At 48.2% G+C, this 72089-nt stretch overlaps 1 long non-coding RNA gene across 1 annotated transcript; it reads right to left on the bottom strand.

Annotated features, from left to right (window-relative positions):
* Window positions 1-9385: 9385 nt before the first annotated feature.
* LOC135057966 (uncharacterized) lies at window positions 9386-58049 on the bottom strand. The gene is made up of 3 exons (XR_010244494.1): window positions 57962-58049; window positions 54123-54219; window positions 9386-13737 (listed from the first exon to the last, which is right to left on the bottom strand). It is a non-coding gene; the product is annotated as an uncharacterized LOC135057966 (long non-coding RNA).
* Between the last annotated feature and the right edge of the window lie 14040 nt (window positions 58050-72089).

Genomic DNA, 72089 nt, shown 5'->3' on the forward strand with positions numbered 1-72089 from the left:
CTCGTTACACATAGCGGCAGACAGCGTGCACTTTTTACACATTACGGCAGACAGCGTCCCCATTTTACACATTACGGCAGACAGCGTCCCCATTTTACACATTACGGCAGACACCATACACTTTTACACATAACGGCAGATAGCGTGCCCTTTTTACACATTACGGCAGGCAGATTCTACCTTTTTACACATAGCGGCAGGCAGATTCCCCATTTTTATACATAGCGGCAGGCAGATTCCCCATTTTTATACATAGCGGCAGGCAGATTCCCCATTTTTACACATTGCGGCAGGCAGATTCCCCATTTTTACATTGCGGCAGGCAGATTCCCCATTTTTACATTGCGGCAGGCAGATTCCCCATTTTTACATTGCGGCAGGCAGATTCCCCATTTTTATACATAGCGGCAGGCAGTCCCCCCTTTTTACACATTGCGGCAGGCAGTCCCAACAGAGAAAGAAAGAAAGAAAGAAAGAAAGAAAGAAAGAAAGAAAGAAAGAAAGAAAGAAAGAAAGAAAAAGAGAAAGAAAGAAAGAAAGAAGAATTATACTTACCCTCTCTGTTGGCTCAGGCTCCTCGGTGCAGCTTCCCGGGCAGTAGAGAATGAGGAGGAGGGAGGTGAAGGAGGGAACCGCAGCAGCGCTTTGTTACTGGTGGAGGCGCTGCTGCTGCTGCCCCTCTGCTTCCCTATAGGCTGTTCTCAGAGACAGCCTATAGTGAAGCAGAGGAGCAGCAGCAGCAGCGCCTCCACCAGTAACAAAGCGCTGCTGCGGCTCTCTCCTTCACTGAGACTGTGACCTGTTTGTATATGAGGGAGGGAGGGACGGACCCTCCTCCCTCCTTCGTGTGCGGGTGGCCAGCCGCCAGAATCGTTCCTTATGACGGGCGGGTCACGGGAGCGCTGGTGTGCGGCTGCGGCATGACATACAATGAGTCATTGTGACTCATTCATGTAATGCCGGCCGGCGGCTGTGGGCCCTTGAGTGCGGCGGGGCACCAGTGCAATGCACTGCCTGCCCCGCCAGTAGTTCCGCCCCTGGTCAATATAATAGGCAAACCAGTGCTGGTGGCTGCCAGTCATAAAATATGTGGCCAAACAGAAGCAAATCTTGTCCCTCACCACACAACTGACCCTAAGGATGACATATAAATGCGATCTACTTAATGTAATATTTCTTTCTAAATTTCTCACCTTCATCCTCCTAAAACCCACAGCGCCATCTGTACTGCAGGGAGAGGAGACCGGCGGCCGGAGCCCAACGCTGCCGGAAGCATCTCATCAGGAGGATGTAGGACACATCCTGGGAGAGCCACAGGTGTAGCACAGCAGCGTGGGTCCCAGCCATTAAGGGGTAGTCTGTGCGAGCAGGGAGGTGAGTAAAGGACAGGCACAGCACTGAGCATACCTGTACTGCTGGGCATCTCTCCTCTGTGCTGCGCATAGTGGGGGTCATTCCGATCCAATCGCTCACTGCAGTTTGTCGCAGCACAGCGATCGGGTCAGAACTGCACATGCGCCGACGCTGCAGTGCGCCGGCGCATGGCAGCTTTCGTTACCTAGAGATCGCCTCTGAGACAGGCGGTCACTAGGTGGGAGGGGGCTGAATGGCGGCATTAAGCCACTGTTTAGGGGGAGCGGTCCGGCCAACGCAGGCGTGGCTGGACCATTGGGGGGGTGGGCCGCGGCAGCTGCGTGACGTCTCACGCAGCCGCTGCATGATGTCTCACGCAGCCGCTGCGGCCAGCGGGAGCGTCGAGCAACTCCTGGCCAGCCGCAGGAGCTGCGTTGGCTGGGAGTTACCCCTCAAATACAGAGGCATCGCCTCTATGCGATGTTTTTGTATTTGTGCGAGGGGGCCGGCACTGACACGCGGGGCGGACTAGCCCTGTGCTGGGCGTCCCCCTGCATGTCTGAGTTTACGATCGTAGCTGTGCTGAATTTAGCACGGCTATGATCAACTTGGAATGACCCCCAGTGTGTGTAGAAGTTCTCTGTATAGAGCAGTGTGTGTATGTATATACAGTCACTCCCTGATACTGGGTATACAACTGTCCCCACCCCCTCTACCACTGGGTACTCATGCCCGCACCTTCCCCTGTACTCACCTTCCCCTTCCTGCCTCAGATTCCCCCACTGCCTCTGAGCTACTCCACTATCCTTTTCTCCCCCTGTTTACCCCTTTCTCCCTCCCTGTCAGCTACTGGATGCTCACCTCACTTCCTGCTACTTGGTACTCACCTGTCCCCACCTTCCCCTGTACTCACCTCCTAACATCCACCCTGCTACTGGGTACTTCCCCCCTGTCCCTGCTACTGGGTACTCATCTGTCTCCACCTTCCCCTGTACTCACCTTCTAATATCCCCTTTAGGTTGATCAATAAACCTCTAGCAACAAGCATGAAACCCCTAGCAACGAGCGATTCTCCGTGATGCATGGGATAGCTACACAAATTCAAATGACATACCTCCCCAAAATACCAAGGTTTTAGTGGGTCTTAAGTTTTAGGGTAAGGCATTGCTATTAAGCAATTAAGTTTTCATATAACAACAATTTCTTAACAGATCAGTTAGAAAACATTTTTAAAAATGTGTGATGCACAGGACTTTATGTTCACTTTCTGGAGAATCGCCCATTACACCCCTGGCAACGAGCATGGAACCCAGAGCATGAAATCCCTGGCAACGAGCAGGTATTTTAACAGTAATTAGTAAGCCTTACTGTGTGGCATAATGCATCACAGGCATTACGGTGTGTGGCAAACAGGGGCGTATCTATCCTTTGGCCAGGATGGCACTTGCCAGAGGCGCCGGCAGAGGAGGGGCGCCGCCTGGCGGTGTCACCCGCGGGCAGAGGGTATAATGAAATAAAACATGCAGTCTGGGGCACATTGGGCCACCGGGAGAGATTGCCGCTATCCTGGCCCACCCTTCAATGTGATCGGCACGCATATGTCACCTGCCGGCCGGGCCGGCCGCCGTGCTTCCGGTATTTGCGTTCCGCTGCAGAACACAAAATGGAAGTTAAGCCTGTCACCCTGCCTTCCTGCGGCTTCACATGCAGATACATTGGCCGTCCAACAGCCTCCTTGCACTCACTGATGAGTCACCGGCAGTTCTTGGAGCAGCGGACTGTAGCTCAGCCAGGGAGAGGGAGCAGCAATCAGCAGCCACCACCTGCAGCAGCGTTCCGCCCACATTACTTCTTTCAGACTTCGGAGGCCAGACCGCTCCTCTCTTCAGCAGCCTGTGGTTTGTGTAAGCACAGTATACTTGCTATATGTGCATGTACAGTATGCTCTGTGTGTGTCTGTGTTTGTGTGTGCGGATATGTACTGTATGTTGTGTGTGTGTGTTTGCAAGTATGCCCTGTGAGTATGTATGATATGTGTGTATATGTATGCTGTGTGCGTGTCTAAGTTTGCCATGTGTTGGTCTGCCATGTGTATGTATGCTGTGTATATATGTGTGTGTATGTATATATATATATATATATATATATATATATATACAATTTATATATATGCGCGCGCGTTTGCACCTGTCCCAAATAGAGAAACCATGATGGACGTAGAAGTAAAACATAATCCACATGCTATGTTCAGTGTGACTGTTGGAAGTGTACACTTTGAAATAAGAACATGTCAAACACATGGCAGATTGCTGTACTTAGGTTTGTTAGCAACTATTAATTTGTTTTGTACATATTTATTAAGCTTTAATAATATATTTTCCACACAGCTTTTTTTTAATATGTATTATGTGTAAATGACACTTACAGTATGTTCTCCACCTTTGCAATGTACATGACACGCTATATACACGTTTTAAATGCTGTATCATGGGATAGTATCGGTGTCCTGTCACTAGAGATGTTGGCAGTCGAAATACCAACAGCGGCACCAATCTCCAACCCCCTAGCCCCCCTTACCCATAGTCTAACCCTAACCCTCCGAAGTGGTCCCTAACCCTCCCTCCCCCCAACCTAACCCTCCCCAGGGTTGCCTAGCCCTATGTTACCCTTCACACTGCCTAACCAAGGCAGGCTAACCTCAACTCTCCTCCCGCAGCCTAAACCTATCCACCCGCCCCCGTCAACTCTTGGGCAGCTCGTCAAAACCTTGTTCGGGATCCCGGCGCCGGGATAGTGATCAGTGTCGGGATCCCAGCGCCGGCATTCTGAGTAGTGACGAAAATCCGGCATCGATATTTCGACTGCCAGGATCCTGATCGGATCCCATATAACTACATTATTGTCTATAAACCACTTATTGTCTATGACTTTTACATGCTGTATGTTTAGTAAAATATTTATGGTCTGTATTATAGTCATAGTATCATCCATATACAACCTTCTCATGCTTTTGTGTTGCCTTGGTTTCCAATTTTTTTTGTAAATTGTGTTAAATCTGTGCGCATGCTATTGCTGAGTGCTTGTCTTCACATATGCGGAGGCTTGTGCCAGGTATTATGTGGGGTTAGGTACGGGAAACAAGCAGTTAGGATGCCGGCAGTAAGAATACCGACACCGGCATATCCCAACTGCCTGAAATCCCGATAGGGGTGCTAATGTAAACTAAGCCTAAACCCTAATTTTCCCTGTTGCAACCTAATCCCCTCCCTGCAGCCTAATCCTAATTCTCCCGTCCTGCCAGGATCCCAACTTCAGAGTGGCTCCTCAGATATCCCAGCATCACTTACTATTCCGCAGTGCCGTGTGTGTAAGGGGCTCTACTATTTGGCGTAACGTGTATAATGCGTACTACTGTGCGGGGTAATGTGACTTATGGACGCTACTGTGTGGTGTAATGTAAACTGGTACTATTCTGTGGCCATGCTCTAACATTCCCCAACATGCCACTGAGAGCACTAAACAGGCAACTCGGAGCATTGGACATGTTTTTACATGAAAAAATAAAGTATAAAAAAAAAAAAAATTTAACATTCCTCGCAAAGTGGCCCTCAGCTCTAATGGTAGCAAGGGGCCAGATTTATGGTAGAGCTGGTTAACTGTAGTGCGGTGCCAGACATCGGCCGGTCAGGCACCAGCTCTGTGCTACTTTTTCCCGATTTGACCCACCCAGAGCCAGATTAATAGGGGGCACAAGGGTTAAGTACCTCAAGACCCTCCTCTCTTAATTCAGCCCCCGACCCCACTCTGGCTGGCTGTTGCTGCTGTACCCTCTCCCGTGACCTCCCCGTGCCTGCTCTGTAGAGGCCGGGATCACTCTGCAGTCAGCATAATAAAGTCATGACGTCCGCTCGCTGAAGTATGAGTGTAGACTGAGGAGCCTGGTGCCGCCGCCACTGATACAAGAGGATAATCCAGAGCTGCTGCAGAGGAACAGGGAAAGGGGAGGGGATGGCAGTGGGTGGATGGCTGCTGCAGAAGCAATGGGGGAGGGGACTGAGGCCAAGCTGCTGCAGAGTCACAGGGGAAATGGACGACTGAGGCTGCTGCAGGGGCACACAGGGAAGGGAGGGCTGAGGGGTACTACTATGTGGTGTAACGTGAATAACGGACACAACTGTGTGGTGTTATTTGAATTGGGGGTAGTATTGTGTGGCCACGTGCTTTTTTCGGTCTTCCCCATTTCAAATATATGGGGGGGGGAGGGCGCCGGTCCCTTACTTTGCCAGGGGCGCCTGGACCCCTAGATACACCTCTGGTGGCAAATGTATCACAGCCATTGTAGTGTGTGGATTATTGTGTCAGGGGCATTGTGGTGTGTGACATAATGTATCACAGCTATTACGGTGTATAGCATAATGTATCACAGACATTGCAGTGTGTGGCATAATGTACACAGGCATTGCGGTGTGTGGCATAATGTGTCAGGGGCATTACGGTGTGTGGCATAATGTGTAATGTACATTACGGTGTGTGTGGCATAATGTGTAATGGGCATTACGGTTTGTGGTATAATGTGTAAGGGGCATTACAGTGTGTGGCAAAACATATTACAGGCATTATGATGTGTGGCATAATGTGTAATGGGCATTACAGTGTGTGGTATAATGTGTAATGGCCATTATGGTGTGGTATAATGTGTAAGGGGCATTACAGTGGGTGGCATAACATATTACAGGCATTACGATGTGTGGCATAATGTGTAATAGGCATTACTGTGTGTGTCATAATGTGTATGGGGCATTAACATAAGGAGGAAAAATTACAAATAATGTAAGGGGCATGAACCAGTATTTTTTTCCTGTGGAGGCCAATGTCTGGCCGTGAAGGTTGCAAAACTGGGGTATAAGGTAGTCTTTTCCTGCAATGTCATGCCCCTTGCAGTGAGGCCATGCCTCTTGCAGTGATGCCACACGCCTTTTTTGGAGTGCACACAGATTCTTTCCTATGCAAATGGCAAATTGGGGGGGCAGAAACCTTTTTGGCATGGGGGAGCAAAATTTCTAGTTAAGCCACTGATGTTGGTATCCATGCAGTCATTAGGTCGACCACTATTGGTCGACATTGACATGGTAGACATGGACACATGGTCAACACATGAAAATGGTCGACACATGAAAAGGTCCACATGAGTCTTTTAAAAAAAAAAAATTTTAAGGAACTTTTCCATACTTTATGATCCACGTGGACTACGATTGGAATGGTAATCTGTGCCGAGCGCAGCAGTAGCGGAGCGAAGCACCTTGCCCAAAGCATGGCGGGCAAAGCGGTGCACTAATTGGGGTTCCCCGTCACTTTACACAGAAAACTACACCAAAAAAAGTAAAAAAACTCATGTCAACCTATTCAGGCGTCAACCTTTCATGTGTCGACCATTTCAATGTGTCGACCATGCCCATGTCAACCAATAGTGGTCAACATACTGACTGTCGACCATAACATGGTCGACCATTCATACCGGAACCCTGATTAATACATATATATGCACAGTGAGCAATAAAAAATAGACAATATAAAAACTGGATAAGTGATACCAGGTCACAAAACAATTGGTCACAGGACATCAGGGGTAATCAATCAATTTTTCAGAATAAGTCTCTCCAGGGCCGGCTCCAGGCATGTTCAAATAGAGCGGCCGCGCAGGGCGCCACCCTTAATGGGCGCCGCGTGCTGGCGTCGCCATATTCGAACCTGGAGCCAGGCGAGTAATGCTGCACTGCCTTGAACTCTTGTGTGCACTATGCGCGCTGAGTGGCGCCGGTGTCTAACGTCAGATGCCGGCGCCGCGCAGCACGCATAGCGCACACAAGCGCTTTGGAGGCCGCCCGCCCGGCCCAGCACCCGGATCCCCTCCTGGCCCAGCACCCGGATCCCCGCCCAGCTGCCCGGCCCAGCACCCGGATCCCCGCCCGCACCCGGACCAGGACCCGGACCCGGCCCCGCACCCGCACCCAGCCCTGCAGACAGCAGCACTCCTCCCCCTCCCAGCGCCGCAGGTATTTTTTGGGGGGGGCAATTATGTATTGCACTGTGGGGGCATGACACTGTGTGGGGTCATATCTGCACTGTGGGGGCATGGCACTGTGGGGGCATGGCACTGTGTGGGGGCATTTATCTGGCACTGTGGGGGCATATATGGCACTGTGGGGGCATTTCTGTATCTGGCACTGTAGGGGCATTTATGTATCTGGAACTGTGGGGACATATCTGGCACTGTGGGGGCATTTATGTATCTGGCACTGTGGGGGCATTTATCTGGCACTGTGAGGGCATTTCTGTATCTGGCACTGTAGGGGCATTTATGTATCTGGAACTGTGGGGACATATCTGGCACTGTGGGGGCATTTATGTATCTGGCACTGTGGGGGCATTTATGTATCTGGCACTGTGGGGGCATTTATCTGGCACTGTGGGGGCATTTATGTATCTGGCACTGTGGGGGCATTTATCTAGCACTGTGGGGGAATTTATCTGGCACTGTGGGGGCATTTCTGGCACTGTAGGGGCATTTATGTATCTGGAACTGTGGGGACATATCTGGCACTGTGGGGGCATTTATCTGGCACTGTGGGGGCATTTATCTGGCACTGGGGGCATTTCTGTATCTGGCACTGTGGGGGCATTTCTGTATCTGGCACTGTGGGGGCATTTCTGTATCTGAAACTGTGGGGACATATCTGGCACTGTGTGGCCATTTATGTATCTGGCACTGCTGGGGGGCATGTCGTGTAGCTGGCATGGCTGAGGAGCATATCATGTAGTGTTCCCGCTAGGCGTCTGTGGCTAGGCAATTTGTCTAATGTGCTCTGCCTGGCGCAAAGTGTCTAACGTGCTCTACCTGGCGCAAAGTGTCTAACGTGCTCTGCCTGGCGCAAAGTGTCTAACGTGCTCTGCCTGGCGCAATGTGTATTAACTGCACTACTGTGTGGTGTAATGCGAATTGCCACTATTATGTGGCCACTGGCCACGCACCTTCCCCACGAAGCAACGCCCCTAAATTTTTGCTGCGTGCCACTGTCCATGCTTCACCATGTAGGTAGATGAGCACCAAGCATTACAGTATGTACATCATTTTACCCTCCTAACTTAAAAATGTGCCCTCCCTGTGATCAGCACCCTGCCCTAAAAAGTGAACACTTATCATGTGTAGCTGGCACTGCTGGGGGGCATGTCATGTGTAGCTGGCACTGCTGGGGGGCATGTCATGTGTAGCTGGCACTGCTGGGGGGCATGTCATGTGTAGCTGGCACTGCTGGGGGGAGTGTCATGTGTAGCTGGCACTGCTGGGGGGCATGTCATGTGTAGCTGGCACTGCTTGGGGGTATATCATTTCTATCTGGCACCTCACATTATGTGTATCTGGCACTATACTGGAGACATTGTATGTAAGGAACACTACTGTGGCTGTTATGTGTAAGGCTGCTAATTGTGTGCGTAGAGGGGGTGTGAAAATATATTTATTTATAGTCTAATAATATGAAGTTATGTGGCCACGCCCAGTTTTCCTGAGGCCACGCCCAGTTTTCCTGGAGCGCACGCGCCTTCGGCGCGCGCATAGGGGTTGGGGGGGGGGGGCGCTTTTACATGTTCCCGCTCAGGGTACTAGTAGGCCTGGAGCCGGCCCTGAGTCTCTCACCATGACTTGGTGCTGCGGTGGGCTAGCTGGTTGGCAAACAGGGTCCTGGGCTGAAAAGCTCGACACCACTACAGATGGCTTAATCAGACCATCCAAATAGATCATCCCTCCTGTGTCCGCGGGTACAGCATGTAGTCCAAACAATGCATTTTAGTATTATACCTTTCTCAAGAATTTTTCGGGAAATTACCAGGTAGAAGTGCTTCACCCGGTATTTTCATTTTTATTTTTTTTGTATTCATATCATTTTTATTTTGGAGGAGAAAATACAATTCAGCTGGAAAAAGCGTGACAAATATATAAACAATAAACAGATGGCTGAAAGGCCGGTGAGAGTATAGACATATAACATTTCTCCAAGAATGTAATAAAAAAGAAAGAACATGTAAAGTATTAACATCATACATAGAGACTAGAGACTTATATAGTAAGACATTTTCAGGGGGTAGGAAGATACGAGAACAGAAAAAGGGAGTGGGGTCGTGGGGTTCCGAGCTATAATAGAGACAGGAAATATTTGGCGGGGCAGATAGGAAAAGTATGTAGGAAGGGAGGAACAGAAAAGAGAGATCAAGTAATATAGAAGAGAGAAGAAAATAAAGAAAAAGAAGAGGTTCTCCGAAGAGTCGGGGGTCTGAGAGGCAGAGAGGGAATGAGGGGAGGGGGAGGAAGAGAGAGAAAAAAAAGGAGGGGGGGTGTAGGGGGAGGTATAATAGTTATAGAGCTGAGTCTATAATTAGTTTAATCCAGGAAGGGGGTGGTCATGGTATATGTACCAGGGGAGCCAGATAGAGTGGAATTTTTGTACTGTTTTGGCGGAGACTGGTCATATACTCCATGTTTGCGACAAACCAGATTCTATTCGTAAATGCCTGGCGGTTGGGAGCTTCGGGATTCTTCCAATTACGTGCTATTTTGAAATTTAGCTGCGCAAGAGATAAAAAGGATCAGGTTTTTCGAGTCTTTAGAAATTTAATTGGGTGGTGTGCAAAGGAGGAGGTTCGTGGGTGAAAGAGGCGCTGGCAAATCAATTAATTGAGAGAGGAGCTTGCGGACCATCGCCCAATATTGAGCAATCACCGGGCAGGTCCACCAAATATGATAAAACGTGCCTACTTGACCGCAGTTCCTCTAGCAAAGGTTGGAGGTATCAGGATAGATCCTATGCAACCGATCCGGTACCAAATACCATCTTGTGTATATTTTGTATGAGTTTTCATGAATGGCTACGCTGATGGAGTATTGTGAGATCGCAGTGTGGATTGTGTCCCAACTTCCTCCCCAAGGTGATACCCTAGATCCGCTTCCCATGCTAGCTCATGCGGTTCAAGAGGGGGAGGTTCAGGGTTGAGGGTATTTTTGTAGAGAAGAGAGATAGTGCCCTTGTCAGTAGAATTGTAAATGCAGAGTCTCTCGAGAGGTGAGGGGACCGGTAGAGGGAATGGCAAGTGTAGAGAAGAGTGAAAGTGGCGGATATGTAGGTATTGATAAAACAGGGAGTTGGGTAGATCATATGTAGTTTGCAAAATGGATAATAATTTAATGGAGTGTGTCCCTGTGAAATGGTGGATTCTAGTAACACCTGCCGAGATCCAAGGGTGGGCCATTCCTTGAGAGAGTCCCGGGGGAAATGCTGGGTTGCTCCAGATGGGAGTCAAAGAGGAGGGATGGGTAGACAATTTTAATTTTTTGTTCAGGTTCTGCCAATGTTTAAGTGTGAATTCTGTTGTGGGAGAAGGGCAGTGGGGTGGGGAGTGTTGTTTTCGAGGGAGCCAAGGCAAGTAAGAGATCAATGGGACTACCATTAGATCACTCTCCAGGTCAACCCATCTTTTGGTATGCTTTGGGACATGCCAGGCAATCATTTGGCTCAACCTGGTCGCATTATAATAACGCTGAAGGATGGGAAGGCCTAGACTGCTGTTCCGAGAGTGTTTAGCTAAAATATCCCACCGGATTCTAGGTTTTTTATGGGTCCATATGAATTTGCACAAAGAAGATTAGAGAGTATTAAGAGTCCGAGGGGGTATCGAGATTGGAAGCGTCTGGAACAAGTATAGAAGTTTGGGGAGGGTGTTCAGTTTTATTGAGTTAATTCGTCCTACCCATGAGAGAAAGTAAGATTCCCATTGATGGATATCATTAAGGATTGATGTGATGAGCGGGGGATAATTAGCCCTGTAAAGGAAACTGTAAGATTTAGTGATGAAGACCCCTAGATATTTGAGCGAGTGTCTGCTCCAGGAAAAGTTAAAATTCTCTTGTAACTGAGACTTAGTTAGTTTGGGGATGTGTAAGGAGAGGGCTTCAGATTTTGTCTGGTTAATTTTATATCCCGAGAGATTGCCATATGTGGATAGTTATCGGAAGAGATTCGGAAGGGAAATAGTCGGGTTCGTTAGAGTCAAAAGGATAACATCGGCGAAGAGGGAGATGGTGTATTGAGTATGGTTGATATAAACCCCCGAGATGTCAGGATTAACCCAAATGCGATTTGCGAGGGGTTCAATGACAATTGCGAATATGAGGGGGAGGATAGTCGGTATTTTCGTTTTTTGTGTGAAAGGGGTTTTACTGTTGTGCATCCTGGAATTGAGGGGCATGCATTCCCAAAACACAAGATTGTGACACAACCTAAGTTTTTGCTGCAAGCGAAAGAAAACTTATTGTAGTTATTCAATTTTTAACTATTTATGATGCACAGCCTTTAATATTTACTGCATTCATAAAATGTATTCCCAGGTACAGCTATATATGAGGAAAAGATGCTGATAGAGAGCGATAGGTTAAAGAGGTGAGTAAGGTGGGAGCAGGCAGTGGGGGAGAGGGAGCGAGGAAGATGGGAGGGGAGGTGGTTCAGGGGGCAGGTTGAGGGGGGAAGATAAGATGAGGAAGTGGACTTCCTTGTCTGAAGTGGGACGGAAGGAGGACAGGGTGGTATAGATGGAGGGGAAAGATGATAGGGGCTGGGGGGCAGCAGAGGGGTGATGGGAGGAGATGTCGTGTTGGATATCCTCAATTTTGGTGACGAAGAAAGAGGCAAAGTCAGTGGCAGTGAGGAAGGATGGGAGGGGAGGGGAAGGGGGGTGAAGGAGAGTGTTGAAAGTTTCAAAAAGACAGCGTGGACTGGAGGACTGAGAAGAAATGAGTACTTGGAAAAAGGATTGCTTGGCAAGAGAAAGAGCAGAGCTGTAAGGAGAGAATAAACTTGAAATGGAGGAAGTCCGCCAGAGAGTGAGATTGGAGCGTTCTCCGGAGCGTGAACATTTTTATAAGAATTGTGTTAGTTTGGTGTGCTGGGGTTGGGGTTTGGAGCGGGGGAGGGGGACAGAGGAGAGGGGGGCCACAGAGTCAACAGCAGTGGTAAGGGAAGAGTTATAGAAGGAGGCTGCCTGGTTGGGACACGTCATAGTGGAAAGAGGAGAAAGGAAAGTCTCAAGGGAGGACAGTATAGCGGGGTCGAGAGACCCAAGATTGCGTCTGGTGATGGTGGGTCTGGGCGTGGAGAGGAGAAGGGAAGATGAGAGGGTAAAAGAAAGCAGATGGTGGTCAGAGAGGGGTAAGAAAGAGTTTGAGAAATCAGAGAGATCATATCGGTGGGTGAAGACAAGGTCGAGGGAGTGGCCGAGATTGTGAGAAGAGGTGGAGGTCCATTGAGAAAGTCCAAAGGAGGTGGAAAGGGCAAGAAGATTAGTGGAAGCCACATTGGTGATGTCAATAGGGATGTTAAAGTCACCGAGGATGATAGAGGGGAGGTCAGAGGAGAGAAAGTAGGGAAGCCGGGCAGCAAAGTTGTCAAGGAAAGGTGAACAGCAGCGAGGGGAGGCGGTAGATCACTGCCACACGAAGGTGAATGGGGTAGAAGAGGCGGATAGTGTGTACCTCAAAGGTGGAGGTCAGGGAGGGCTCAGGTAGGATGACAAGAAAGGTGCAGTTTGGGGATAGAAGTATGCCCATACCTCCACTCTGACCATGTGGGTGAAAAAGAGGCCTCCATAGGAGAGGACAGCAGGGAAGGTGGTGTAAGAGGAGGAGAGCCAGGTTTCAGTCAGTGATGGCGAGAAGGTTAAAAGAGTGGGAGATAAAGGGGTCGTGGATAGTTGGCAGCTTGTTGCAGATTGATCTAGCGTTCTAGAGTGCACAGGAGAAAGGATGCGAGGGGATGAGGGAGATGGGGATCAGGTTGGCTGGGTTCTGAATGCGTGTGGGTGGTCTGGAAATTGGGGGGGGGGGGGTGACTTAGCAGTGAGGATTGGTATGGAACAGGATTGAGGAGCCATAATCCCATTACAGTAGTGTTGTTCAGAGGAATAATATAGAATGGAGTGGGTGTAATATAGAATGAACAATGAGAATGGGGGTGTTGTAAAAGCAGAGACAGTGCAAACCGGCTTTTTTGGTAAATAATGGAAGGAACAGAAAGGCTGAGAATGTTACACAGTGGTCGTAGATAGAATAAATGAGGTGCAAAAAGCAATGTGTGAGAGCAGTATGCCTGTTACTTAATCAGACAGGGAGGTCAGTGTCCAGGCTGTGCAGGCTGCAGGCGTTGGTGGTAGTGGATTAGGTAACTCACTGTAGTTTGTTGATTGCAGTTCTTTTGTGGAGGTGGGGAAGATAGTCTGCTGTCCTTCTGTTTCTCTCCTGTTTATCTCTGTATATGTCCAAAGGTCATATCCTCATACTTAACACTAAATAAGCATGTAAAGTTGCAGTAGTGAGATAAAGTTGCAGTTACCTAGCACAGGAGGTCATTCCGAGTTGTTCGCTCGGTAAAAATCTTCGCATCGCAGCGATTTTCCGCTTAGTGCGCATGTGCAATGTTCGCACTGCGACTGCACCAAGTAAATTTGCTATGCAGTTAGGAATTTTACTCACGGCTTTTTCATCGTTCTGGCGATCGTAATGTGATTGACAGGAAATGGGTGTTAAATGACGTTTAACAAGGTTACACAACTGCGCCTGCGTGCAAAAAAATGTTATGAATATTGTGTTGAAAGAAAGAAATCAAGAGAGGGTATGTAGTACAATTAATAGATTAACGTTTATTAGCATAAGTAGTGTAAAGTCAAAATTTGCCTATTGCAATTATGTAGAGAAAAATAGGGGGGAGGGAAAAATAAATAAAAATAAAAAATGGAATACCAGTAAAAAATAAAAATAAAAAATATATAAAATAAGATCAAGCTTCGTATGCTGCGCATGAAAAAATGGAAAATATTAGAAAAATGTAAGTCCCAAGTGTGTGGTGTGGATAGAGTGTGGCGTCCCACCTCTTTTCCACCTTAAAGTAGTTCTGTACTTTATATAGTGACACAGTGGAAATTGAAATTTCTGGAATGACAGGGGAATTCTGGATTCCAGAGTCCGTGACAGTTGTTAATAAAGTTCTCCTCTTTCAGAGGCAGGTTCTGGTCCGGATCAGATGTTTTTTATTGTGGGGTACTCCAAAGTGGATAACGGTGGGACAAGGTATCAGGGAATATGTAACTGTAAACTCCGGGCTCCCCGCTTGTCTCCTCTGTCTTGGACGGCGAAAGACGCCCGTAGCCACGGACGTCCACTGTCCCCCCTATTTTTCTCTACATAATTGCAATAGGCAAATTTTGACTTTACACTACTTATGCTAATAAACGTTAATCTATTAATTGTACTACATACCCTCTCTTGATTTCTTTCTTTCAACACAATATTCATAACATTTTTTTGCACGCAGGCGCAGTTGTGTAACCTTGTTAAATGTCATTTAGTAATCTTCTGGAGGCTTTAGGGTTTAGCCTCACACACGTACTGCTGCCACCTTCATAATATTTGTATAAGTAGAGCGTTGGTTACTTTTGCATTTAGGAAATGGGTGTTACTGGGCGGAAACAGGCCGTTTTATGGGCGTGTGGGAAAAAACGCTACCGTTTCCGGAAAAAACGCAGGAGTGGCCGGAGAAACGGGGGAGTGTCTGGGCGAACGCTGGGTGTGTTTGTGACGTCAAACCAGGAACGACAAGCACTGAACTGATCGCAGATGTCGAGTAAGTCTGGAGCTACTCAGAAACTGCTACGAGGTGTGTAATCGCAATATTGCGAATACATCGTTCGCAATTTTAAGATGCTAAGATTCACTCCCAGTAGGCGGCGGCTTAGCGTGAGCAAATCTGCAAAAATCAGCTTGCGAGCGAACAACTCGGAATGACCCCCACAATTCAAAGAAGCATGTAAAGTTGCAGGAGTGAGAGATTGTTGCAGGAGTGAGATAAAGTTGCAGTTACCTGAGGAAGACAAAGAGAAGATAGGGGTCACATCAGCTGAAGCATCTCCATATATCTCCAAAGTTCATATCCTCATACTTAACACTAACATACTTCACAGCTAAGATGCTTTGCAGTCAGAGGCTTACTTCCTTCCCTACACCTCTTCTCCATCTGTAATCCCTGCACCTCTCACTCCCTCGTTACATTACTCCTGCACCTCTACTGCTATCTCTCATCCTTGCACCTTACTTCTACCTTTTCTTACTTACCCCGCTCCTCTTACTTCTACCTTTTCTTACTTACCCCGCTCCTCTTACTTCTACCTTTTCTTACTTACCCCGCTCCTCTTACTTCTACATTTTCTTACTAACCTTGCTCCTCTTACTTCTACCTTTTCTTACTAACCTTGCTCCTATTACTTCTACCTTTTTTTACTAACCTCGCTCCACTTCTACTTTATCTTACTAACCCCCTGCACCTCTCATAGTCCCTGTCTACATGTGCGGGTGTGATGTGGGTGGAGCGGAGGCTACAAGTGATCACTGAGAGCTGGGTTGGACTCCGGCAGGGACTGATTGCCTTGCCCACATCTCATTTCCCCCAACACAGCTGCCTATCAGATTGGCAGGAGGGGGAGGGGGTGGGGTTGGTCAGCGGATGAACGGAAGCACCTCCAGACTCCAGTCCTTCATTCAGGGATCCGCAATCGACCACTTTCTGTACTACTAGGACCCTGGTCTATGTTTACATAGGGGGTGCAGTTCCTTCTTTGCACATGCTGTGCTCCCTGTGATGAGCTCCTTCTTTATAGAGCTGCTCCGCCCCAGCTTTCTAATAGTAATCAATGTAATGTGTTCTCCCTTCCCTCCCCCTGGTCAAATTGTGCATGCCACCATGTCCCCCACAGGCCCTAGGTATCACCATGCTCCCCCAGCTGCAGGGTGTATGTCTCACCATGTCATTCCCCCCAGACCTAGTGTGTGTGTCACTATGTCCTCCCAGACCCCAGTATATGTATCACTGTTACCCTCCCCCAGGCCCATGTCACCATGTCATTGCCTCCCCCTCCAGGACCCAGTGTGTGTGTGTCACCATGTCCCAAGGCCCAGTGTGTGTTTGTGTCACCTTGCCCCCCCTCCCCCTCAGGCAACATTATGTGTATCACCTGGGGTCCCAGGCCTCAGTGTGTGCATCCCATTGCCCCACCCCCTCAGGGACCCACTTTGGGCATCACATGTCCTCCTCCCCCAAGCCCTTTTTCCTTCCACCCCTTTTCCTTCCACGTCTGCCCTCTTTACCACTTAATGTGATCCTCCTCTTCTGCTGAGGTGATGGAGTCCTGCTGGCAGCTGGTCAGAAGCAATGTTGAGAAACCTGAGGGTGGCAGATGAGTACAGTCTTCTTGTGTTCTAGCTTCCATACCTGGGCGACAACTCTGAAGGTTTTTATTTTTAGATTACGGGTCTATGGGGGTCATTCCGAGTTGATCGCTAGCTGCCTTTGTTCGCAGCGCAGCGATCAGACTGAAAATCGGCATTTCTGCGCATGCTTAAGCACCGCAATGCGCACGCGTGATTTACGGGTACAAAGGCATTTTTTGTTTTGCACAGGTTCTAGCGAAGTTTTCAGTCGCACTGACGGCCGCAAGAAGATTGACAGGAAGGGGGCGTTTTCAGGGAGTGTTTGCAAAAACGCAGGCGTGTCTGAAAAAACGCAGGTGTGGCTGGGCTTTCGATGGGCTGGTGTATGACATCAAATCCGGACACGAATAGGCTGAAGTGATTGCAAGAGATGTAACACTGGATGAAGGGCAATGGGAGCCCAATTTAAATGATTTATTTCATACAAATAATATAGGGAATGGCAAAAGAAATTGCCAAGGAACAAGATACATATACATATAGTTATAGGAGATTACACAAATTAAGTATGACAATATAAAAAATAATCATTAACAAAATATAAAAAATAAAAAATCATAGAGAATACAATGGGAAAGTAGTAGGTCATAAGGTTATGATCAGTGCACTTTTTTTTCTTTCACTTGATTTGTAGTAAAAAAAAATGTCACCATGTTTATACACCCCCCCTTTCTTTTTTTTTTTGTTCATTTCACGTCAATGTCACTAATAAATCACTTACACTGGCTAGCTCAATTGATTGAATCCATTTTAGCTAGCGCAATAAACTTAGAATAAAGGAATCACTATAATAAAATTGGCTCCATATGTTTAGCCATCGTAGTAATATGCTTGAACAAGCATATAAGTCACTATATTTAGACCGGTGTTGTTATATATTTATAACAGCTTATTAACAATTAATGTAGTTCACAGTATATTTTTTTCACATTGAGAATAATTCATATGCCAAAAATGAAAACAATTTCATGGATAAAATGAAAGAATAGATCAACACAGTTTGCTTATTTAATTTATTTACAGTCACACATAATTATCACAATTTTAATAATAAAATAAGGATGGATATTTCAAAAAAAAAATGTTTTGATTTACATAAACTAAACATTACCACCTAAAACGGTATAAATATTAATAATAGATTTATGTGGATAAAGTGTGGGAAAGACAAATAATATGAACCTCAAATCCTAAATAAAATATAAATATAGAATAGGTATGTCCATGAGAGGGGCAGATTATATATAATGAATTAATTTATGTGGCAGAGCCCTAATGTAGGGAAAACGGAATTATAATAGTCTAATGAGGAGAAATGGATCCAATACACTCATATATGATATTCTGAATGTGTGATCACCCAATGTATAGATCAATAGTAGGGCGATTGTTCATATCATATGCATGGAGCTTATACAGGTTCCAGACAAATTTTATCACCCACTAATAGCAGGAACTGATGCGCTCTGTCTCTAATTAACAGCGGGAGCAGGTGCGCGGACACAGAGCCCCGTACAATAGACAACATCAAACGCGGCTGACGAGCAGGAGATTTGAACTCCCTGAAATCATAATGATTGGATGTTGCTCCTCCAGACCATCTCGGATTGGTCTACTCTGACTGCCCCATATATTAGTCATTGACGGCGGGCGGCGGCCGGCGGCACTATGAGCCCTGAGTAAGCTTGTAATAAGTGAAATGCGCATCGGCATACGATACATCCTGCAAACAATACATTAATATATTAATGTAATATGCATGTAACATTGATTAGCAACTGTCCAATATAAAGGGAAAGGAGCCTTTGAAACCAAGGGGGTCATTCCGAGTTGTTCGCTCGGTAAATTTCTTCGCATCGCAGCGATTTTCTGCTTAGTGCGCATTCGCAATGTTCGCACTGCGACTGCGCCAAGTAAATTTGCTATGCAGTTAGGAATTTTACTCACGGCTTTTTCTTCGTTCTGGTGATCGTAATGTGATTGACAGGAAGTGGGTGTTTCTGGGCGGAAACTGGCCGTTTTATGGGCGTGTGGGAAAAAACGCTACCGTTTCTGTGAAAAACACGGGAGAGGATGGAGAAACCGAGGAGTGTCTGGGCGAACGCTGGGTGTGTTTGTGACGTCAAACCAGGAACGACAAGCACCAAACTGATCGCACTGGCAGAGTAAGTCTCGAGCTACTCAGAAACTGCACAGAGATGTCTTTTCGCAATATTGCGAATCTTTCGTTCGCAATTTTAAGAAGCTAAGATTCACTCCCAGTAGGCGGCGGCTTAGCGTGTGCAAAGCTGCTAAAAGCAGCTTGCGAGCGAACAACTCGGAATGAGGGCCCAAGCGCACTTATAGGCTCTCACAGTGTTATTTAGAGCACACACAGGTATAGTAGCAAATAGACCAGCGGGAAGTACAGATTAAATCCTGTCTGAATAACTAATCATTGCCTGCTACAGGGAGGGGATGCTCACCCTGCTTGCAGGAATACTATATGTGGAAAAGCATTAATTATTTATTGCATGGATTGATTTAACCATAATTAAAGAAGTATTGCCATACAGTGCATATTCTGTCAGTCAGAAAGATGGGTGTGGTTCGTTTTATCGGCATGCGTTTGTGCGACAATGTTTGGATCGACCACGGTAGTTCGAACAATACAACTCATCGACTGTCTGTATATCGGCAGTAGCTTTAGTTCGACATGTATTTGTTCGACCATAACAAATGATCGTCAGCTACTTTATCGAATAGTTTAGTTAGACATAACATACTGTTCGACATAATATAAATAGACATGGATTAAGATCGACAGTAGTTTGTTCGACAACAGCGTTAGACCGACAGTAACTAGTTCGACATTAAATAGGCCGACTGCCATTAGTTCGAACATCTTTTAGTTCGAAATTTGTTTTGTCGACCGTTACTAAATCCACCGCAAACTTGGTAGACAAAACTTAGATCGACACTTAAAATGCTCGACAGGTAATATGTCGACATATACAAAATCGACAAAACTTAGATCGACACTTAAAAGCCTCGACATGTAATAGGTCGACATATACAAGATCGACAAAACTTCGATCGACCAAACTTAGATCGACACTTAAAATGGTCCACAGATAATAGGTCGACATACACAAGGTCTGCCAGCACACCTGGGCACCCTGCTGCACATCTGCAACGCTGACACCCTCCCCCCCCCGCTATTCCTCACGATACCCGTGCAAAGTTAGACGCCGCCGCCATCCCCCCTAGTCACCCCGCTGCCCGTCTACATTTACACGCCTAGCTATACACCCCACTGCCTTACGCGCTCCATGTTTCCCCATGGCACTACAAGTAACACCGCCCTGGCACGGCTCCCCGCTCTGGTAGCACAGTCACACCCTTCAAGAAACACCCCACCCATGTCTGCCAGCACACCTGGGCACCCTGCTGCACATCTGCAACGCTGACACCCTCCCGCTATTCCCCACGATACCCGTGCAAAGTTAGACGCCGCCTCCATCCCCCCTAGTCACCCCGCTGCCCGTCTACATTTACACGCCTAGCTATACACCCCACTGCCTTACGCGCTCCATGATTCCCCGTGGCACTACAAGTAACACAACGCCCTGGCACGGCTCCCCGCTCTGGTAGCACAGTCACACCCTTCAAGAAACACCCCACCCATGTCTGCCAGCACACCTGGGCACCCTGCTGCACATCTGCAACGCTGACACCCTACACCCCCCCCCCCGCTATTCCCCCACGATACCCGTGCAAAGTTAGACGACGACGCCACTTCCCCTAGTCACCCCGCTGCTCGTCTACATTTACACGCCTAGCTAGCTATACACCCCACTGCCTTACGCGCTCCATGTTTCCCCGTGGCACTACAAGTAACACAACGCCTTGGCACTGCTCCCCGCTCTGGTAGCACAGTCACACCCTTCAAGAAACACCACACCCATGTCTGCCAGCACACCTGGGCACCCTGCTGCACATCTGCAACGCTGACACCCTCCACCCCCCCCCCGCTATTCCCCACGATACCCGTGCAAAGTTAGACGACGACGCCATTCCCCCTAGTCACCCCGCTGCCCGTCTACATTTACACGCCTAGCTATACACCCCACTGCCTTACGCGCTCCATGTTTCCCCGTGGCACTACAAGTAACACAACGCCCTGGCACGGCTCCCCGCTCTGGTAGCACAGTCACACCCATCAAGAAACACCCCACCCATGTCTGCCAGCACACCTGGGCACCCTGCTGCACATCTGCAACGCTGACACCCTCCACCCCCCCGCTATTCCCTACGATACCCGTGCAAAGTTAGACGCCGCCGCCATTCCCCCTGGTCACCCCGCTGCCCGTCTACATTTACACGCCTAGCTATACACCCCACTGCCTTACGCGCTCCATGTTTCCCCGTGGCACTACAAGTAACACAACGCCCTGGCACTGCTCACCGCTCTGGTAGCACAGTCACACCCTTCAAGAAACACCCCACCCATGTCTGCCAGCACACCTGGGCACCCTGCTGCACATCTGCAACGCTGACACCCTCCACCCCCCCGCTATTCCCTACGATACCCGTGCAAAGTTAGACGCCGCCGCCATTCCCCCTGGTCACCCCGCTGCCCGTCTACATTTACACGCCTAGCTATACACCCCACTGCCTTACGCGCTCCATGTTTCCCCGTGGCACTACAAGTAACACAACGCCCTGGCACTGCTCACCGCTCTGGTAGCACAGTCACACCCTTCAAGAAACACCCCACCCATGTCTGCCAGCACACCTGGGCACCCTGCTGCACATCTGCAACGCTTGCACCCTCCACCCCACCCCCCCCGCTATTCCCCACGATACCCGTGCAAAGTAAGACGCCGCCGCCATCCCCCCTAGTCACCCCGCTGCCCGTCTACATTTACACGCCTAGCTATACACCCCACTGCCTTACGCGCTCCATGTTTCCCCGTGGCACTACAAGTAACACAATGCCCTGGCACTGCTCCCCGCTCTGGTAGCACAGTCACACCCTTCAAGAAACACCCCACCCATGTCTGCCAGCACACCTGGGCACCCTGCTGCACATCTGCAACGCTGACACCCTCCACCCCCCCCCCGCTATTCCCCACGATACCCGTGCAAAGTTAGACGCCGCCGCCATTCCCCCTAGTCACCCCGCTGCCCGTCTACATTTACACGCCTAGCTATACACCCCACTGCCTTACGCGCTCCATGTTTCCCCGTGGCACTACAAGTAACACAACGCCCTGGCACTGCTCACCGCTCTGGTATCACAGTCACACCCTTCAAGCAACACCCCACCCATATCTGCCAGCACACCTGGGCACCCTGCTGCACATCAGCAACGCTGCCACCCCCCCCCCCCCCGCTATTCCCCACGATACCCGTGCAAAGTTAGACGACGACGCCATTCCCCCTAGTCACCCCGCTGCCCGTCTACATTTACACGCCTAGCTAGCTATACACCCCACTGCCTTACGCGCTCCATGTTTCCCCGTGGCACTACAAGTAACACAACGCCCTGGCACTGCTCACCGCTCTGGTAGCACAGTCACACCCTTCAAGAAACACCCCACCCATGTCTGCCAGCACACCTGGGCACCCTGCTGCACATCTGCAACGCTGACACCCTCCACCCCCCCCCCCCGCTATTCCCCACGATACCCGTGCAAAGTAAGACGCCGCCGCCATCCCCCCTAGTCACCCCGCTGCCCGTCTACATTTACACGCCTAGCTATACACCCCACTGCCTTACGCGCTCCATGTTTCCCCGTGGCACTACAAGTAACACAATGCCCTGGCACTGCTCCCCGCTCTGGTAGCACAGTCACACCCTTCAAGAAACACCCCACCCATGTCTGCCAGCACACCTGGGCACCCTGCTGCACATCTGCAACGCTGACACCCTCCACCCCCTGCGCTATTCCCCACGATACCCGTGCAAAGTTAGACGCCGCCTCCATCCCCCCTAGTCACCCCGCTGCCCGTCTACATTTACACGCCTAGCTATACACCCCACTGCCTTACGCGCTCCATGTTTCCCCGTGGCACTACAAGTAACACAACGCCCTGGCACGGCTCCCCGCTCTGGTAGCACAGTCACACCCTTCAAGAAACACCCCACCCATGTCTGCCAGCACACCTGGGCACTCTGCTGCACATCTGCCACGCTGACACCCTCCACCCCCCCCCCCGCTATTCCCCACGATACCCGTGCAAAGTTAGACGACGACGCCATTCCCCCTAGTCACCCCGCTGCCCGTCTACATTTACACGCCTAGCTATACACCCCACTGCCTTACGCGCTCCATGTTTCCCCGTGGCACTACAAGTAACACAATGCCCTGGCACTGCTCACCGCTCTGGTAGCACAGTCACACCCTTCAAGAAACACCCCACCCATGTCTGCCAGCACACCTGGGCACCCTGCTGCACATCTGCAACGCTGACACCCTCCACCCCCCCCCCCCCCGCTATTCCCCACGATACCCGTGCAAAGTAAGACGCCGCCGCCATCCCCCCTAGTCACCCCGCTGCCCGTCTACATTTACACGCCTAGCTATACACCCCACTGCCTTACGCGCTCCATGTTTCCCCGTGGCACTACAAGTAACACAACGCCCTGGCACTGCTCACCGCTCTGGTATCACAGTCACACCATTCAAGAAACACCCCACCCATGTCTGCCAGCACACCTGGGCACCCTGCTGCACATCTGGGGGGGGGGGGCAGCGTGGCAGATGTGCAGCAGGGTGCCCAGGTGTGCTGGCAGACATGGGTGGGGTGTTTCTTGAAGGGTGTGACTGTTCTACCAGAGCGGGGAGCAGTGCCAGGGCGTTGTGTTACTTGTAGTGCCACGCAGTGGCGTAACTAGAAATTTTTCTCCCCCAAGCCAAAAAATTCTTTGGCGCCCCCCCCCACCCCCACCCCCCCCACCCCCACCCGCCGCATAATTGGGAGCAAGAAAGGGATAAATATGCGCGCGCCTTTGGCGCGCGCTGCAAAAAAAGGGGCGTGGTTTTGTTGGGATGGGCGTGGTTTCTCATAAAGGGGCGTGGTATTGCAGGAAAAGACTACCTTATACCCCAGTTTTGCAACCTGCACGCCCAGACGTTAGCCACCACAGGAAAGAAAAATAATCCTGATTCATGCCCCTTACATTATTTGTCATTTTTCCTCCTTATAGTAATGCCCAGTATACATTATGCCACATACTGCAATGGCCCTTAGACATTATTCCACACACAATAATGCACATGACACATTATGCCACACACCATAATGCCCCCGACACATTATGCCACACACCGTAATGCCTGTGACACATTATGCCACACACCGTAATGCCTGTGACACATTATGCCACACACCGTAATGCCCCCGACACATTATGACAGGAATCGCAATGCCCGTTATACATTATGCTATACACTGCAATGCCCCTGATACATTATAGCACATACAATGCCTGTGACACATTATGACACACACCGCAATGACCTTGAGACATTATACCACAATGCCCGTGATATAGTATACCATACACCGTAATGCCTGTGACACATACCACAATGCCCTGCCCGTTACACCCTATGCCACACACCGCAATGCCCGTTATGTATTATGCCACACTGCAATGACCCTGAGACATTATACCACATACCACAATGCCCGTGATATAGTATACCACACACCGTAATGCCTGACACATTATGACACACACCGCAATGTCCGTGATACATTATGCCACACACTGCAATGACCCTGAGACATTATACCACATATCACAATGCCCGCGATATAGTATACCATACACCGTAATGCCTGTGACACATTATGACACACACCGCAATGTCCGTGATACATTATGCCACACACCGTAATGCCCATTACACATTAAGTCCTACAGTAAGGCTTCTAATTACTTTTCAATTACCTTCTCGTTGTCAGGGGTTTCATGCACTGGGTGTCATGCTCGTTGCCAGGTGTTTCATGCACTGGGTGTCATGCTCGTTGTCAGGTGTTTCATGCACTGGGTGTCATGCTCGTTGCTAGGAGGTAGTCCTTGTTGCTAGGGCTGTGCTCCCAGTGCCACATATGACCCCAGTGCCAGATATTCCCCCACGGTGCCAGGTACTCACATGCCCCCGGTGCCAAATATAGCCCCCCCCCATGTGCCAGGTACACATATACCCCCCCCCCCAGTGCCACATATGCCCCCAGTGCCAGATATTCCCCCCCAGTGCCACATATGCCCCCAGTGACAGATATTCCCCCCGTGCCAGATATGCCGCCAGTGCCATATATTCCCCCCCAGTGCCACATATGCCCCCAGTGCCAGATATTCCCCCAGTGCCAGATATCCCCCCTAGTGCCAGACATCCCCCCCCCAGTGCCAGACATCCCCCCCCCCAGTGCCATATATGCCCCAGTGCCAGACATCCCCCCCCAGTGCCAGATATCCCCCCCAGTGCCAGACACCCCCCCCCCAGTGCCATATATGCCCCAGTGCCAGACATCCCCCCCAGTGCCATATATGCCCCAGTGCCAGATATCCCCCCCAGTGCCAGATATCCCCCCCAGTGCCAGACATCCCCCCCCCAGTGCCAGATATCCCCCCCCCCAGTGCCATATATGCCCCAGTGCCAGATATCCCCCCTAGTGCCAGACATCTCCCCCCCAGTGCCAGATATCCCCCCCAGTGCCAGACATCCCCCCCCCAGTGCCATATATGCCCCAGTGCCAGACATCCCCCCCCAGTGCCAGATATCCCCCCCAGTGCCAGACATCCCCCCCCCCCCAGTGCCATATATGCCCCAGTGCCAGACATCCCCCCCAGTGCCATATATGCCCCAGTGCCAGACATCCCCCCCCCAGTGCCAGATATCCCCCCCAGTGCCAGACATCCCCCCCCCAGTGCCAGATATCCCCCCCCCCCCAGTGCCATATATGCCCCAGTGCCAGATATCCCCCCTAGTGCCAGACATCTCCCCCCCAGTGCCATATATGCCCCAGTGCCAGACATCCCCCCCCAGTGCCAGATATCCCCCCCAGTGCCAGACATCCCCCCCCCAGTGCCATATATGCCCCAGTGCCAGATATCCCCCCTAGTGCCAGACATCCCCCCCCCCCAGTGCCAGATATCCCCCCCAGTGCCAGACATCCCCCCCCCAGTGCCATATATGCCCCAGTGCCAGATATCCCCCCTAGTGCCAGACATCTCCCCCCCCAGTGCCATATATGCCCCAGTGCCAGACATCCCCCCCCCCCCCCAGTACCAGATATTCCCCCCAGTGCCGCCGTCGCCGCTTATTGGAGGGACACGGAGCGGAGGGCACAGCGTCTCCTGTGTCCCTCCTGCTGCATTATCTCCGGCGGCCGCGGGTCTAATAGGGGGAAGTGCCGTCCGTGAGCCAATTAGAGCTCACGGACGGCACTTCCCCCTATTAGACCCGCGGCCGCCGGAGATGATGCAGGAGGGACACAGGAGAGGCACACGCTGTGCCGTCCGTGTCCCTCCAACAAGCGGCGGCGGGAAGGAGAAAGCAGACTGACATGCGGGCGCTCGTCCGCATGTCAGTCTGCTGTAATCAGTGGCGCCCCCGCAGCCCCTCGCCCCTCGCCCCCAAGCCACCGCGAGGACTGCGGGGGCAGTAGTTACGCCACTGGTGCCACGGGGAAACATGGAGCGCGTAAGGCAGTGGGGTGTATAGCTAGGCGTGTAAATGTAGACGGGCAGCGGGGTGACTAGGGGGAATGGAGGCGGCGTCTAACTTTGCACGGGTATCGTGGGGAATAGCGGGGGGGGGAGGGTGTCAGCGTTGCAGATGTGCAGCAGGGTGCCCAGGTGTGCTGGCAGACCTTGTGTATGTCGACCTATTATCTGTGGACCATTTTAAGTGTCGATCTAAGTTTGGTCGATCGAAGTTTTGTTGATCTTGTATATGTCGACCTTTTACATGTCGAGGCTTTTAAGTGTCGATCTAAGTTTTGTCGACCTTTGTTTTGTCGATTTTGTATATGTCGACATATTACCTGTCGAGCCTTTTAAGTGTCGATCTAAGTTTTGTCTACCAAATTTGCGGTGGATTTAGTAACGGTCGACAAAACAAATTTCGAACTAAAAGATGTTCGAACTAATGGCAGTCGGCCTATTTAATGTCGAACTAGTTACTGTCGGTCTAACGCTGTTGTCGAACAAACTACTGTCGATCTTAATCCATGTCTATTTATATTATGTCGAACAGTATGTTATGTCTAACTAAACTATTCGATAAAGTAGCTGACGATCATTTGTTATGGTCGAACAAATACATGTCGAACTAAAGCTACTGCCGATATACAGACAGTCGATGAGTTGTATTGTTCGAACTACCGTGGTCGATCCAAACATTGTCGCACAAACGCATGCCGATAAAACGAACCACACCCATCACAGTCACACCCTTCAAGAAACACCCCACCCATGTCTGCCAGCACACCTGGGCACCCTGCTGCACATCTGCAACGCTGCCACCACCCCCCCGCTATTCCCCACGATACCCGTGCAAAGTTAGACGCCGCCTCCATCCCCCCTAGTCACCCCGCTGCCCGTCTACATTTACACGCCTAGCTATACACCCCACTGCCTTACGCGCTCCATGTTTCCCCGTGGCACTACAAGTAACACAACGCCCTGGCACTGCTCCCCGCTCTGGTATCACAGTCACACCCTTCAAGAAACACCCCACCCATGTCTGCCAGCACACCTGGGCACCCTGCTGCACATCTGCAACGCTGCCACCCCCCCCCCCCAGATGTGCAGCAGGGTGCCCAGGTGTGCTGGCAGACATGGGTGGGGTGTTTCTTGAAGGGTGTGACTGTGCTACCAGAGCGATGAGCAGTGCCAGGGCGTTGTGTTACTTGTAGTGCCACGGGAAAACATGGAGCGCGTAAGGCAGTGGGGTGTATAGCTAGGCGTGTAAATGTAGACGGGCAGCGGGGTGACTAGGGGGGATGGAGGCGGCGTCTAACTTTGCACGGGTATCGTGGGGAATAGCGGGGGGGGGGGGGTTGAGGGTGTCAGCGTTGCAGATGTGCAGCAGGTGCCCAGGTGTGCTGGCAGACATGGGTGGGGTGTTTCTTGAAGGGTGTGACTGTGCTACCAGAGCGATGAGCAGTGCCAGGGCGTTGTGTTACTTGTAGTGCCACGGGAAAACATGGAGCGCGTAAGGCAGTGGGGTGTATAGCTAGGCGTGTAAATGTAGACGGGCAGCGGGGTGACTAGGGGGGATGGAGGCGGCGTCTAACTTTGCACGGGTATCGTGGGGAATAGCGGGGGGGGGGGGGTTGAGGGTGTCAGCGTTGCAGATGTGCAGCAGGTGCCCAGGTGTGCTGGCAGACATGGGTGGGGTGTTTCTTGAAGGGTGTGACTGTGATACCAGAGCGGGGAGCAGTGACAGGGCGTTGTGTTACTTGTAGTGCCACGGGGAAACATGGAGCGCGTAAGGCAGTGTGGTGTATAGCTAGGCGAGTAAATGTAGACGGGCAGCGGGGTGACTAGGGGGGATGGCGGCGGCGTCTAACTTTGCACGGGTATCGTGGGGAACAGCGGGGGGGGGGAGGATGTCAGCGTTGCAGATGTGCAGCAGGTCAGGGTATTGTGTAGGTGGTGGATGTAAGGGCTAGGCAGGGATAGCGCTGTAGAGTGTTTTTCTATACTTGGCCTATTTATATGTCGATATATTAACTGTAGTGTCGGTCTATGGTTTGTCAATCTTCAGTAAGTCGATGTATTTGTTTGTCAAACAATTACTTGTCGGTCTATGGTTTGTCGATCTTCAGTAAGGCGATGTATTTGTTTGTCGAACAATTACTTGTCGGTCTATGGTTTGTCGATCTTCAGTAAGTCGATGTATTTGTTTGTCGAACAATTACTTGTCGGTCTATGGTTTGTCGATCTTCAGTAAGGCGATGTATTTGTTTGTCGAACAATTACTTGTCGGTCTATGGTTTGTCGATCTTCAGTAAGTCGATGTATTTGTTTGTCGCACAATTACATGTCGATCTAGGTTTTGTCGGTCTATGGTTTGTCGATCTTCTGTAGGTCGATGTATTTGTTTGTCGAACAATTACATGTCGATGGTTTGTTTGTCGACCTTACGTTGTTTCGCTGTTGTGCGTGATCGATCATCTTTTGTGTCGATGTATTGTTTGCCGAATATACGTATTGTCGATGTTCGGGGTTTGTCGATGTAATGTGTGTCGATGTTGGTGTGATGTCGATCTTGTGTTTGTCGATGTTCGATCACTGTCGATGTAGGTGTTGTCTATGTTGCGTGGTCGATGTTAGCGTTGTCGAACAAGCGGGTGCCGATCCATCGACCGGATACCCAGAAAGATACAGAGGCTTACCAATTAATGCACATTGGGGGGTAATTCTGAGTTGATCGCAGCAGGAACTTTGTTATCAGTTGGGCAAAACCATGTGCACTGCAGGGGAGGCAGATATAACATGTGCAGAGAGAGATAGATTTGGGTGTGGTGAGTTCAATCTGCAATCTAAATTGCAGTGTAAAAATAAGGCAGCCAGTATTTACCCTGCACAGAAACAAAATAACCCACCCAAATCTAACTCTCTCTGCAAATGTTATATCTGCCCCCCCCCCCCCCGCAGTGCACATGGTTTTGCCCAACTGCTAAAAAATTTCCTGCTGCGACCAACTTGGAATTACCCCTATTGTGAGATGCCTTAGTACTTTATGGCATAGCACAATCAAAGATTTCTGTAAAGGAAATAACTACCATGAGATGGTGATAAGACACTGATTTTACCCAGTTATAAGGCTGCCAATTCATGAGACATTCCAAGAAAGTACATCACTAGGATGTAAGTTTCCATGAATAATATGATCATGGTATAATGATTATAAATGTTTGAATAAAAAATAAGAATTTACTCACCGGTAATTCTATTTCTCGTAGTCCGTAGTGGATGCTGGGGACTCCGTAAGGACCATGGGAATAGCGGCTCCGCAGGAGACTGGGCACAACTAAGAAAGATTTAGGACTACCTGGTGTGCACTGGCTCCTCCCTCTATGCCCCTTCTCCAGACCTCAGTTAGGAACTGTGCCCGGAAGAGCTGACACAATAAGGAAAGGATTTGGAATCCCGGGTAAGACTCATACCAGCCACACCAATCACACCGTACAACTCGTGATACTATACCCAGTGAACAGTATGAATAACAACTGAGCCTCTCAAACAGATGGCTCCAAACAATAACCCTTAAGTTAGGCAATAACTATATACAAGTATTGCAGACAATCCGCACTTGGGATGGGCGCCCAGCATCCACTACGGACTACGAGAAATAGAATTACCGGTGAGTAAATTCTTATTTTCTCTGACGTCCTAGTGGATGCGGTGGACTCCGTAAGGACCATGGGGATTATACCAAAGCTCCCAAACGGTCGGGAGAGTGCGGATGACTCTGCAGCACCGAATGAGCAAACTCAAGGTCCTCCTCAGCCAGGGTATCAAACTTGTAGAATTTAGCAAATGTGTTTGAACCCGACCAAGTAGCAGCTCGGCAAAGTTGTAAAGCCGAGACCCCTCAGGCAGCCGCCCAAGAAGAGCCCACTTTCCTCGTGGAATGGGCTTTTACAGATTTAGGATGCGGCAGTCCAGCCGCAGAATGTGCAAGTTGAATCGTACTACAGATCCAGCGAGCAATAGACTGCTTTGAAGCAGGAGCACCCAGCTTGTTGGGCGCATACAGGATAAATAGCGAGTCAGTTTTCCTGACTCCAGCCGTCCTGGAAACATAGATTTTCAGGGCCCTGACTACGTCCAGCAACTTGGAAATAGATTTTCAGGGCCCTGACTACGTCCAGCAACTTGGAATCCTCCAAGTCCTTAGTAGCCGCAGGCACCACAATAGGTTGGTTCAAATGAAAAGCTGATACCACCTTAGGAAGAAATTGGGGACGAGTCCTCAATTCCGCCCTATCCATATGGAAAATCAGATAAGGGCTTTTACATGACAAAGCTGCCAATTCTGACACACGCCTGGCCGAAGCCAAGGCCAACAGCATGACCACTTTCCACGTGAGATATTTTAGTTCCACGGTTTTAAGTGGCTCAAACCAATGTGACTTAAGGAAATCCAACACCACGTTTAGATCCCAAGGTACCACTGGAGGCACAAAAGGGGGCTGAATATGCAGCACTCCTTTAACAAACGTCTGAACTTCAGGCAGAGAAGCCAGTTCTTTTTGGAAGAAAATCGACAGAGACGAAATCTGGACCTTAATGGAACCTAATTTGAGGCCCATAGTCACCCCTGACTGTAGGAAGTGCAGAAATCGACCCAGCTGAAATTCCTCCGTTGGGGCCCTTCTGGCCTCACACCACGCAACATATTTTCGCCATATGCGGTGATAATGGTTTGCGGTCACCTCCTTCCTAGCTTTAATCAGCGTAGGGATGACTTCCTCCGGAATGCCCTTTTCCTTCAGGATCCGGCGTTCAACCGCCATGCCGTCAAACGCAGTCGCGGTAAGTCTTGAAACAGACAGGGTCCCTGCAGCAACAGGTCCTGTCTGAGCGGCAGAGGCCATGGTTCCTCTGATATCATTTCTCGAAGTTCTGGGTACCAAGCTCTTCTTGGCCAATCCGGAACAATGATTATAGTTCTTACTCTTCTCCTTCTTATTATCCTCAGAACCTTGGGTATGAGAGGAAGAGGAGGGAACACATAAACCGACTGGTACACCCACAGTGTCACTAAAGCGTCCACAGCTATCGCCTGAGGGTCCCTTGACCTGGCGCAATATCTTTTTAGCTTTTTGTTGAGGCGGGACGCCATCATGTCCACCTGTGGCCTTTCCCACCGGTGTACAATCATTTGGAAGACTTCTGGATGAAGTCCCCACTCTCCCGGGTGGAGGTCGTGTCTGCTGAGAAAGTCTGCTTCCCAGTTGTCCACTCCGGGAATGAACACTGCTGACAGTGCTAACACATGATTTTCCGCCCATCGGAGAATCCTTGTGGCTTCTGCCATCGCCATCCTGCTTCTTGTGCCGCCCTGTCGGTTTACATGGGCGACCGCCGTGATGTTGTCTGACTGGATCAGCACCGGCTGGTGTTGAAGCAGGGGTCTTGCCTGACTTAGGGCATTGTAAATGGCCCTTAGTTCCAGAATATTTATGTGTAGGGAAGTCTCCTGACTCAACCATTGTCCCTGGAAGTTTCTTCCCTGTGTGACTGCCCCCCAACCTCGAAGGCTGGCATCCGTGGTCACCAGGATCCAGTCCTGTATGCCGAATCTGTGGCCCTCTAGAAGATGAGCACTCTGCAGCCACCACAGCAGCGACACCCTGGCCCTTGGAGACAGGGTTATCAGCCGATGCATCTGAAGATGCGATCTGGACCACTTGTCCAACAGATCCCACTGAAAGATCCTTGCATGGAACCTTCCGAATGGAATTGCTTCGTAAGAAGCCACCATCTTTCCCAGGACTCGGGTGCAGTGGTGCACCGACACCTGTTTTGTTTTTAGGAGGTCTCTGACTAGAGATGACAACTCCGTGGCCTTCTCCTCCGGGAGAAACACTTTTTTTCTGTTCTGTGTCCAGAACCATCCCCAGGAACAGTAGACGCGTTGTAGGAACCAGCTGCGACTTTGGAATATTCAGGATCCAGCCGTGCTGTTGTAGCACTTCCCGAGCTAGTGCTACTCCGATCAACAACTGTTCCCTGGACCTCGCCTTTATAAGGAGATCGTCCAAGTACGGGATAATTAAAACTCCCTTTTTCCGAAGGAGTATCATCATTTCGGCCATTACCTTGGTAAATACCCTCGGTGCCGTGGACAGACCAAACGGCAACGTCTGGAATTGGTAATGACAGTCCTGTACCACAAATCTGAGGTACTCCTGGTGAGAAGGGTAAATGGGGACATGCAGGTAAGCATCCTTGATGTCCAGTGATACCATGTAATCCCCCTCGTCCAGGCTTGCAATCACCGCCCTGAGCGATTCCATCTTGAACTTGAACCTTCTTATATAAGTGTTCAAGGATTTAAAATTTAAAATGGGTCTCACCGAACCGTCCGGTTTCGGTACCACAAACATTGTGGAATAGTAACCCCGTCCTTGTTGAAGGAGGGGTACCTTGATTATCACCTGCTGAGAATACAGCTTGTGAATCGCCTCCAGCACTGCCTCCCTGTCCGGGGGAGCTGTCGGCAAGGCAGATTTGAGGAAACGGCGAGGGGGAGACATCTCGAATTCCAGCTTGTACCCCTGAGATACTACTTGTAGAATCCAGGGATCCACCCGTGAGCGAGCCCATTGGTCGCTGAAGTTCTTGAGACGGGCCCCCACCGTACCTGGCTCCGCCTGTGGAGCCCCAGCGTCATGCGGTGGACTTAGAGGAAGCGGGGGAGGACTTTTGTTCCTGGGAACTGGCTGTATGTTGCAGCTTTTTCCCTCTACCTCTGCCTCTGGGCATAAAGGACGCGCCTCTAACCCGCTTGCCTTTCTGGGGCCGAAAGGACTGTACCTGATAATACGGTGCTTTCTCTGGCTGTGAGGGAACATGGGGTAAAAATGCTGACTTCCCAGCTGTCGCTGTGGAAACGAGGTCCGAGAGACCATCCCCAAACAATTCCTCACCCTTGTAAGGCAAAACTTCCATGTGCCTTTTAGAATCTGTATCTCCTGTCCACTGCCGAGTCCACGATCCTCTCCTGGCAGAAATGGACATTGCGTTTATTTTAGATGCCAGCCGGCAAATATCCCTCTGTGCATCTCTCATGTATAAGACAGCGTCTTTAATATGCTCTACGGTTAGCAATATAGTGTCCCTGTCTAGGGTATCAATGTTTTCCAACAGGGAATCTGACCACGCAGCTGCAGCACTGCACATCCATGCTGAAGCAATAGCCGGTCTCAGTATAATTCCTGAGTGTGTATATACAGACTTCAGGATAGCCTCCTGCTTTCTATCCGCAGGCTCCTTTAGGGCGGCCGTGTCCGGAGACGGTAGTGCCACCTTTTTTGACAGACGTTTGAGCGCTTTATCCACCCTAGGGGATGTCTCCCAACGTGACCTGTCTTCTGGCGGGAAAGGGTACGCCATTAGTAACTTTTTAGAAATTACCAGTTTCTTATCGGGGGATGCCCACGCTTCTTCACACACTTCATTTAATTCATCAGATGGGGGAAAAACCACTGGTAGCTTTTTCTCCCCAAACATAATACCCTTTTTTGTGGTACCTGGGGTAATATCAGAAATATGCAACACATTTTTCATTGCCGTAATCCTATAACGAGTGGCTCTATTGGAATGTACACTAGTCTCATCGTCGTCGACACTGGAGTCAGTATCCGTGTCGACATCTGTGTCTGCCATCTGAGGTAGTGGGCGTTTTAGAGCCCCTGATGGCTTTTGAGACGCCTGGGCAGGCACGGGCTGAGAGGCCGGCTGTCCCACATCTGCTATGTCGTCAAACCTTTTATGTAAGGAGTTGACACTGTCGCGTAATTCCTTCCACATGTCCATCCATTCAGGTGTCGACCCCGCAGGGGGTGACATCACATTTATCGGCACCTGCTCCGCCTCCACATAAGCCTCCTCATCAAACATGTCGACACAGCCGTACCGACACACCGCACACACACAGGGAATGCTCTGACTGAGGACAGGACCCCACAAAGTCCTTTGGGGAGACAGAAAGAGAGTATGCCAGCACACACCAGAGCGCTATATAATGCAGGGATACACACTACACACAGTGATTTTTCCCCTATAGCTGCTATAATACACAGTTTGCGCCTAAATTTAGTGCCCCCCCTCTCTTTTTTACCCTATTGAGCCTGGAAACTGCAGGGGAGAGCCTTGGGAGCGTCCTTCCAGCGGAGCTGTGAGAGGAAATGGCGCCAGTGTGCTGAGGGAGATAGCCCCGCCCCCTTCTCAGCGGACTTCTCCCGCTTTTTTCAGGATATTTTTGGCAGGGGATTTTACACATATATAGTCTTACTGACTATATTATGTGTTTTTTTGCCAAGCTAGGGTACTCTTATTGCAGCCCAGGGCGCCCCCCCCCCCCCCCCCCCCCCAGCGCCCTGCACCCATCAGTGACCGGAGTGTGTGGTGTGCATGGGGAGCAATGGCGCACAGCTGCAGTGCTGTGCGCTACCTTAATGAAGACCGGAGTCTTCAGCCGCCGATTTCCTGGACTTCTTCTTGCTTCTGGCTCTGCAAGGGGGACGGCGGCGCGGCTCCGGGACCGGACGACCGAGGCTGGGCCTGTGTTCGATCCCTCTGGAGCTAATGGTGTCCAGTAGCCTACGAAGCCCAAGCTAGCTGCAAGCAGGTAGGTTCGCTTCTTCTCCCCTTAGTCCCTCGCTGCAGTGAGTCTGTTGCCAGCAGATCTCACTGAAAATAAAAAACCTAAAAGTATACTTTCTTTTCTAGGAGCTCAGGAGAGCCCCTAGTGTGCATCCAGCTCAGCCGGGCACAAGATTCTAACTGAGGTCTGGAGGAGGGGCATAGAGGGAGGAGACAGTGCACACCAGGTAGTCCTAAATCTTTCTTAGTTGTGCCCAGTCTCCTGCGGAGCCGCTATTCCCATGGTCCTTACGGAGTCCCCAGCATCCACTAGGACGTCAGAGAAACAGGCATTGAATAAATACCATCCGTGAATAGGGGACACCTAAATCGAAAAATATTATAAAGAATTTAGGGGGTCATTCTGCACGCTGCAGTTTTTTGCAGCGTAGCGATCGGGTCAGAACTGCGCATGCACCGGCACCGCATGGCCGCCCGTCACTGCGCTACGATTGCCTCTGCCTGATTGACAGGCAGAGGCGGTCGATGGGTGGGAGGGGGCGAAAAGGCGGCGTTTGCCCGCAGTTTCATGGGCGTGGTCCAGCCAACGCAGGCGTGGCCGGACCGTGCCGGGAAGTGTCCCACAGCGGTTGCATAACGTCACACGCAGCCACTGCGGGTCGGGGAGCGATGAGTAGCTCCTGGCCAGCACGCTAAAGCTGTGCTGGCCGGGAGCTACTCTTGAAGTGCAAAGGCATCGCCGCTGTGCGATGCCTTTGCACTTCTGCGAGGGGGTGGGGGTGGGGGGGTGGAGTACTGACATGCGGGGTGGACTAGCCCTGTGCTGGGCATCCCCCCACATGTCTGAGTTCATGATCGTAGCTGTGCTAATTTTGGCACAGCTACGATCAACTCGGAATGACCCCCCCAAGTTCCCATGAATTGAAGGCACACACACACACACACACACACACACACACACACACACACACACACACACACACACACACACATAGATATGCATTCAGATCACTGTATAATATAATTGTTGCAAGTGGTCAAGTAAAGGCAGGCATATACTATCTGGGAACAGTGTATATGTGTATATTATAAACCAATACATCTGAATAGATATATCCTAAATAGGCAGAGGCAGATGTTATTACCATCTTGTGAATAATGGCAATAGTGTAAAACCCCACTGTGTATTAATAAGTGAAACTCCAGACAGTATGAGCAGCCAATAAAGATACATTTGGCTGACTAGAAACATTTCTTAAGTGTATCCTTTCCCTTTTCAAAGTGTAACCATTTGTAGCCAAGATAAGTTTACTACAGTGGTAAATGTGAAATCAGATCAGAGCTGATTAAGCCCATGAAAATTGAATGGACAGTTGAAAAAATATATACCACATTATAATAATTTTATAATAAAGACAGGACGCATCTAATAATTTTAATTATTTCATTTTTATTCACAGAACACATCTTTGTATTCACCTTTATACCACACTTTTTACACTAAATTCATATTTCACTCCAGTTAGCCCCAGAGTGGATTATTTTGTAAATATTAATATATCATACCAGCCAGACAGGCTAAGAGTATGTGAATTGCTGAGAAATTTTAATGCAAAAAGGTCAATAAAAGTTATTTTTTATTTAAATGATTGAAAAATGTACACCCATTAAAATCCAATTCTTTTCTTCTTTCTTCATATTATCAGGTTCAGAGCTACTCAGAAACTGCACAAACTGCTTTTGCAGAGCTCGGCTGCACATGCGTTCGCACTTCTGCTAAGCTAAAATACACTCCCCAGTGGGCGGCGGCATAGCGTTTGGACGGCTGATAAAACTAGCTAGCGAGCGATCAACTCGGAATGACCCCCTGTGTGTCAAGCATTTTTTTTCTATAAAATTATATAGAAATAGAAGTTTCTGCATAATTTTATGAATTATTGCTATGTGCTAACAGCCTAATGCAGGATATATCACTGAAATTTCCTGCAGAAGGCTCATTTGCACTGAATATCGCAGTTCCCATTATTATCAATGGGGCCTATTTTTTGAAACCTATGTAACCCTAGGTGCCAGTTTTGCCCAGCTGGCACCTAGGGGTGCCACAAAAAAAGTATCAGACCCTAAGGGTGCCCTCTGTACCGCTCATAAGGGCTGATGTACTAAACCTTGAAAAATTGTAAAGTGGAGAATAACCAACCAACCAACCAACCAACCAGATTGAGTAATTTTTCTAAAACAGCCTGTAACAGTAAGGGGCTGATTGGCTGGTACATTATCACTCTCCACTTTATCACTTTCCAAAGCTTAGTACATCTGCCCCACAGTCTCTATCCCTCGTTAACCCTGCACTCTTCCCTCCTTCCTTTCTTTCTTTCTTTCTTTCTTTCTTTCTTTCTTTCTTTCTTTCTTTCTTTCTTTCTTTCTTTCTTTCTTTCTTTCTTTCTTTCTTTCATCTTTACACCTCTCACTCCCTCCTTCCATGTATCATCCCTACACCTTTTCTTCCCTTTCTCATCCCAGCACCTCTTACTAATTTGTTCTAGCTATCACACCTACACCTCTCCTTCCCTCTCTCATCCCAGCACCTCTTACTCCCTTGTTCCATCTATCACCCCTGTACCTCCCACTCCATTCTTCCATCTTTTACCCCTATACTTGTTCCTGTCTTCCTTTTATCACTCCTTCACCTGTACTTCCCTCTCACTCCCTTCTTCCATCACTCACCCCTGCACCTCTTGCTCACTCACTCACTCACTCACTTACTCCTTCCATCTATCATTCCTACACCTCTCCTTACCTCCTCACCCCTGCACCCTTCACTCCCTCTTTCCATCTCTCACACCTACATCTCTCCTTCCCTCTCTCACCACTGCCCTCTCACTCTATCCTTCCATGTAAAACCCCTACACCGCTCCTGCATTCTCGCATCCCTGCATCTCTTTCTCCTTCCTTTTCTTATTGCACCTCACCTCTCATAGCCTCTATCCTTCTTTTACCCTGCACCTCTCACTTCCTCCTTCCATTTATCAGCCCTGCATCTCTCACTCCCTCCTTCCATAGATCACACTTACACCTTCCTTTCCCGCTCTCACCCCTGTACCTCTCACACCCTCCTTCCATCTATCATCCCTACACTTTTCCTCCCCTCTCCCATCCCTGCACCTCCTTAACTCCCTTCTTCCATCTATCAAACCTGCATTTCTCCTTCCATCTCTGACCCCTCCACCTCACTCCAATCTCCCATAATTCACTCCTGCACCTTTCACTCCCTTCTTCCATCTATTATCCCTACACCTCTCCTTCCTTCTCTCAACCCTGCACCTCTTAATCCCTTCTTTCATCTATCATACTTACATCAATCCTTCCCTAGCTCACCCCTGCACCTCTCACTACCTCATTCTATCTGTCACCACTACACCTCTTCTTCCCTCTCATCTCTGCACCTGTAACTCCCTTTTTTCTTACCCCTTCACTTAGTCTCTAGCCCTCTTTAATCTTGCACTTTTCACTGCCTCCTTCTATCATCCCTATACCTCTCACTCCCTCCTTCCATGTTGCATCCCTATACCTCTCCTTCCCTCTCTCACCCCAGCTCTCAATCCTTTATTCCATCTTTTACACCTGCACCTTACTTCCTTCTTCCTTTTAGAACCCCTACAATTCTCCTTCCCTCTCTAACCCTTGCACCTCTCTCTCCATTTTTCCATCACTCACCCCTGCACCTCATACTCTCTCCCTCCTTCCATTCATCCATCCATCCATCCATCATTACTACACCTCTCCTCACTCACTCCTCCCTGCACCTCCTCAACTCCCTCCTTCCATCGATCATCCCTACACTTCTTCCCTCTCTCATTTCTGCACTTCCTCAACGCCCTTCTTTCATCTATAAAACCTACACCCCTCACACCCCTCCTTCCCTCTCTCATCCCTGCACCTCCTCAACTCCCTTCTTCCATCTATCATCCCGACACCTCTCCTTACCTCTGTCATCCCAGCACCCAGTAGCGGCTCTTGCCACGGGCAAGCAGGCTTTTTGCCTGGGACGCCGCTACCCCGAGGGCACTGCTGCAGCCATGTCAAGAGCCGCTACTTCTGATCCCCCCTCTCCCCGGCTGCAGTAGGTGCTGTGGGCTGTGTGGGCGCCCGCTGCAGCTGGCATCGCTGACTGACGCTAGAGGTCATAATTGACCCCTAGTATCAGTGCGACGCTGCTATGGGAGAGGCGTCATGACATCTCTCCCATAGAGAGGAGCTGGTGGCCGGAGACAGCAGCAGCGGCAGCGGTCCGGAAGCAGGAGCGGGGATGGTGAGTAGTTTTTTTGTTTGTTTTTCATTTGCAAGTGGCACTACTACAGGGTGCAAAACTACTATGGGTACAACTACAGGGGCACATACTGGTGGCACTGCTATGGGGGGCACTGCTACTGGGGGCACAGCTACTGGGGGCAAATCTACAGGCTGCACAACTACTAGGGGCACATACTGGGGGCACTGCTACAGGGGGAACAGCTACTGGGGGCAAATCAACTGGGGGCACAGCTACTGGGGGCAAATCTACAGGGGGCACATATTGGGGGCACTACTACAGGGTGCACTGCTACTGGGGGCAAATCAACTGGGGGCACAGCTACTGGGGGCATTGCACAGGTGCGTCATTGTCCGGCGACGGCCGTTGCCGGGCAGCAACGCCGCAAACGAAGAAAGCAGTCACAGCAGGGACCGCAAGAAGATTGACAGGAGGAAGGCATTCCGGGGCGTCAACTCACCGTTTTCTGGTAGTGGTGTGGTGAACACCGACATGTCCAGGCGTTTGGAGGGCGGATGTCGATTCCGAGACCATCAACGCTGGATCAATTGCACAGGGTAAGTAACTCTTACCCTGGTCTACTTCTACACAAAACTTTTTTTTGCATAGCAGGGCTGCACAAGCATTCGCAGCCTTGCTATGCAAAAAAGCCCTCCCCCATAGGTGGGCGTTAGTTGATCGCACAGGCAGCAAAAAGTTGCTACATGCGATCAACTTGGAGTGACCCCCATAGAACATTTTGGCTGGTTGGAAAGATAATCTGGCAGTGTGTGGAAGCAAACGTTTATCAACCGTTTCCTTCCACATGCTAAAAAATGTCCAAAAACAGTTGGACCAACTAGTTGGGAAAATCAAACCTGTTTGATTTTCCCAACTAATCGTTCAGGTGTAGGGAGAACTTTTCCCACAACTGAAAGATAAGTAGGCGGACATTGGACAGCAGTGTCTGCCTACTTCTTCTCCTTCACTGCTAGCCCAGCATCTCCGTCAGTAGCGGCATTGTGGTGCAGGAGCCAGGAGGAGGTTCAGGAGCAGCTTCTGCAGTCGATCACTGCTGCCAGGCTGCCCCTGTCACCCCAGCAGAGGCAGAAGTGGTCCTGGAGCTGGGAGGAGGTTAAGGGGCAGCTGCGGCAGTCTATCACTGGCTGCTGGGCTGCCCCTGTAACCCCTGCAGGGGCAGAAGTGGTCCTGGAGCTGGGAGGAGGTTCAGGGGCAGCTGTGGCAGTCTATCACTGCTGCCAGGCTGCTCCTTTCACCCCTGCGGAGGCATAAGTGGTCGTGGAGCTGGGAGGAGGTTTAGGGGCACCTTCGGCAGTCTATCACTGCTGCTAGGCTGCCCCTGTCATCCCGGCAGCGGCGGTACGGCCTGGCTGTAATCCAGAGTCGGATTAAGGGGACCCCCACAACCCGCTTCACTGCACCTGGTACATACTGTGATTTACAGCAAAATAAGCTTCCAGTGCTGGCAGCTGTCTAATGACAACAGGGCCCCCCGCAACTGTGAATTTCAGATTAGTTTCTAATAAATATCTAAAAAGCCAGCGTTAATATAAGCAGCGGACGCAAGGCGCTTCTTATTACCACATACGATAAAAGTGCGCTGTACATTGCAAACACTACATCCCTAAAGAGAAAACAAGCACTCGCACACATTGTATGAGTTCCAACGCTCAGTGATGTATATATTTGATATTAAAAGGATATGTATACAATATATCACATGTACAGTATATATATGGTTACATGGTTATAATTACACAAGAAGCAGATAGTTACAAAAGAATCCATACAGTTACAGCCACAGCCAGCATACATACGTTACTCTGTCCCATAATACACACTTTTCTCCATCTTTTGATCTGCCTCAACAGCAGCTACACAGAACAGCAAAAAACAGCATCTCGAACAGCAACCAGCAAACAGAACTTCTTGTGTGTGTCTTCAATGCTATACACTGTGTATATTGGGGGAGTACAGGTCTGGGACTGAGTCTTCTGTTCTTGGTCCAGGGGAGGGAACTTTCTCATTCATGATGTGTTATTGGTAAGTTCATATGCAAGCAACGTCCAGCCTTGAAGATGACATCATAGGGGTTGGGCACTGGTTTCCTGTCCATCTGCTTTCCTTTGTTATCATTAGAAAACTGTGGCTTCATATTCATACATTCAATCATAACTACTCATTGCAATGTAAATAAATAAATTGCAATGTGCTACAATCTAACCACAGGTATCAAATTAATCCACACATTCCTCTGATTATTCTGACACCATGCATGACATGTTTATCTTGTTCCGTTCCATTAATACATATACATGATGTCAGGGGCGGAACTCTGGGAGGCAGTGGAGTCGGCTGCCGCCGGGCTCCTGACCTCAAGGGGGCACATCTCCACTGTCTCCCACTGCCTGACCATTCACCGCGCTGCTGCTGTCTGTGAGGGGAGGAGAGCGCAGCGTGCGTCTCCCCTGCCCCTCACTCTCCGGCGGCAGTATCACGCTTCAATTCAGCGCCGGTCCATGAGCCAATCAGAGCTCGCGGACCGGCAGCTAAGGCTGCCGGTTCGCAAGCTTTGATTGGCTCACGGACCGGCGCCTAATTGAAGAGAGACACAGCCGCCGGAGAGTGAGGGGCATCAGAGGTGCACGCTGCGCTCTCCTCCCCTCACAGACAGCAGCAGCGCGGTGAGCAGCATGGGGGAAGGGGGTTGTCATGTATATCTGGCACTGGGGGCATTGCTGGCACTGTGGGGACATGTATACCTGGCACTGGGGGTCATATCTGGCACTGTGGGGACACTGGCATTGGGGGCATAGCTGGCACTGTGGGGACATATATATCTGGCACTTGGGGGACATGTATATCTGGCACTGGGGGCATTGCTTGCACTGTGGGGACATGTATACCTGGCACTGGGGTCACAGCTGGCACTGGGGAGACATATATATCTGGCACTGTGGGACATATCTGGCACTGTGGGGACACTGGCATTGGGGGCATAGCTGGCACTGTGGGGACATATATATCTGGCACTAGGGGCATAGCTGGCACTGTGAGGACATATATATCTGGCACTTGGGGGACATGTACATTTGGCACTGAGGGTCATATCTGGAACTGGGGACACTGGTATTGGGGGCATAGCTGGCACTGTGGGGACATATATATATCTGGCACTAGGTGCATAGCTGGCACTGTGAGGACAAATATATAGTAACATACTAACATAGTATCTGAGGTTGAAAAAAGACAATTGTTCATCGAGTTCAACCTATTTGTGGTTTCCTATGCATGATGATTTGACTAAAATTTCTGACTGATGCTGATGTCAGCCGTTGCATTTTATCCCTATTTATAGTAACTATAATGCATGACTATGCACCATACCCCTGGATATCCTTATCCATTAGGAATTTATCTAACCCATTCTTAAAGGTGTTGACATATTCCGCCATTACAACTCCATCAGGCAGGGAATTCCAAACACGTATTGTCCTTAACGTGAAAAAGCCTTTACGCCGTATTGTGCGGAATCTCCTCTCCTCTAACCTGAGCGAGTGTCCACGAGTCCTCTGTGTTGATCTAACCAAAAACAGGTCCCGCGCAAGCTCTGTGTATTGTCCCCTTATATATTTGTAGATGTTGATCATATCCCCTCTTAGTCTCCGCTTTTCCAATGTAAACATGCCTAGTCTTTCAAGCCTTTCCTTGTATTCCATCGTCTCCATGCCCTTAATTAGTTTGGTCGCCCTCCTCTGAACCTTTTCTAGCTCCAGGATATCCTTTTTGTAGTACGGTGCCCAGAATTGTACACAGTATTCAAGGTGTGGCCTCACTGGTGATTTATATAACGGGAGTATAATACTCTCGTCCCTAGCATCAATACCCCGTTTTATGCATGCTAATATCTTATTAGCCTTCTTTGCTGCAGTCCTACTTTGGAGACTACTGCTTAGTTTGCTATCTATGAGGACACCTAAGTCCTTTTCCAGTACAGAATTCCCTAATTTTACCCCATTTAGTAGGTAGGTGTAATTTTTGTTCTTGTTACCACAGTGCATTACCTTACACTTGTGTGTGTTGAAGCGCATTCTCCATTTGGCTGCCCATGCTTCTAATTTAACGAAGTCGTTCTGAAGAGACTCGGTATCCTCCTCTGTATTTATAGCCTTACACAATTTGGTATCATCTGCAAAAATTGACACCATGCTCTCTAGATCATCTGTTAGGTCGTTAATGAAAATATTGAACAATAGCGGTCCTAATACTGAGCCTTGTGGCACATCACTTAGCACTTCAGTCCAAGTTGAAAAAGATCCATTAACCACAACGCGCTGCTCCCTATTATCTAACCAGTTTTTGACCCAAGTGCATATTGTGCTTCCTAGCCCTGATTCTTGTAGCTTGTAGATAAGTCTCATGTGTGGTACAGTATCGAACGCTTTGGCAAAGTCTAAAAAGATTACATCCACATCTTTACCCTGATCTAGGTTTGCGCTTACTGTTTCATAAAAGCCAAGTAAGTTGGTTTGACAGGATCTGTCCTTCATAAACCCATGTTGATTCCTTTTAATGACCTTATTGACTTCAAGGAACTTCTGAATACTATCTCTTAGAATACCTTCCAATACTTTCCCCACTATAGATGTAAGACTAACTGGTCTATAATTACCTGGTTCAGCTTTACTTCCCTTTTTGAATTTAGGCACTACTTCCGCTATACGCCAGTCTTTGGTAACCATACCTGATATAACTGAATCCTTAAAGATCAAAAATAGCGGTTTTGCCAGTTCAGAGTGAAGCTCCATTAGAACCCTTGGGTGAATACCATCGGGCCCTGGTGATTTATTAATCTTTAAATGTTTTAATCGGTCACAGACTACTTCCTCGCTTAAATAAGTACCTATCAGTGGGATATTCTCATTATTGAGATTGTGTGTCAGTCCCTGAATTGGGTCCTTTCTAGTAAATACTGTTGTAAAAAACCCATTTAGTGTGTCCGCTATGTCATTAGCATTTTTGCTTAAGACTCCCAACTTGTCTTTTAAAGGGCCTATACTCTCCTTCTTTAATCTCATGCTATTAATGTATTTAAATAATTTTTTGGGATTCGCTTTGCTTTCCTTTGCTACTAGTTTTTCAGTTTCTACTTTAGCCGCTCTTATTTCCTTTTTGCAAATTTTGTTACATTCCTTATAGTGCTGAAATGACTCTGCTTCCCCATCAGATTTGTATTTTTTAAATGCTCGCCTTTTCTTGCCCATAAGTTCCTTCATCTTTTTGTTAAGCCACATCGGTGTATGATTTTTATTCCTTTTTTTGCTGCTCATAGGAATAAATTTGAGTATATTTTTAGCTAGAAGGAATTTTAGTACCTCCCATTTCTCCGTAGTATTTTTTCCTAAAAACAAACCTTCAATATCCCTGAAAAATACCCTCATCTTTTCAAAATTTGCTTTGCTAAAGTTTAGAGTCCTAGTTGAGCCAGTATAGGGCTGTTTATGGAAACTGATATTGAATGTGACCATATTGTGGTCGCTGTTTCCTATGGGTTCCCCTACTATAATACCTGATACCAAATCCCCATTGTTTGTTAATACCAGGTCTAAGATTACATTGTACCTAGTTGGTTCCTCAATTAGTTGGACTAAGTAGTTATCATTAAGTGTGTTTAAAAACATATTGCCCCTAGCAGTATCACATGAATCGTTTTTCCAGTTTATCTCTGGATAGTTAAAATCTCCCATCACTACTATATCTCCTACTCCTGCTGCTCTTTCAATTTGCTTTAGTAACAATTCCTCATCAGATGCGTTGATACCAGGCGGCCTATAGCATACACCCAATACTAACTTTTTTATTCCTTTTTCCCCGCATGCAATTTCTACCCATAATGTCTCGACAGTGTCTACAGTCCCCTCCTGAATATCTTCCCGTATATCAGGTTTTAAAAACGGCTTTACGTAAAGACACACCCCTCCACCCTTTTTATTTAGTCTGTCTCTCCTAAACAGTGTATAGCCCTCTGACTGTCCAATCATGAGCTTCGTCCCACCAAGTTTCAGTAATGCCTATAATATCATATTGTTTGCTTGCTGCAAGTATTTCTAGTTCACCCTTTTTACCAGTAATGCTTCTGGCGTTTACATACATACAACTAAGATAAGTATTTTCCTTTGCGTTAGGGACATCTTTTACCTTATGTAGCAATGATGACCTGTAATCGTCATTGGTTAGTGCTTTGGTAAAATCTCTTTCAGTACCCATGTTAGTAACCTTACCGCCTGCTCTTACCCTCCCCCCAACTTCTCCCCTATTTCGTTTACTACCGCCATCCCCACTATTCTCACTGCATGACCCGTAGTTTCTAGCTAAACCCTCCCCCCAGGCTCCTAGTTTAAAATCTCCTCCAACCTTCTAACCATCCTTCCCCCCCAGCACCGCTGCCCCCTCCTCAGTCAGGTGCAATCCGTCACGACAAAAGAGATGGCGCCTGACTGAGAAGTCCGCCCAGTGTTCCAGGAACACAAATTCCTCTTTCCTGCACCAATCCCTAAGCCACACATTTACCTCCCTAATCTCCCTCTGCCTCCCTGGACTAGCGCGTGGCACGGGTAATAATTCAGAGAATATTACCTTAGATGTCCTTGCCTTCAGTTTCTTTCCTAAGTCCCTATAGTCTTCTTAAGGACATCCCACCTTCCGCTAACTTTGTCATTGGTGCCAACGTGCACCAAGACCGCCGGGTCTTTCCCAGCCCCTCCCAACAATCTATCTACCCGGTCCGCGATGTGCCGTACCCGAGCACCCGGGAGACAACAGACTATACGGCGATCACGGTCCTGGTAGCAGATTGCCCTATCTGCCTTCCTGATGATAGAATCCCCTACCACCACCAACTGATTAGGTACCTCACTATCTTTTATCCCAACCGCACCAGAGGGACCGCTCCTTTGGATGCTAGAGGGAGCAGTCTCCTCCAGCACCGTGATTTCTTCACTATCATCCTCCGATTCCTCGTCCAGTCGGGCAAATTTGTTCGGGTTTGATAGTTCGGAGATGTTGAGCCTCCCCCTCTTTTTCTTCCTTCTAACTGTGACCCAGCTGGCTACCTGATCATCATCCTCTTCTACCAGTGACCCCTCCCGCAACTCCTCCACCGTTCTGTCTAAACTACGCTTGAGATTGTGAATCTCCCTCAGTCGCGTAACGGTTTGCTCTAGATCAGTTGCCTGGGCTTCCAGGGCAACCGTTTGCACACACCTCATGCAGATGTAATCACACTGAGCCGGTAGCTCCAGGTGTGCATACATCTTGCACGACATGCACTGAGTGAGGTCCCCAATCACAGCCCCTCCCATATTGTTTGTAAGGTCTAACTCCCTGTTACTCTCAAAGAAAAAGCAGCAAAAATAAAAAGTAGAAGACAAACAATCTCACTTATACAATAATTAAGCTGGCTTATACTTATCTATCTTTGTGCGGTTCTTGGTCCTTCACTTTTATGCAGCCATAGTACTCTCTCCTGCGGCACCTATACTCCACTTAGCAGTTGCAGTTGTTCCAGCTCACTGCACCTCCTTTTCACTCGGCTTCCAGCTCCTGCTAAAAAAAATGCCCCTCACACACGCACAATCCCAGCCCCTCTGCTACTCCAAGTAAGAGACCCTCTCACTCACTCACAAGGTCAGCCCCTTGCAGCCTCACCAGAAGTTTAATGGTACTGCAAATGTGTGTTCCTGATTGTGTATTATAAAACTCGCCTTTTTCTGTATTCTAACTCACCTTTTGCTGTTTACCGAGTCCCGGGACGAAACGCGTTGACGTCATCTCCCTGTCTGTCTGACCACACACTGACGGAAGGATCCACACGCACTGAGCCGCTGACCGGAGTTCCCGATTGTCAGCCTGCCAGCACCTGAGAGTGTACTACCTCCAGCGGTCTTAGTACTAGCGGCGGCTCTATCTCAGACGCTGATCAGAAAAACCCGCTGTCCGCCTGCCAGGACCTGAGAGTGTGCTATCTCCAGCGGTCATACTACAAGCGGTGGTTACATCTGAGACGCTGACTGGAGCTCCCGTTGTCCGCTTGCCAGGACCTGAGAGTGCAATATTTCAGCGGTCACACTGCAAACAGTGTACTGGTATCATACCGATCCACCTGCCCGCCAGGACTGAAATTAACAAACTACTCACCGGCGGTAAGCATTACAGTTTGAAGCTATACAGAATCTGTATTCCTCCGGGTGCGTGCATTCTTATACTGGACATTCCCGCAGGTCGGGTAATAATTCAGCAATCAATCCTCTGCACTGGGACGCCAGTAGCAGGAGGATGTGAGAGACTTGCATGTGATACATATTGGCAGTTGTTACAGTACTTATATTCATTGTGACACAATTGGATGTAACAGATTGGATAAGTCTGTTTAGTGTCACTCATATACACTGTTGCCAATAATACAACTATACTGTTGCTGCCTAGCTCTTTCAGTATTAGTGGATTCTATCTGCCTTCTATTATAGTGTGTGGAATATACAGAATTTTAGTTATTCATGTATGTGTGTCATTTTATTTGAGTAAAATAATTATATATAAATCAAGGCAGACTCTCTGTTGTTTATTTCGGTGGTGAGTGAAAGCGGACACCTACTGATATATATATATAAATAATTACAAATGGTTTAAATTTAAGCGCACCATTGTTTTTCCTTTTCCAGTACAGATATAAACACAAAAAAGAAACAGTATAGATACAAACAATCAGATTAACTTTCTCACAATATTACTATCCCTATATGGATAGACAGAATAATCAGAACTCACCTTTTGCTGTTTACAACTCACACTTACAAATCCAAGCAGCACTTTAAAATACAAGCTCTTACAAAGAGCAAGCTCCAAAGAGTCTAATCACTGCTTATATAGGCTCAGCCAGCTGATTTAGTCAGCCCCTCCTCCTCCGAATTACTAACACCTGATTTAACCCCCTCCCTCTGGCTTTTCACCTCACACTTTTTTTCCCCCTCCAAAAAAAAAAACCCAGTACAGATATAAACACAAAAAAGAAACTGTATAGATACAAACAATCAGATTCAGATTAACTTTCTCACAATATTACTATCCCTATATGGATAAACAGAGAATAATCAGAACTCACCTTTTGCTGTTTACAACTCACACTTACAAATCCAAGCAGCACTTTAAAATACAAGCCCTTACAAAGAGCACTGGGGGCATAGCTGGTACTTTGGGGACATATATATTATATATCTGGCAGTAGGGGCATAGCTGGCACTGTAGGGGCATATATATCTGGCACTGGGGGCATATCTGGCACAGGGGCATAGCTGGCACTGGGGAGACATGTATATCTGGCACTGGGGGCAGAGCTGGCACTGTGTGGGGACATGTATATCTGGCACTGGGGGCATATCTGGTACTGTGGGGACACTGCATTGGGGGCATAGCTGGCACTTTAGGGACATATATATCTGGCACTAGGGGCATAGCTGGTACTGTGGGGACATATATAAGAGGTGTGAGTGTGAGAGGCGTGTGTGTGTGTTAAGTGAAAGAGGCCAATACTAGTGTGCAAGAAAATGTGACACTGCGGTCTAGTGCGCTAAAATATCAATATGCAGCCAAATGTGTGAATACTCAACAGGAGGATTCCTCCAACCTCCACCACAACATGCAAAAGATAAAAAAATTGGTATCACTTATCCGGCGCTGTTGTATAGAGGATGGTCTGCGGGGATGGTACTAGGCTGACTTTCTCTTAAGGCAATTAGCAATTGCATCCAGGTAATTATATGCATAAAGAGAAAGGGTTCATATAGTGAAGTACAATACAGACATCTTTAATTACACAATAAACATGAAATATACATAAAAAATGATTAGCTCCACATGGACTATATAAACAGCATGGTGTCCAGCACAGATGTAATGGATGTAATTACCAGAATCTCATGAACTGAATGAACAGTTCAGAATCAGCACAACACAAGAGAGTCCCGGGCACCCTTGATATCTGCTTAGCTGTACTCAGTCTCCCGGTATTACAGTCATACGTCTGTCCTGGGCTACTGCTGCTGTTCTCTCCCTTTCTCTTTATGCATATAATTACCTGGATGCAATTGCTAATTGCCTTAAGAGAAAGTCAGCCTAGTACCATCCCCGCAGACCATCCTCTATACAACAGCGCCGGATAAGTGATACCAATTTTTTTTTCTTTTGCATAAGTGAAAGAGGCGTTTGTGTGTTTTTTTTATATATATATATATATATATATATATACTGTATATCGGCACACCACTGCGCCAAAGCATCTACATTGTGACACGCTGGTGGGTGAGGGAGTACTGTAGGTGTACTATAAAGGTATGCTGGTGTCTATTTTATTGGGATGACTGACTTGGAGTGCCGCCCACTTTGTATGTGTATCTATATTACTATTTGGAAAGGCACCTGAGCACGGTACTACTGTTCAACATGAGTGCCGGATAGCTACATATGAAGGGTGTGTGTGTATACAGTATGTAGGGGGGGCACCAACATTTATCATGCCTCCGGGCGACTGGGGCGAACTTACGCCACTGCATGATGTTATACTCCATTATATAATTTTAAACATTATAATGTCTGGTGTTTGACATGTTTAATTTATGTGTGGTATAAAATATGTTTTGAATATATCTTTGTGGCGTGTCTGTGTGAGTGAGCATGCTACCATATGTCGCATGGTCGTGACGTCACGGCACACCGTACGGCAGGGAGGTTCCCATGACAACCATCATAATACCTTCCCAGGCATTTCTGGTAACACGGAGCCTGTGTAAAACAAAGTGTATTGAACAAATACACTTTGTTTTACACAGGCTCCGTGTTACCGGAAGGTATTATGATGGTTGTCATGGGAACCTCTCTGCCGCACAGCGCATCATGACGTCACGCCCATGCGATGGGGAAGCGAGCTGAGCATGCTGGCGGGCGGCCGCGCCGTGTGAACAGGTGAGCACAGTTTGAGCACTAATGTCTTTGTATGTGTACTATTGAAATGTTTTGTATGTTGGTATTCACTGTTGTCTGGCCCTGAGGACGGGGAACATCCCCGAAACATGTAGGCAATAAAGGGACACGTTTTCATATTACGGAACAAGTCTGCATGAGTGCCGCCGATTACCTTCTACCTTACATTGTTATCTTAAGCCAAGCTGACTAAGGAGGGCACCGCAGCACATTGAACCATAAATACTGGAGTGCCAGAAAACCATTCACCATATGTGTGTGTGTGTGTGTATACACACACACACACACACACACACACACACACACACACACACACACACACACACACACACACACACACACACACACACACACACACACACACACACACACACACACACACACTCACACTCACACTCACACTCACACACACTCACAATCGGTGTAGGGTCCGGCACTCCAGTCTTTTCGTCAAGATATATGCCAGGTGTCTTCCAAGAATAAATACAAAAACTGGATTTGGAGGCTTCATAAGATGCCCACATACTTCTAAATTTTGTTTTTAATTACAAAACTGTCCCCAGTTAATGCAAAGGATGAGACCGAAACTGCAAACATATCATGAGCATAATTGCATAATTAATACACTAATGTATATGTAAGAAATTTGTGCTAATTAATTTGCCCTCACTGCATGTGGCAAGAGCTGCATACGTGGCTGCGGATACTTTCCTCGCTTGAATAATACTGTATGTATGCGCTAAATAGAACAGCCAGATGCCCATTTAAAATATATGTTTAATAGCTGCCTAGATTTTCTGTTCCATTGTGTAGTCTGGACACATATGTTACATTGCATTCACAGGCAAAGGTAATTATGAAACAATTTGCTATTTTTTTAACAAAGCCTATTGAATAAGAGTTAAATACCTGGGGGTATATTTACTAAAATGGGAGTTCTATTTAAGATGGGATGTTGCCCATAGCAACCAATCAGATTCCAGGTATTATCTTCTAGAAGGTGCTAATGAGAAGTAAAATCTGATTGGTTGCTATGGGCAACATCCCATCTTAAATAGAACTCCCATCTTAGTAAATTTATCCCCTGGTCTGAAGAACTACGGGGTCGATTCAGCATCAGTCGCTATGGTGCTGAAATCACTATGAAGCGATGCACGTACACCGTTGTGGTGAAGGGTTGCAAACACTGTGTTTTGTGGGTGTCGACACACCGTTTGGGGGGTGCAAGCCGGACAAATATTTATGCTAAACATGCAGGAGTAGGCAGACACTGTCCGCCTACTTTGGTGACATCACCAGTTGGCCAGAAGTTGCCATGATGACTGGTCTGATGAAAAGTTGGTTTTATGTGTGGAGCACTGTTTTAGTTGGACAGACAAGTTGGATGGTCGGAAGTTTGGAGAGTTGGAGGAAAGTTGGTCTGAAGTTGGTCTGATGTATGGCTAGTATTACCCTCAGATACAGTAACTCATGGTGGCTGGGCTGTTCATGCTGCTGGGGCCAGTGAAGCTGCATCCAAGGATGCAGTCACTGGGGAAGCCACTCCAAGAAAATGCAGCATGGCTCTGCCCACCCTCCTGCACCCACTGGCTTGGGTACACAGTGCATGCGAGGATACAGAATGGGTCCTGTGCATGTGCAGCTGCTCCATCATTGCAGATGCACATAAACCATTGGATTTATTTACATTTCTGAATCAGGCCCTTAGTAATAGACAGGGAGCTTGAAAGAGGCATCTTGCTTAGCACACTGACTATGAAATTCTGTACATTCACATCTTGACAATGGGTTACCGTTACCCTATTCATTTTCGTACAGTGGGCGATCAGGTCTGAACTGCGCATGCATCGCAGTTATATATATATATATATTTGCCATTATATATAAATATGTATATTTCAATGTGGCTTTCCATATATATTTAGTATAGTTTGTGGTTTTCTGTGATGTTAATATAACACCCACCCCCACAGCAGTGACGTGTGGTGGGGTGAGGCAGGTGAGGCAGAGCCTTTCCGGTCATACTAACGTTTGTGCAAGAGTTTTGACTGTATAAAATATATGAAAAATACAAAGAATATGTTTAAAATATCTTCTTTGCATTATTCTAATAATTTTTATAGGCAAATCTCTGGAGTAAAAAGTCTATGGCAGGTGAGGCACTGCCTCACCTGGCTAACTTTTCCGCACATCTTTGATCAAAACTCACCAAATTTCCAGGAGTTTATACTGCTGCACCTGTGTATAATGCCCAGATGTATGCTTTGGCTCATATATTGCATGTAAATCTGGCTCTGGTGCTAGCCAGTGCCTCCTGAGCTATTTAGCTCACTGCACTTCCCTGTCCCACAGCCCTAACTTCAGCAAGTTTATGCACAAAATTGATTCCGCACCCACAATATCCACAGCGTCACTCTGGTGGTGGGAGCTGCCTATTTGTTTTGTGATGGCAGCCCTGTATACAGAGGAAAGTTTAATTGGCCAATGTCCAAAACAACAGATATATCTGCAGATGGCAGTGGTGGTTGGTCAGTGTGTATGAATCTGCAGATATATCTTTAGGTGTGTACCGTACACATTGCACAATTATCTGTCCAATCTGGCCGGTTGGAATGAAAATCTAATAATGTATGCGAGAAAGTGACAATCAACCATTTGCTCCCAAACACTGGAAAATGGACAAAAACAGTCGTTAAGACAAATTGGTAAAATCCGTTTGATTTAACCAATTTACCTGAACGACCAGTTTTGTTCATTTTCCAGTGTTTGGGAGCAAATGGTAAATTGTCATTTTCTCCCATACATTACCAGATATTCATTCCAGTCAGCCAGATTGGACAGATAATTGTATAGTGTATACCTTACTCAGTATAAAACCAAAATAAACAAATATAAAACCACATGAACTTACATTACAGTTATATAAACTGCTTCTGGAACTGACATAAATAGAGGTACAGTTTTCATAACGGGAGCTGGGCGGCACCATTTTTGGAGCGGCTGCATGACGTCATAGGCAACTGCTCTGAAGGAAAACATGGCAGCAATGTGCCTGCCTTCATAGCCATGCTGCGAAGGCAGGGTGTCGTCCGCAGTTGCTGCGACTGCAATTATTATTATCCTTTATTTATATGACGCCACAAGGGTTCCGCAGCGCCCAATTACATAGTACATATGCACATAATCAAAACAGGAAAACAGTGACGACAATATAGGACAAGTACAGGGTAACTAAGCATAACTACACCAGTAGCTGACACTGACATAAGTATCAAGGTGGCCGAAATCTGGAGGATTTGGGCATTTGAGGATTATTAAAGTAAGAAAAGGATAAGCACATGAGGGAATTAAATTGCAGTCGCAGCCGATGGGCAGGACATTCAGCATGCGAAAGAAAGGATTGCAGATATCAGAATCTGCAATCCAACCTGAATAACCCCCAAAGAACCTACTTATAGTGTGTATCAGCAATACTGTCATATGGTATGTAGCACCATATACTGTTTATCTTGGGAGAGGCAAAAGGAATATTTATGTGTGCCTCTCAGCGCCCTCTATTGGTTTCATATGTGTTTTTTGCAAAGTAAAATTTATTCCATGTTAGGTCATTTTACAATCACATTGGGAACAACAGTGACCCCTATCGGTTGCTTATCCTGCTTTACTAAGATGAAAGTCTTGTCGTAATTATTGTATTACGGTATATTAAAATTATTACGGACCTGTAATTCCCCGTGGCCACTACCAGCCGGGAGCTGCCGGCGTTGTCGAGTGGTTTTCTCCACTCTCTCTTCCCCACGTCTCTCTCTGCACAAGAATCTGTTTGGGGAAAAAAAGTGTTGTTAGACCAGAAATCAAGTTTTGTTCACAGCGCCCTCTATTGGTTTTATATACTGAATAATAGTTAAAGCTTAAACTGAGATATCTATGAAGTGTGTATAAACGGGAATTTCTACCTTTAGAAGACAAGACATGAACAAGATGAATCATATACTTACTTGTACACTGACTGCAATGATATAAACCAAAGTTGTGGATTAAACTGTGTTTAATTCATACACAAAAAAAATCATTCTATAAGTAGGAGTCAATTTAAGACCCTTTGCTGATAAAGTTTCAAAAAGTGTTGCTCCATACTGCAGCATTAAGCAGTGGGGCTAATTATTAAAAATCCACTAGCTGGGACAGCGGTTCCGGTAAGTGATTCTCACAGCGAACAGTGAAATATAAGGTCTAACTTAAGCTTTTATTTAGTTTACACTAGAAAGTATAGGCTACCAGCAGGGGCATTTTAAGAGAGGAGGGTGTCTGTGTGCTGACTCCAAGTGGGTCCCCTTCTCTCTATCGTGCAGTAGGCTCCGGCACTGTGCCAGAGTCTTCCGCGCATACAGAGGTCTCCGGAAACATAGCACCTGCCATGTTCCGAAGACAAATTATCTACTGCACGTTTGGTGACCATTTTGGGAGTGATTTTTTTTGCCGCTGCTGGTGCAGCTGCAGTGCCCGTCATGGGAGTCCAGAAAGGTGAGAATTAAAGCAATATGGGTGCAATCAGTGGCGGTTCTTGCCATGGGCAAGCGGTACTTTTGCCCGGGGCGCCGCCTTCCGGAGGGCGCCGCACCAGGGCAAGATCTGCCACTGTGCCCCCCGCAGTGCCCTGCTGTGCCCCCCCGCTTTGAAGGGAACCAGACGCGTAGCGTCTAGTTTCCCTTCATTGAGAAGACCTTAGTTGTGCGGTGCGCGATGACATCATCACCATTGCGTCTGAGTATGCCCCCCACATTCTCCTTCCCACCCGTACTAAGATCTGATCAAAATGTTATCCCACTCCTACTTCTGCCACTAGTTACCTGCTACTGTGGGTTTTTTTTTTTTCCTCTTCATTGCTCGCTTCCACCCCACCATGTGTTTTCCTGTAATGTTTACATCCACTGATTGCACACCTTTCCATTGTGCCCTACATGCAGGGTACATCATACTACTACATAAGCATCAGTTTTCCCATATATGAACTTGGCCTTGTATGGCTCACCTCCCACAGTGTAACTTTCAAAGTGCGCCCAACATGGCTGCCCATATGGTACACTTGTGGATGGGATGAAAAATACATGGACCTTGTGGTTTTGTTGGAACCCTACTCTAAACTGTAGGACTCTGAAATCACCCCCATTTTGTGTCATCTCTTCTAGGGGTAGACTATTCCACCCTGGGTAATCCTACGCGGAGCGCCCATGATGGCTGCTGCACTTGGTACCTGTGAGGGTGGAATACACAACCCTTGGAAGTTATTACCCAAAATACCTACACCAATCCTGCGTTATGCTTTCTGTGGGCTTAAGGTTATTCTTTTATGTCTGTGTTGCTTGTCTATTGTTGTATTACTCAAATCCTCTGTATCATGTGTATTGTTTTTGATGTCTGTAAAGCGCCTTGAGTCCTGTTGGAGAAAGAGCGCTATATAAATAAAATTATTATTATTATTATTATTATTATTATTAAAGGTCCCCTCCATGAAGGGAAACTAGACGCTACGGTCTAGTTTCCCTTCATGTAGAGGACCTTTGCTCTGCGATGCGCGATGACGTCATCGCGCACCGCACAGCATAGTGGCACAGACACTAGGGGTCATAATTGACCTCTAGTGTCTATGCTGTTCTATGGGAGAGACGTAATAACGTCTCTCCATAGATCGAAGAGGAGAGGAGAAGAGCGGCGCCGCCGGCGGAGGGGTCTGCAGCGGTCTGGATCAGGAACGGGGATCGTAAGTATACTTTTTTTATTTCATTTTTTCTTTCAGCGTCGTGGCCACGCCCCCATTTGAAGCCACGCCCCTATATTTTGCCCGGGGCGCCACAAAGCTAAGAACCGGCCCTGGGTGCAATGTGTGTGGTGTGGGGCCCCCCTTGACCCAGGGACTCGTGTGCACCACACACATTGCACCCTATGATAGAAACGCATATGGCTACCAGACAAAGGTAACCTACAGGCTACAATTTATATGACAATGTCATTGAAATGCAGCATTAGCAATTGGGACCAAAGCTAAAGTTTTTATATAGGATTCAATGTGGCTTTCCATCTTTCCATATATATTTAGTATAGATTGTATTTTTTTTGTCATGTTAAAATAACACCCACTCCCACAGGCCAAACTTTGACAAGTTTATGCACCAATTGATTCCCCACCCACAATATCCACAGCGTCACTCTGGAGGTGGGAGCTGCCTATTTGTTTTGTGATGGCAGCCCTGTGTACAGAGGAAAGATTAATTGGCCAATGTCCAAAACAACAGATGTACAGGATCTGTATCTGCAGATGGCAGTGGTGGTTGGTCAGTGTGTATGGATCTGCACAGATATGTATTTAGGTGTGTACCGTACACACTGTACAATTATCTGTCCAATCTGGCCGGTTGGAATGAAAATCTGATAATGTATGCGAGAAAGTGACAATCAACCATTTGCTCCCAAACACTGGAAAATGGACAAAAACAGTCATTCAGACAAATTGGTAAAATCCGTTTGATTTAACCAATTTACCTGAACGACCATTTTTGTTAATTTTCCAGTGTTTGTGGACAAATGATCAAATGTCACTTTCTCCCATACATTACCAGATTTTCATTCCAACCAGACAGATAATTGTATTGTGGGTACCTATCTTTACTCACCTTAATCTAACTAAACACATATAAAAACAAAATAAACAAGTATAAAACCAAATTAACTTACATTTCAGTTATATAAATTTCTTCTGGAACTGACATGAATAAAGGTGCAGTTTACGAATGGATATCGGAAGCCCACCACCATCATTTGATGCGATGGTATTCGATTCGATGGTAACTAACCATTGCATCAACAGTATTCAATAGAAAAAAAAATTAATGTGATTTATGCATGCGCAAAAAACCTGTTTGCGCATGCACAGAACATCTGCAGCGTGGCCAGCCGGGGTTGGGACTGGGAGCGGGACTTGGAGTAAACATTGGTATCATCAAATGTTTTCCATTCAAACATCGGAATGCCTCCATCGAATGGTAAAAACACCATTCAAATAAAAAATATTGATCCCTAGTACAGTTTTTATAATAGCGGCACTGTTTTCGGGGTGGCTGTATGACGTCAAACGCAGCCGCTCCGAAGGAAAACATGGCAGGGGTGCACCTGTCTTCGCAGCCAGGCTGCAAAGGCAGGGGTTTTCCATAGTTGCTGTGACTGCAATGAAATTGTGGTCGCAGCGAGCTGGGCAGGACGTTCAGCATGCGAAAGAAAGGATTGTAGATTCTGTTTTTTTTATTGTGTATCATCAATGTCATATGGTATGTAGCACCATCTACTGTTTATCTTGGGAGAAGCAAAAGGAATATTTATGTGTGCCTCTCAGCGCCCTCTATTGGTTTCATATTAGTGTTCTGCAAAGTTACATTTATTCCATGTTAGGTCATTTTACAATCACAATGGGAACAACAGCGACCCCTATCTGTTGCTTATCCTGTTTTACTAAGAAGCAAGTCTTATCGCATTTATTGTACTACAGTATGTTACAATTATTATGGACCTGTAATTCCCCGTAGCCACTAGCTGCCGGCAGCTGCCAGTGTTGTCGAGTGTTTTTCTCTTCTTTTTTTCCCCACGTCTCTCTCTGTTTGCACAATAATCTGTATGAGGGGGAAATAAATGTTGTTAGACCAGAAATCAAGTTTTGTTCACAGCGCCCTCTATTGGTTTTTTATACTGAATAATAGTTAAAGCTTAAACTGAAATATCTATGAAGCGTGTATACAAGGGAATTATTACCTTTGGGTCACAGTCGTTAGGTCGACATAACTTAGGTCAACACTCAGGACGACTACTGAAGGTTGACTGCCATTAGGTCGACATGCATTAGGTCAGCATGGCCATTAGGGCGACATGTACTAGGTCGACAGGTCAAAAGATCGACATGAATTTTTCAAGTTTTTTTTCTTTCAATTTTAGGGATTTTTTCATACTTTACCATTCGTAGTCCACGTGGATCGTTATCTGTGCCGAGCACAGCGAGGCACCCTGCCCAAAGCATGGCAAGCAAAGCGAGCCATGCGAGGGGGACACGGTGCACTAATTTGGGTTTCCCGTTACTTTACGGAGAAAACGACACCAAAAAGAGTCAAAAACCTCATGTCGACCTAACACACATGTCGACCTAATGCATGTCAACCTAATGTCAATGTCAACCTTCAGTGGTCGACCTAATGAGTGTCGACCTAAGTTGGGTCGACCCAACGACCCATACCCTTAGCTTTAGAAGACAAGGTATGAACAAGCTTATGAGACATATACTCGTACGCTGACTGCTATGATATTAAACCAAAGTTTTGGATTAAACTGTGTTTAATTCATACAAAAAACTCATTTTATAAGTAGGAGTCAATTTAAGACCCTTTGCCAATAAAGCTCCAAAAAGTGTTGCTCCATACTGCAGCATTAACCACTGGCTAGGACAGCGGTTCTGATAAGTGATTCTCACAGTGAAAAGTGAAATGTAAAGGTCGCTAGGGGTGTGGTTAGTTTTATCGGCATTCGTCCGTTCGACAATGCTTTGATCGACCACTGTACTTCGACAAATACAACTCAACTGTCTGTATATCGACAGTAACATTAGTTCGAAATGTATTTGTTCGACCGTAACAAATGATCGTCAGTTACTTTGTCGAATATTTTAGTTAGACATAACATACTGTTCGACGTAATATACATAGACATTGATTAAGATCGACAGTAGTTTGTTCGACCACAGCGTTAGATCGAAAGCTGTTAGATTGACAGTAAGTAGTTCGACAGTTAAAAGACCGACTGCCATCAGTTCGAACATCTTTTATTTCGACATCAACTAGTTTGAAATTTGTTTTATCGACCGTTAATAGGTCGACCGCAAATAGTTTGAACATCTATTTGGTCAACAAAACTTAGATCGACAAAACTTAGATCGACACTTAATAGGATCGACAGGTAATAGGTCGACATATACAAGATCGACAAAACTTAGATCGACACTAATTACTTTGACAGTTAATATATCGACATATAAATATAGGCCAACTATAGAAAAAAGCTCTACAGCGCTACCTCTGCTTCCATTCGTGGAACTACAGCTCCCAGCCAGCCCTTACATCCACCACCTACACAATCCCCTGACCTGCTGCACATCTGCAACGCTGCCCCCCTCCCCCCACCTGCTATCCACCCCTATACTCGTGCAAACTTAGATGCCGACGCCATCCCCCCTAGTCACCCCGCCGCCCGTCTACATTTACATGCCTAGCTATACACCCCACTGCCTTACGCGCTCCATGTTTCCCCGTGGCACTACAAGCAACACAACGCACTGGCACTGCTCCCCGCTCTGGTAGCACAGTAACACCCTTCATGAAAGTCCCCACCCATGTCTGCCAGCACCCCCGGGCATCCTCCTGCACACCTGCAACGCTGACCCCTTCCCACCACCTGTTATCCACCCCGATACCTGTTCAAATATAGAAGCCGCCATCCCCCCTAGTCACCCCGCTGCCCGTCTACATTTACACGCCTAGCTATACACCCCACTGCCTTACGCGCTCCATGTTTCCCCGTGGCACTACAAGTAACACAACGCCCTGGCACTGCTCCCCGCTCTGGTAGCACAGTAACACCCTTCATGAAAGACCCCACCCATGTCTGCCAGCACACCCGGGCACCCTGCTGCACATCTGCAACGCTGAAACACCCCCCCCCCCCCGCTATTCCCCACGATACCCGTGCAAACTTAGACACCGACGCCATCCCCCCTAGTCACCCCGCTGCCCGTCTACATTTACACGCCTAGCTATACACCCCACTGCCTTACACGCTCCATGTTTCCCCGTGGCACTACAAGTAGCACAACGCCCTGGCACTGCTCCCCGCTCTGGTAGCAGTATACAGCTGTGGACAGCAGAGAGCGTATGGTGGTAGAGGGGTAGATGGCTAGGGAGAGCGGTGTGCGTCTCGGGGTACACGGCTGGTGATAGCTGGGGTTTGGGGGACAGTTGGAGGGAGGGGAGGTTAAGTGCATATAGGGGCTAGGCTGGCTAGGTGGACGGCTGAAGTGTGTTACTGTGCTACCAGAGCGGGGAGCAGTGCCAGGGCATTGTGTTACTTGTAGTGCCACGGGGAAACATGGAGCGCGTAAGGCAGTGGGGTGTATAGCTAGGCTTGTAAATGTAGACGGGCAGCGGGGTGACTAGGGGGGATGGCGGCGGCGTCTACGTTTGCACGGGTATCGTGGGGAATAGCGGGGGGCAGCGTTGCAGATGTGCAGCAGGGTGCCCGGGTGTGCTGGCAGACATGGGTGGGGTCTTTCATGAAGGGTGTTACTGTGCTACCAGAGCGGGGAGCAGTGCCAGGGCATTGTGTTACTTGTAGTGCCACGGGGAAACATGGAGCGCGTAAGGCAGTGGGGTGTATAGCTAGGCGTGCAAATGTAGACGGGCAGCGGGGTGACTAGGGGGGATGGCGGCGGCTTCTATGTTTGAACGGGTATCGGGGTGGATAGCAGGTGGGGGGAGGGGGTCAGCGTTGCAGGTGTGCAGGAGGGTGCCCGGGGGTGCTGGCAGACATGGGTGGGGACTTTCATGAAGGGTGTTACTGTGCTACCAGAGCGGGGAGCAGTGCCAGGGCGTTGTGTTACTTGTAGTGCCACGGGGAAACATGGAGCGCGTAAGGCACATGGGTGTATAGCTAGGCGTGTAAATGTAGACGGGCAGCAGGGTGACTAGGGGGGATGGCGTCGGCGTCTAAGTTTGCACGGGTATCGTGGGGAATAGCGGGGGGGGGGGTGTCAGCGTTGCAGGTGTGCAGGAGGGTGCCCGGGGGTGCTGGCAGACATGGGTGGGGACTTTCATGAAGGGTGTTACTGTGCTACCAGAGCGGGGAGCAGTGCCAGGGCGTTGTGTTACTTGTAGTGCCACGGGGAAACATGGAGCGCGTAAGGCACATGGGTGTATAGCTAGGCGTGTAAATGTAGACGGGCAGCAGGGTGACTAGGGGGGATGGCGTCGGCGTCTAAGTTTGCACGGGTATCGTGGGGAATAGCGGGGGGGGTGTCAGCGTTGCAGATGTGCAGCAGGGTGCCCGGGTGTGCTGGCAGACATGGGTGGGGTCTTTCATGAAGGGTGTTATTGTGCTACCAGAGCGGGGAGCAGTGCCAGGGCGTTGTGTTACTTGTAGTGCCACAGGGAAACATGGAGCGTGTAAGGCAGTGGGGTGTATAGCTAGGCGTGTCAATGTAGATGAGCAGCGGGGTGACTAGGGGGGATGGCGGCGGCGTCTAAGTTTGCACAAGTATTGGGGTGGATGGCAGGTGGGGGGAGGGGGGCAGTGTTGCAGATGTGCAGCAGGTCAGGGGATTGTGTAGGTGGTGGATGTAAGGGCTGGCTGGGAGCTGTAGTTCCACGAATGGAAGCAGGGGTAGCGCTGTAGAGTGTTTTTCTATACTTGGCCTATTTATATGTCGATATATTAACTGTCAAAGTATTTAGTGTCGATCTAAGTTTTGTCAATCTTATATATGTCGAGCTATTACATGTCGACCCTATTAAGTGTCGATGTAAGTATTGTCGGTCAGAGTTTTTTCGATCTAAGTTTTGTCGATCTTATATATGTCGAGCTATTACATGTCGACCCTATTAAGTGTCGATGTAAGTATTGTCGGTCAGAGTTTTTTCGATCTAAGTTTTGTCGATCTTGTATATATCGAGCTATTACCTGTCGACCCAATTAAGTTTCGATCTAAGTTTTGTCGGTCAATGTTTTGTCGGTCTATGGTTTGTCGATCTTCTGTATGTCGATCTATTTGTTTGTCGAACAATTACATGTCGATGAGTTTTTGGTCGAACTTGTTCCTGTCGGTGATTTGTTTGTCGATCTTACGTTGTGTCGCTGTTGTGCGTGATCGATCATGTGTTGTGTCGATCTACTGTTTGTCGAATATGCGTCTTGTTGATGTTCGGGGTTTGTCGATGTAGTGGTTGTCGATGTTGCTTATATGTCGATCTTGTGTTTGTCGATGTTCGATCACTGTCGATGTAGGTGTTGTCGATGTTGCGTGGTCGATGTTAGCGTTGCCGAACTAGCGGGTGCCGATCCATCGACCGGATATCCCAAAGGTAACCTACAGGCTACAATGGCCCTCATTCCGAGTTGATCGCTCGCTAGCTGTTTTTAGCAGCAGTGCAAATGCTAGGCCGCCTCCCACTGGGAGTGTATCTTAGCTTAGCAGAAGTGCGAACGAAAGATTAGCAGAACTGCTCGAAAAAAATTTTACGCAGTTTCTGAGCAGCTTCAAACCTACTCCTACCTTGCGATCACTGCAGACAGTTTAGTTCCTGCTTTGACATCACAAACACGCCCTGCGTTCGGCCAGCCACTCCCCCGTTTCCCCAGGCACGCCTGCGTTTTTACCTGACACGCCTGCGTTTTTTAGCACACTCCCGGAAAATGGCCAGTTACCACCCAGAAACACCCACTTCCTGTCAATCACTCACCGATCAACAGAGCGACAGAAAAACGTCGCTCGACCTTGTGTAAAACTGCATAGTTTTGTGTGAAAGTACTTCGCGCGTGCGTACTGCGGCCCGTATGCATGCGCAGAAGTGCCGATTTTTAGCATGATCACTGTGCTGCGAACAACGGCAGCTAGCGATCAACTCGGAATGAGGGCCAATATACGAGAATGTCATTGAAATGCAGCGTTAGCAATTGAGACCAAAGCTAAAGTTTTTCGAGTATGATACATTTCTGCAGTTCGCTGTTCCCACAGAACATAGTAGATATGTGTGCTTTAACCACAATGCTAAAATTTGTCCTAATCATGAGGAATCAACCAATATTATTCACTTGATAAATAGACCCTAAGGTGTATATTTACTAAGGTGTTAGTTTTTTAGAAGTGGAGATGTTGCCCATATTAGTAACCAATCAGTTTCCACTTAACATCTAGCTGCTTCTAGGAGGGAATACATACTATTTACCAGCGGGCAGAATGACGGCTGCCAAGATCCCAACAGCGGTATCCCACCCTCCAGAATGCCAGCAGCAGGGTGAGCGCGAAGAGTCCCCACTGCGGGAACGAGTGGGAATAGCCCCTGTGCACACTGCACTGGGATTCTGGCTGCCGGCATCCACGGCTGTCAGGATTCTGGTGTCGTTATCCTGACCGCCGGGATCCCGACAGCCAGCAAATTGATTGCATCCCTCTAGAAGATAATAGAATCTGATTGGTTGCTATGGGCAACATCTCCACTTCTAAAAAACCTCACACCTTAGTAAATATACCCCTAAATATCAGTTCAATAATGCATTTTTCATTATGTAAGTGAAACTAGGCATGGGCATATATCAACGTTTAACGACCGATGGTTCATGGTATTGCCATCAATGGTTTTCTGCCATCAATGTCAGAGAGCACAACAATGTTTTATTCCTCCCCAGGCGACAGGAGGATGGAGCTTAGCCCTGCCCCTGACATGCCCCATAAAGCCACACCCCCTTCTCTGATAGGCCTGCTACCCACTCATTCCTAAATTCAGCTACTGAACTGATGGCTGTCGATGGGGTAACTCATCAATCGTTTCCTGCCATCGATGGTATACTGGTCAATGTTACTCTAGGAAAGGTCAACATGATTTTGGTTGGTTGTTTATGATTTAGAGATGCTCATCAACCATCCTCTATGTCTGGTGGCAAGTGTTTTTGCCATTAATGGCACTGCACTGATGTTGCACCATCGGTGGTGGCACCCAGTGGTAAGAAAACATTGGCACCAGTCCGATGGCAGAAGTCTGTGCATGCGCAGCACTCTTAGCACTTACGCCGCTGCTGGCATTCTGGAGGGTGGGATGCCGCTGTCAGGATCTTGACAGCCGGCATCCTGCCCGCCGGTAAATAGTATGTATTCCCTCCTAGAAGCAGCTAGAGAAATGTTAAGTGGCACTTGAGCCATCAATTGTTTTCTACCGATGGTTTAAACCAACAACCATTAAAGTACAGCCTACAGCCATTACGATAATAAGATTTTACTTACCGATAAATCTATTTCTCGTAGTCCGTAGTGGATGCTGGGACTCCGTCAGGACCATGGGGAATAGCGGCTCCGCAGGAGACAGGGCACAAAATTTAAAAGTTTGACCACTAGGTGGTGTGTACTGGCTCCTCCCCCTATGACCCTCCTCCAAGCCTCAGTTAGGATACTGTGCCCGGACGAGCGTACACAATAAGGAAGGATTTTGAATCCCGGGTAAGACTCATACCAGCCACACCAATCACACCGTACAACTTGTGATCTGAACCCAGTTAACAGTATGACAAACGTAGGAGCCTCTGAACAGACGGCTCACAACAATAACAACCCGATTTTTTTGTAACAATAACTATGTACAAGTATTGCAGACAATCCGCACTTGGGATGGGCGCCCAGCATCCACTACGGACTACGAGAAATAGATTTATCGGTAAGTAAAATCTTATTTTCTCTGACGTCCTAGTGGATGCTGGGACTCCGTCAGGACCATGGGGATTATACCAAAGCTCCCAAACGGGCGGGAGAGTGCGGATGACTCTGCAGCACCGAATGAGAGAACTCCAGGTCCTCCTTAGCCAGGGTATCAAATTTGTAGAATTTTACAAACGTGTTCTCCCCTGACCACGTAGCTGCTCGGCAGAGTTGTAATGCCGAGACCCCTCGGGCAGCCGCCCAAGATGAGCCCACCTTCCTTGTGGAATGGGCCTTGACAGATTTAGGCTGTGGCAGGCCTACCACAGAATGTGCAAGTTGAATTGTGCTACAAATCCAACGAGCAATCGTCTGCTTAGAAGCAGGAGCACCCAGCTTGTTGGGTGCATACAGTATAAACAGCGAGTCAGATTTTCTGACTCCAGCCGTCCTTGAAATATATATTTTCAATGCTCTGACAACGTCCAGCAACTTGGAATCCTCCAAATCGCTAGTAGCCGCAGGCACCACAATAGGCTGGTTCAGGTGAAACGCTGAAACCACCTTAGGCAGAAAGTGAGGACGCGTCCGCAGTTCTGCCCTGTCCGAATGGAAAATCAGATATGGGCTTTTATACGATAAAGCCGCCAATTCTGACACTCTCCTGGCTGAAGCCAGGGCCAGTAGCATGGTTACTTTCCATGTAAGATATTTCAAATCCACCGATTTGAGTGGCTCAAACCAATGGGATTTGAGAAAATCCAAAACTACATTAAGGTCCCACGGTGCCACTGGGGGCACAACCGGGGGCTGTATATGTAGTACTCCTTTTACAAAAGTCTGGACTTCAGGAACTGAAGCCAATTCTTTCTGGAAGAAAATCGACAGGGCCGAAATTTGAACCTTAATGGACCCTAATTTGAGGCCCATAGACAATCCTGTTTGCAGGAAATGTAGGAATCGACCCAGTTGAAATTCCTCCGTCGGGGCCTTCCTGGCCTCACACCACGCAACATATTTTCTCCAAATGCGGTGATAATGTTGTGCAGTCTCCTCCTTCCTGGCTTTTACCAGGGTAGGGATGACCTCTTCCGGAATGCCTTTTTCCCTTAGGATTCGGCGTTCAACCGCCATGCCGTCAAACGCAGCCGCGGTAAGTCTTGGAATAGACACGGTCCCTGCTGAAGCAGGTCCCGTCTTAGAGGTAGAGGCCACAGATCTTCCGTGAGCATCTCCTGAAGTTCCGGGTACCAAGTTCTTCTTGGCCAATCCGGAGCCACGAGTATCGTTCTTACTCCCCTTTGCCGTATAATTCTCAGTACTTTTGGTATGAGAGGCAGAGGAGGAAACACATACACTGACTGGTACACCCATGGTGTTACCAGAGCGTCTACAGCTATTGCCTGAGGGTCTCTTGACCTGGCGCAATACCTGTCCAGTTTTTTTGTTGAGGCGGGACGCCATCATGTCCACCATTGGTCTTTCCCAATGGACCACAATCATGTGGAAGACTTCTGGATGAAGTCCCCACTCTCCCGGGTACAGATCGTGTCTGCTGAGGAAGTCTGCTTCCCAGTTGTCCACTCCCGGGATGAACACAGCTGACAGTGCTAACACATGATTTTCTGCCCAGCGGAGAATCCTTGCAGCTTCTGCCATTGCCCTCCTGCTTCTTGTGCCGCCCTGTCTGTTTACGTGGGCGACTGCCGTGATGTTGTCCGACTGAATCAACACCGGCTGACCCTGAAGCAAAGGTTTTGCCAGGCTTAGAGCATTGTAGATTGCTCTTAGCTCCAGTATATTTATGTGAAGAGACGTCTCCAGGCTTGACCACACGCCCTGGAAGTTTCTTCCCTGTGTGACCGCTCCCCAGCCTCTCAGGCTGGCATCCGTGGTCACTAGGACCCAGTTCTGTATGCCGAATCTGCGGCCCTCTAACAGATGAGCACTCTGCAACCACCATAGCAGAGACACTCTTGTCCTTGTGGACAATTTTATCCGCTGATGCATCTGCAGATGCGATCCGGACCATTTGTCCAGCAGATCCCACTGAAAAGTTCGTGCATGGAATCTGCCGAATGGAATCGCTTCGTAAGAAGCTACCATTTTTCCCAGGACTCTTGTGCATTGATGCACATATACTTTTCCTGGTTTTAGGAGGTTCCTGACTAGATCGGATAACTCCCTGGCTTTCTCCTCCGGAAGAAATACCTTTTTTTGAACAGTGTCCAGAATCATCCCTAGGAACAACAGACGTGTCGTCGGGATCAGTTGGGATTTTGGAAAATTCAGAATCCACCCGTGTTGTTGGAGCACTACTTGGGTTAGTGCTACTCCGACCTCCAGCTGTTCTCTGGATCTTGCCCTTATCAGGAGATCGTCCAAGTAAGGGATAATTAAGACGCCTTCTCTTCGAAGAAGGATCATCATTTCGGCCATTACCTTGGTAAAGACCCGGGGTGCCGTGGACAATCCAAACGGCAGCGTCTGAAACTGATAATGACAGTTTTGGACCACGAACCTGAGGTACCCTTGGTGTGAAGGACAAATTGGAACATGAAGGTAAGCATCCTTGATGTCCAAGGACACCATAAAATCCCCTTCTTCCAGATTCGCTATCACTGCTATGAGTGACTCCATCTTGAACTTGAATTTTTGTATGTACAGGTTCAGAGATTTTAGATTTAGAATCGGTCTTACCGAGCCGTCCGGCTTCGGTACCACAAATAGCGTGGAGTAATACCCCTGTCCCTGTTGTAGGAGGGGTACCTTGACTATCACCTGCTGAGAATACAGCTTGTGAATGGCCTCCAATACCGTCGCCCTGTCGGAGGGAGACGTTGGCAAAGCAGACTTTAGGAAACGGCGAGGAGGGGACTTCTCGAATTCCAACCTGTAACCCTGAGATACTACCTGCAGGATCCAGGGGTCCACCTGCGAGTGAGCCCACTGTGCGCTGAAATGTTTGAGGCGACCCCCCACCGCCCCTGAGTCTGCTTGTAAGGTCCCAGCGTCATGCTGACGCCTTTGTAGAAGCCAGGGAGGGCTTCTGCTCCTGGGAAGGAGCTGCTTGTTGCAGTCTCTTACCCTTTCCTTTGCCTCGGGGCAAATAGGAATGTCCTTTTGCTCGTTTGTTCTTATAGGAACGAAAGGACTGTGGCTGAAAAGCCTGCGGCTTTTTCTGCTGGGAGGTGACCTGGGGTAAAAAGGTGGATTTTCCGGCCGTTGCCGTGGCCACCAGATCCGATAGACCGACCCCAAATAATTCCTCCCTCTTATACGGCAATACTTCCATATGTCATTTGGAATCCGCATCACCTGACCACTGGCGCGTCCATAAACTTCTTCTGGCAGATATGGACATCGCACTTACTCTTGATGCCAGAGTGCAAATATCTCTCTGTGCATCTCGCATATAAAGAAATGCATCCTTTAACTGCTCTATAGTCAGTAAAATACTGTCTCTATCCAGGGTATCAATATTTTCAGACAGTGACTCCGACCAAGCCACGCCAGCACTGCACATCCAGGCTGAGGCGATTGCTGGTCTCAGTATAACACCCGTATGTGTGTATATACTTTTTAATGTATTCTCCAGCCTCCTATCAGCTGGATCCTTGAGGGCGGCCGTATCAGGAGACGGTAACGCCACTTGCTTTGATAAGCGTGTGAGCGCCTTATCCACCCTAGGAGGTGTTTCCCAGCGCGCCCTAACCTCTGGCGGGAAAGGGTATAATGCCAATAACTTCTTTGAAATTAGCAGTTTTCTATCTGGGGTAACCCACGCTTCATCACACACTTCATTCAGTTCCTCTGATTCAGGAAAAACTATCGGTAGTTTTTTCACACCCCACATAATACCCCTTTTTGTGGTACTTGCAGTATCAGAGATATGCAAAGCCTCCTTCATTGCCGTGATCATATAACGTGTGGCCCTACTGGAAAATACGTTTGTTTCTTCACCGTCGACACTGGATTCAGTGTCAGTGTCTGGGTCTGTGTCGACCGACTGAGGTAAAGGGCGTTTTACAGCCCCTGACGGTGTCTGAGACGCCTGGACAGGTACAAACTGGTTTGCCGGCTGTCTCATGTCGTCAACCGACTTTTGTAGCGTGCTGACACTATCCCGTAATTCCATAAACAAAGCCATCCATTCTGGTGTCGACTCCCTAGGGGGTGACATCACCATTACAGGCAATTGCTCCGCCTCCACGCCAACATCGTCCTCATACATGTCGACACACACGTACCGACACACAGCAGACACACAGGGAATGCTCTGATAGAAGACAGGACCCCACTAGCCCTTTGGGGAGACAGAGGGAGAGTTTGCCAGCACACACCCAAGCGCTATAAATATATATAGGGACAACCTTAATAAGTGTGTTCCCTTTATAGCAGCTCAAATATTATAAATATCGCCAATAAGTGCCCCCCCTCTCTGTTTTTACCCTGTTTCTGTAGTGCAGTGCAGGGGAGAGTCCTGGGAGCCTTCCTCGCAGCGGAGCTGGGCAGGAAAATGGCGCTGTGTGCTGAGGAGAATAGGCCCCGCCCCCTTTTCGGCGGGCTTCTTCTCCCGTTTTTTTTGGAACCTGGCAGGGGTTAAATACATCCATATAGCCCCAGGGGCTATATGTGATATATTTTAGCCAGAATAGGTATATTACATTGCTGCCCAGGGCGCCCCCCCCAGCGCCCTGCACCCTCAGTGACCGCTGGTGTGAAGTGTGCGGAGAGCAATGGCGCACAGCTGCAGTGCTGTGCGCTACCTCATGAAGACTGAGACGTCTTCTGCCGCCGGTTTCTGGACCTCTTCTTTATTCGGCATCTGCAAGGGGGTCGGCGGCGCGGCTCCGGTGACCCATCCAGGCTGTACCTGTGATCGTCCCTCTGGAGCTAGTGTCCAGTAGCCTAAGAAGCAAATCCATCCTGCACGCAGGTGAGTTCACTTCTTCTCCCCTAAGTCCCTCGTTGCAGTGAGCCTGTTGCCAGCAGGACTCACTGAAAATAAAAAACCTAACAAACTTTTTCTAAGCAGCTCTTTAGGAGAGCCACCTAGATTGCACCCTGCTCGGACGGGCACAAAAACCTAACTGAGGCTTGGAGGAGGGTCATAGGGGGAGGAGCCAGTACACACCACCTAGTGGTCAAACTTTTAAATTTTGTGCCCTGTCTCCTGCGGAGCCGCTATTCCCCATGGTCCTGACGGAGTCCCAGCATCCACTAGGACGTCAGAGAAATTAATTACAGTCATGACGATCTCGCATAAATCCAAAGATCAATAAAGGATGTGTGATTGGCCATCCCTAAGCCATAGTAATTTATTTTTAGATTGATGTTATTTTGCAGATGAGCATCAATCAGAAAGCAGGACCATGTATGTCTAAGTATAAACACATAGGCAGAGACCACAATGTGGCCGCATAGAAGTGTTGCAATAGTAACTATGGCCCTCATTCCGAGTTGTTCGCTCGCAAGCTGCTTTTAGCAGCTTTGCACACGCTAAGCCGCCGCCTACTGGGAGTGAATCTTAGCATAGTAAAATTGCGAACGAAAGATTCTCAAAATTGCGAATAGACACTTCTTAGCAGTTTCTGAGTAGCTCCAGACTTACTCGGCATCTGCGATCAGTTCAGTGCTTGTCGTTCCTGGTTTGACGTCACAAACACACCCAGCGTTCGTCCAGACACTCCTCCGTTTCTCCAGCCACTCCCGCGTTTTTCCCAGAAACGGTAGCATTTTTTCGCGCACACCCATAAAACGGCCTGTTTCCGCCCAGAAACACCCACTTCCTGTCAATCACATTACGATCACCAGAACGAAGAAAAAACCTCGTAATGCCGTGAGTAAAATACCTAACTGCATAGCAAATTTACTTGGCGCAGTCGCAGTGCGGACATTGCGCATGCGCATTAGCAACTTATCGCTCCGTTGCGAGAAAAAAATACCGAGCGAACAACTCGGAATGACCACCTATATTTGTAGGTTGACATTCATATGCAGAAAACAATGTGGGATGAGTGAATTAAAATTTCACAAAAGTGATTGAAGAAATATTGAATGCCTGGACATCAATGTAACGTGTGTTGTACATTGGGGGTCATTCAGACGCAATCACAGGGTAGCTTTTTTTGCAGCAGTGCTATCGGGTCTGAACTGCGCATGCATATGCTCCGCAATGTGCAGGCGCACCGGACGCTGGAGACAGGGATCGCCGGACAGAGATGGATTTAACAAAGAAAGTGATCGCACTGGCGATTGCAAGAAAATTGACAGGAAGAGACCGTTTGTGGGTGTCAACTGACCGTTTCTAGGGAGTGTCCGCAAAAACGCAGTCGTGCCCAGCCGTTTGGATGGAGGGTTCCTGACGTCAGCTCCTGGCCGGATCATCGCAGCGGCTGAGTAAGTCCTGAGCTGTGCAGAGACAAAGACACAAACAAATGTCTCTCTGCACAAGCGATCGCACCCCTGCACATCAACTACCCCCTCCCCCTATAGGCGGCAACTACCTGATCGCAGCACTTAAAAAAAATCAAATCAGGTCTGAATCACCCCCATTATTAAAAACTGTTCAGCTGTGGAGTGTGTGATCCATACAGTAATTGCAACTTGGAAAATGGAATTCCAAGTCTTTTAAACAAGATATCTAACTGTGACACACATCGCCCTCTATTGGTATTATAATAGTCGACAAAGTAAAATGTACATTAAGCGTTTTCTATTGGTTTTACCGTTAACTTTACTAGATGCCCCAGGGTACCAGTTACTGTAATATATTCAATTAATTTTTAAAAACGCTACTATTCCATACATGATAAAAAATCAGTAAGTTACTAGTGATCTAGGGAGGGATATCAGAAACCAATGGTTAGCCACCGCACCATCGATGTTCCCAATCCAATGGATGTACTTTTTTCCATCAAATTATGAGTTTTTGATGATTGCCAGACATCTAATTGCTGACTGCTATTATACATCTGAGACACAGTCATGTCCACCTGTACAAAGTTCTGGTTGTTTCTGTACATGCTCACAGGATAACCATCGATGAATATACCATTGTCTTGTTTGGATGGGAAAGCATCGCATGATGGCGGAAGCCTGGCAACCGCTCAGCGCTATGGATGGACAGTATTTTACCATTTGATGGCAGATATCTGATGATTTGGTGGTGTTCCAATGTTTACTGTTTGTAAATGTT

The sequence above is a fragment of the Pseudophryne corroboree genome, chromosome 3 (genome assembly GCF_028390025.1).
Source record: "Pseudophryne corroboree isolate aPseCor3 chromosome 3, aPseCor3.hap2, whole genome shotgun sequence".
Classification (NCBI taxonomy): Eukaryota; Metazoa; Chordata; class Amphibia; order Anura; family Myobatrachidae; genus Pseudophryne; species Pseudophryne corroboree.